This window comes from Triticum urartu, chromosome 4A, assembly GCF_056163025.1.
Source record: "Triticum urartu cultivar PI428250 chromosome 4A, HENAU_Tu73, whole genome shotgun sequence".
Classification (NCBI taxonomy): domain Eukaryota; kingdom Viridiplantae; phylum Streptophyta; class Magnoliopsida; order Poales; family Poaceae; genus Triticum; species Triticum urartu.
Window position 1 is genome coordinate 547893336 of NC_141876.1, and position 72089 is coordinate 547965424.

General features: G+C 43.1%; 1 protein-coding gene and 2 pseudogenes across 2 annotated transcripts; 2 read left to right on the top strand and 1 right to left on the bottom strand.

Moving 5' to 3' along the window:
• Positions 1-9909: 9909 nt before the first annotated feature.
• Positions 9910-10756, top strand: LOC125552690 (mavicyanin pseudogene; annotated as a pseudogene).
• Positions 10757-10799: 43 nt separating this feature from the next.
• On the bottom strand, positions 10800-13542 carry LOC147976535 (uncharacterized). Its single transcript, XM_087518845.1, has one exon. The coding sequence runs from the start codon at positions 13053-13055 to the stop codon at positions 12204-12206; it is 852 nt and encodes a 283-aa protein (XP_087374971.1). The 5' UTR covers positions 13056-13542; the 3' UTR covers positions 10800-12203.
• A 14478-nt stretch (positions 13543-28020) lies between these two features.
• Positions 28021-30802, top strand: LOC147976536 (uncharacterized; annotated as a pseudogene). Its single transcript, XR_015602270.1, has 3 exons — positions 28021-28032; positions 28110-28999; positions 29102-30802. The product of XR_015602270.1 is annotated as an uncharacterized LOC147976536 (transcript).
• Positions 30803-72089: the final 41287 nt, after the last annotated feature.

A 72089-nucleotide genomic window follows, 5' to 3' on the forward strand; every position in this document is an offset into this window, starting at 1 on the left:
GCATATACTCGCTATTTTTTTAAAATAATACAATTTTTATATTAAATTTCAGAAATATTACGCCGTAATTATATTTTTAAAAAATATTATCCAGTTGGCCTATTGCTGGCCGATTGGATCCAACCGGCCTACTGTTGGCCGATAGGCCCCCAGTCAGCCCACTGCTGGCCGATTGGCACCCAGTCTGCTTCCTCTAGGCCGACAGGTGCATGCATCCATCTATCTGTTGAATAGGTATTTCAAAAATGTTGAAGAAGTATTTGAAAAAATGTTGATCATGCATATAAAAATGTTAATCAAGCATTTAAAAAATGTTGCACAAGTATTTGAAAATGTTGAACAAATATTTAAAAACTGTTGAATAGGTATTTGAATAATGTTGAAGAAGTATTTTTAAAAATGTTGATCATGTATATATAAAAATGTTAATCAAGCATTTGCAACAAATGTTGAAGAAGTATTTGAAGAAAATGTTGAACAAGTATTTGAAAAAAAATGAACAAGTATTTTAAAAAATATTGATCATGTAAATAAAAATGTTGAACAATTATTTGTAAAAATGTTGATCATGTATATAAAAATATTGAACAAGTATTTGAAATAAATTAAACAAGTATTTAATTTTTTTGAACAAGTATTTGAAAAAATAATATAGAAAGAAAAGAAAAAAAGAATGAAATAATGGAGAAGACCGGCTCAGTCACCTTTAGTTGGTCGCGATCCCTTTTTGAACCAGCAATTGGAAACTAATGGGGTGGTTAGCTGCTCTGGTGATTGCCATGGACACCAGGCATCAATCCCCAACGCAGCTAATAACTACCCCACTAGCTTCTAGATGTTAAACTTTTTTTCGAATACTTGTTCAATTTTTAAAAAATACTTGTTTAACATTTTTTAAATACTTGTTCAACATATTTTAAATACTTGTTCAACATTTCTATATACATGATCAACATTTTTACAAATACTTGTTCAACATTTTTATATACATGATTAATATTTTTTCAAATACTTGTTCAACATTTTTATATACATGATTAATATTTTTTTCAAATACTTGTTCAACATTTTTATATACATGATTAACATTTTTTGCAAATGCTTGATTAACATTTTTATATACATGATCAACATTTTTTAAAATGCTTCTTTAATATTTTTCAAATACCTATTCAACATTTTTCAAATATTTGTTCAACATCTTTAAAATACTTGTTCAATATTTTTAAACTGCTTGATTAACATTTTTATATGCATGATCAATATTTTTTTTCAAATACTTCTTCAACATTTTTCAAATACCTATTTAACAGATAAATGGGTGCATGCACCTGTCAGCCTAGAGGAAGCAGACTGGGTGTCAATCGGCCAGCAGTGGGCCGACTGAGGCCAATCGGCCAGCAGTGGGCCGACTGGATCCAATCAGCCGGCAGTGGGCCGACTGGGGGCCAATCGGCCAGCAGCAGGCCGACTGGATCTAATCGGTCAGTAGTAGGCCGATTGGGTAATATTTTTAAAAAATATAATTACGGCGTAATATTTCTAAAATTTAATATAAAAAATGTATTATTTTAAAAAAATTAGCCATATACTCTCACCTCTATGAACGCATGCACACATACCTTATCTCTATAAGCACCTCCGAGATACTGAGCCGACACTACATCTTGAGATTGACAAAGTCACCGCAGATGACTTTACAGTCGACGTTGATGCACACGTACACACACATACACTCACTCATATGATCCACATTTCATCTTCAGCTACTCTCTCTCCCCTCAAAATTGATTTATAATTTCTCATTTGAAGTGTATCTACCCTTATATATTCCTTCACCGCTATTTTTGAATAAAATTAGGATTTGGGTACATTAGTGGCTAAAGTTAGAGATGCATTGTCTGCCTGCTTGCTTGGCACACTTCTTCTAGATACACAATTCTTATTCGCAATGTGTTGTGTGCAGGTCTATGGCGAGGAGGATTAGTCGTCTAGGACACCTTTGCTGCTTCGCTGATCTATCTGTTTGTGGTGCCCTTTATGTGTCCATCTCCAAATCTCAATAGTCTTTTGCTGCACATTTTTTCGTTCAACCCCAGATCCTCATCTCTAAAGTCAAGGATTAACTGGAGATAATCATGTCGTACACTTTAGATAATTCATGCGGACAGGTCATGTAGCTGTGCTCTTGAGCTCTAGGTGATGTTTTGTAGTAGAAAGTACACTGATCTACTGTGGAGCTAATTAGCCAATAGCAAGTTAGTCTAAATTTAGATGGTTATTTAGTTTACCTTCTCTTACATTGCATACAGTTGCAAGTAGCCTAGTAGCAAAGCTGCTGGATTTTAGTTCACTTATTTTTTTCCACGTGGTTTACAACTACTTCCTTCTTAAGATAGTTATCTTTAGGTTAGCTTTACAATTTTCACAAATTATATTTGTTTATCTCGATCTAGATTATCCAATATTTTCTTAAACGTCAACTTCACTCTATATGAAGAACATCCCATTCTCTCTTTGGCAATAATTCCTTTTAGTTATCAATTTTCTAGTTTTAATTCTTGATGCTTCCGCCATGCAAAAGAACTAGGTATGAAAAGTTGTATCTTATGTAATACTAGAAATAACACAATTTATTTTCTCAGATTTCAAATGTATAGATGATTTTTTTTCAAGTGATCGGTTATCCATCATCTATACCAGCTACCACTCACGATACCAGAGGAATGATTTTATCGCCCTAAGAAGCAGAACGTGCCATCACCTACAGCCCTTTCCTCTCCCGGGACTTTCACAAAATGAAAAACGGGAGACATCATCGTGTGCTCGACATTAGTTGCCCTGGTGTATATCCCAGAGTACTCCTATGGCCGATCTGTCACCCATACACAAAGACTTTAATAATTCCATATCTTAAGGGTGTACCAACACATTGTTTTGATGCTCCCTATAAGTTTCTCCATCCCTCCTTCCACATGTTTTTAACAAGCATTTTCACTTCAAAGATGAATCTTCTTGGATTGATCAAGCAAACACATGCTTAAGTTCAGATGGTCTTTCTAGCATCGTCATGTAGTTAGCTAGGCATGCATGTTTGACACTTTCCAACTTTTTTTCATATGATGTCTTTGTCATTTGTATCCATTGGGAAGAATTAAGTATATTGATTATCATCTATTGTTAAAAGACAAATCTTGCCTGTTTGTCCATCTGAGCATTGTTGTGGCAATTTTTTTGTGTGCCCCGTTCTCTTACATGAAACAATAATATTCTAGTACTAGCCTTGATTCATTTGCTATTAAACACCATTTCTAGCAACTAAATCAGCAAGTTTGAGGGGGGAAATCTCTTATGTGGGTCAACGCAAAAATTGAATTAACATAAGGCTAGTTCTTTGGCAGCTACTTAATTTGGTGGTCAAGCAAATTTGATTTTTTTACAGAAAGAACTCTTTTTGGTGTTAGATTGCCTTGGATAATGAGTTTTTTTAGGTTTGATGAGTTTAATTATTAGTCTCTCTTCTTTTATCTCCCACTGGTTAAGCAACCAGTAATATTTTAAGATGGCATAGGCCCGCTTTATCGTGGCACTATAATTGGACCTAACTCCCCTATTTATTTCAGACTTGTGGTTAAGATAAATTTGATGTTTTGGTTCAATAAGTCGTAAACAAAACCATGGCTTAACATCTTTTTGTTCAAATATTTAGGGCCATAGAGAACGTTTAAATGATAATTGGAGCACATTGCGTTTGTACGACATAAGATTGTATTAGATTATGTTGTAAGCCACTATTTGCTGATTATGGCATCATTTGTGTGGGAAAAAAAATCATGTTTACCAATTAGAGCTCTAGAAAATGCCACGAGAAGGCAACTAAAGCTGACTTTTTGATGTCATTGCATAGGGTACCTCCAACACTTATAAGCACGAGTGTAGCTTCTCCATGTTGGCTTTTAATACATCCATTTAGTATCATATTTTTATGTTGATATTTATTGCATTATGGATTTTTATTACACTTTATGATGTAATTATTATGCCTTTTCTCTTTTATTTTAAAAGATTCACATGAAGAGGGAGAATGCCGGCAGCTGGAATTCTGTACGGAAAGGAGCAAATCTGAGATCCCTATTCTGCACAACTCCAAATGTCCTGAAACTTTACGAATAATTATTATGGAATATATAAAAATTATTGGGTGAAGAAATACCAGGAGGGGACCCACCAGGTGGCCACAAGCCTAGGGGTGCGCCCTACCCCCCAGGGTGTGCCCCATGAGCTTGTGGGCCGCCTGGCCATCCTCCAGTGCCCATCTTCTGCTATATAAAGGGTTTTGACCTAGAAAAAAATAGAGAGAAGACTTTCGGGATGAAGTGTCGCCATCTCGAGGCGAAACTTGGGCAGAAGCAATCTAGGTCTTCGGCGGAGCGATTCCGCTGGGGAAACTTCCCTCCGGGAGGGAAAAAATCGAAGTCATCGTCATCACCAACGATCCTGTCATCATGGGAGGACTAATATTCATCAACATCTTCACCAGCACCATCTCATCTCAAACCCTAGTTGATCTCTTGTATTCAATCTTTGTCTCAAAACCTCAGATTGGTATCTGTGGGTTGCTAGTAGTGTTGATTACTCCCTGTAGTTGATGCTAATTGGTTTATTTGGTGGAAGATCATATGTCTAGATCCTTAATGATATTCAATACCCCTCTGATCATGAACATGAACATGCTTTGTGAGTAGTTACTTTTGTTCCCGAGAACATGGGAGAAGTCTTGTTACAAATAATCATGTGATTTTAGTATCCGATTGATATTTTGATGAGATGTATGTTGTCTTTTCTCTAGTGATGTTATGTGAATGTCGACTACATGCCACTTCACCATGGTTTGGGCCTAGGGGAAGGCATTGGGAAGTAGCAAGTAGATGATGGGTTGCTAGAGTGATATAAGCTTACACCCTAGTTTATGTGTTGCTTCATAAGGGGCTGATTTGGATCCACATGTTTGATGTTATGTTTAGATTTATCTTAATTCTTCTTTCGTAGTTGCGGATACTTGCGAGAGGGGTTAATCATAAGTGGGAGGCTTGTTCAAGTAAGGACAACACCCAAGCACCGGTCGACCCACATATCAAATTATCAAAGTAACGAACGCGAATCATATGAGCATGATGAAAACTAACTTTATGATAATTCTCATGTGTCATCGGGAGCGCTTTTCTTTATATAAGAGTTCGTCCAGGCTTGTGCTTTGCTATAAAACGGATTGGGCCACCTTGCTTCACTTTTGTTACACTTGTTACTCGTTACCCGTTACGAATTACCTTACTACCAAACTATTTGTTACCAATAATTTCAGTGCTTACAGAGAATGCCTTGCTAAAAACTGCTTGTCATTTTCTTCTGCTCTTAGTTGGGTTCGACAGTCTTACTTATCGAAAGGACTATATTGATCCCCTATACTTGTGGGTCGTCAGCTTCCTACTTGAGAGTAGTTATTTGAAGATTTTAGAGTAAATGAAAAAAAGAATGTACTATCACAATTGGAGAATCAAACCACCCGTGTTGCTAAACGGTCTCACTGTTTTAGCACGTCAATCTTTCATTTCACATTTGCATATGATAGCTTAGCCTGTAACAAAACTATTGGACTTCACTGGATCTTATTTTTTCATTAGCAAATTTGTATCATCTAGCCAATGCAATGTACCCCATAAAGTTCAACCAAATATACTTACCCACTTATCCAACATGTGTACTCTGTTGTTGTTATAGTTTTTAAGCAGCAACAACAATTGTACAAATCAAGAGAAATTGCACGAGCGCGGCGTGTGGCCGTGCCTTCACCCGCTAGTTAATGTTAAGTGAGCTCCGATTTGAGAATGGTTGCCTTGCTTGTCCATTAAATATTCAGAGTTGCTTGATGACCTTTTTGCTATGATGGGCAATTCATTTGATCGAACATAGTTCAACCACAAGTGACCGCCACTTCTAATAAATCCCTAACCATGTATTTTTTTAGAAAAGAAAAATTCCTAAAAAAATTCCATCTTTTTTCCAAGAACAAAATCCCTAACTTTTGCCATGTGCCCATTACAAATTCCTAAAAGTTGTCATGTTCTTTAGAGAACCAAATTTTAAAATCTATCATGTGCAATTTCATTATATGGTGCATGGCAGTTATATAATTTTTAGATCATGGCAATTTTACTATTTAGACCATGTTGTTTTATTGTATGTAGAATGCCACTTTCATTATGTAGACCATGGTAGCTTTATTGATTAGATCATGGCAATTATATTATTTATACCATGGTGTTTTTATTGTAGACATCATGGCACTTTTCATTAATTGGACCATGTTTAGACTATGGTTTTCTATTATAGGTAGCATGGCAATTTTCTTTTTAAGATCATGGTAGTTTTATATAGATACCATGACATTTTAATGGCAAATTTACTATTAGACCATGGTAGTTTTATGATAGGTAGAATGAAACTTTTATTATTTAGATCATGACAATTTTTATTGTTGCTTCATGGCATTTCTATTAATTAGAATTTGGTAGTTTTATTGAAGGTAGTGTGACAATTTTTTATATCTTTTTCAAAGATTTTTTTTCTCATGTTAATTTTGTTACATGTGACAATTCCGATTGAAACTCCGTCACATGAAAATTCTAGATGTGACAAATCACATGACAAATTCAAAACATAGAAATTTCAGATTTTTTTTTCAAATTATATGGCAAATAGTGAACCATGGCAATATGAACACTGTTTTTTTTGGAATTTCAAAATTGTCATGTAATCTTTACATACATTTTCAAAATTTGTCATGTTTATAGTGAACCATTTTCCCTTCAACTTTTCCATGTGAATCATTTTTTTACTTTTTTTTTGCAAAATCCATGCCTTTGATTTTAACAGGAATTTGATTGTTTTTCCTTCATGTTTGCCTATCATCAGTACAAAAAAATTTCTAAATTTTTGCCAAGCGGCATTTTTATTTTTTAATTGTTAGTGCTCAAAGAGAATGATGATTGGGTCTAGAGGCCTGGAAAAAGGCCTGTCCTGCAAAACGTTCGCTGGGGAGATGTTTTCTGCAGCGAACCAAAACGTTCGCTGAGGGTTTGCTACGTGTAGCAAACCAAAATGTTCGCTGAGGGTTTTGCTTTTGCCAGCGATCGAATTGGTTCACATTGTCCTTCCCTGTGGGGAGCAACAACCAGATATTCAAGTCCTTCAAAAAAGGATGAAACACTTCGGAATTAATGACTTGCCCAGTGGACAAAGCATAAGTGTTTTCCTGTTTGCCTATTAAGTTAAAATCACCGACAACTAACCACGGTCCCACGTGGAGATGACAACCATCTCTCATGGTCCCTCCGGTCATTTTTAGTCTGTATATAAGTTTTGTCCGAAATCAAGGCATCTCTACTTTGACCAAACTTATAGAAAACATTATTAGATTCATTACAAAATGTAGTTTCATAGTATATATATATATATTTAATGTCGTAGATGTTGATACTTTTTAATATATATTTGGTCAAACTTTACAAAATTTATCTTAACATAAATCTAATACGTGGAGTAAAAAGGACCGGAGGAAGTATCTCTTGCAGAAAAATGATCTTATCCTTATCAACTTGGGGCGGTGATCCGCGGTCAAGGCCCATCCTCTTGCACTCGCAGTTGCTCAAGTTGGTGCGTCGTGAGGCGGACCGGTTACACGCACGCAGTAGCCCCCATCTCTGAACCCCCGACCCCCGCGTCGTCCCCAGGGCGGCTCGGGGGAACCCTAGGAACGCCGCCGCCGCCCTCCCCTCTACATCACGCCCCCCTCCCGCCGCCGCCGGATGAGTCCGCCGGGCAAAGCCCGCGCCGGAGGATGGTGGCGGCGGGGATCTCCGTGCGCTCGGCGGCCTAGGTCGCCGGCGTGAGCCCGTGGTTGTGGAAGTCTCGTCCTCGGTGTCTCCGGCCGGCGTGGCGGCTGCTCGGCGCGGCGTCCTCGTGCTCTCGCGGGTGATGGGCTGCCGGCTGCTCGTGGCTGCCTCGATGCGACGGTGTCCCGAGGTTTCAGATCTGGCCGTGGCGGGCTCGGCCGATCTGGCCTGTTGGCTTCGGCCGACGGTGAGGTTGGTGGTCGTGCGTGGTGATGGCGCCGCCGCCGCGCAAGAAGTGCTTGGGCCGGTGGGTTCGCATGCTGGCGGCGCTGGGGTTCCCCCATCCTCGTCCGGCAGCGTGAGGGTGCGGAGGTAGGGTTGCTTCGGGCGAAAGCCGACGGCGCGGTGTCTGCGGATGTCGCTCTCCTCCTGGGGGCCGTTGTGGAGTTCTCCGACCTCCTCCGCTCTCGGGTCACTTTCTTCAGGTGAAAGCCCAGGACCTGCGGTGCAGGACCAGACGATGGCATGACATCGCTTCCCCTCCTGAGGGCGTCGTCTTGAAGATCGTGATTCCCTGCGTGCTTTCCCAGAGCTGGACTTGCACGACATCGCGGCAGGTGGTCAGCGATGCGCCCAGAGGTGGAGCGGTGTTTCCTCCTCCGCATCGAAGACGGTGGATCTCGGCGGCGTGGCGCAGCGGAGACTCGGCGCCCGATGCGTGTAGATGGACTCGCGCAGGAGGAGGTGGCTGTCTGGCGTCATGGTGGCGTCGATGGCAGAGTGGCCTAACAAGGTAGAAGCCTCAATATCTGCTCTGAAGACGGACCTGTGGAAGATGGCGGCGACGACACATGTGAGTGCGTCAGACCGGTTTGTGCCGCGGACCCGGTATGTGGCTTGGCTGGGGCTTCCGGCTTTTGATGATAGGTTTAGGTGAATGGTCTGAGTATTTGGCCCAGCTAGCATCCCTTCATCATATGGATAGGAGTAGTGGCATATGTTGCCAAGATGACGGATTCAGGCATATTGTTATAATACTTTGTAAGGTCAACGAGAATAATCAATAAAATGGTCGCATGCATCTCCCAGATGCAGAGGCCGGGGGTCATCCTCCTTTTCTAAAAAAAACGCACGCAGTAGCCCAAGTTGCTTGTTCCGGTGGTCCCTGCAAATCCCCAATGTCACAACGTATCAATCAAATTAGATAAAGAGGGAAACATAGTCTTTAACCTGGTAAATGTAGGGCACCACTTCAAATCTCTCTCAAAAGTGCAAAAGAGCCAGATCATATTAGGAACCTGTTGACCGTGGAAGTACAAAGTGCAATGTGCCCTGTGTGTGAAGTATGTCACGAGTGACATAATCGTGACTTGTGATGACGGATGTGGTTGCTGCACCAGAAATGACGAAGCAAAAAACTACTGTATGATACATTAGCAGGTAAGAACAACATTCAAAAGAAAAATATGTTCGGAATTAAGAAAGAAGCAGTTGCGAGCAAACCCGGTTCTAGTCAGCCAACAAACCCTTCGAGAAGTTCTCGTGCTGTTGCCGCGGTCATGCCCATGCTGAGGACCGGCGTCTGGACAACGGCTGCGATATTGCAAACACGCAAAGCCGCAGAAATCTTTATGGAAAGAGAGAGGAACCAAACCCGGCCTATGCTCCTTCTCCCTGTGACCTGTAGCCGCTTAATTTGAACTGTCCCTTGTCAACTAGCCGGGGTAGCTAGCTAGCTCGATGTTGACATCGCCAACGTACATCCTTGCCGTATTGTGATGGTCCACGGCACGTAGCGCAGACCGCGTCCATGTGAAGGTGGAACGGTAGCGAGGCCTGAAAAGGTCAGCCGGCCACCAACCAAGCCCGGGCCGCGCGCGTCTGACCACGTACTGGTCGCTGGTTCAAATGCACATGACAATTCACCAGCAAATCTCAATATCCAAATGCCATCCCACGAACCTACCGCGCGCCCCCCCAACCGGCCTCGCTAGGCGCTTGCTTCTATATAAAGGGCATGGCAGCAGACACAACAGCAACCCAAACCCCCGCTAAGCATCAGCAGCAGTGCAGCACCTCCCTTCTACCTCCTCTGCTTTGCATTCCTCCTTCCAGCTCCAGCCGCAATCAATGGCTGCCATGAAGATCACCCTCCTCGCCGTGGCCGCGATGGCCGTCTTACTAGGCAGCGCGTCAGCGGTAACCTACAACGTCGGCGATCAGGGCGGTTGGGCCCTCAGCACCGACTACAGCAACTGGGTGTCCGGCAAGAAGTTCAACGTGGGTGATGACATCGTCTTCAAGTACTCGACCCCGACGCACGACGTGGTCGAGGTCAGCAAGGCCGGCTACGACTCCTGCAGCACCGACGGCGCCATCAACACCTTAACCTCCGGCAACGACGTCATCTCCCTCAACGCCACCGGCACCCGCTACTTCATCTGTGGCGTCCCTAACCATTGCAGCCCCACCGCCGCCGCCAGCATGAAGGTCGTGATCGACGTCGCCTCGGGCTCCTCCTCGCCGTCGTCACCCATGCCAGCTGCAGGTCCTGGCGCGAGCAACTCTCCCCCGGCGCCGCCCTCCAACGCCGCTACCTCCGTCGGTGCCACAGCAGGATTTGGCCTCGTCGCCCTCCTGGCGGCCGGTCTCATGGCTTGAACGCATATATTGATCAGCTGCCGCGCGCACATACGACTTTATCTTTTGTTATTAACTACTATACTGTAGTTATTATCACGGGTGAATACATGTATTCTTTTTTAGAGCGAGAATGTGATAGTTACTTGTATCTATCACGTCTATATGTAATCTGCAGGCCTTCATGTCTTTTTATATAATGATTCTAGACTATTATTTTATAAGGGTGCGTCAGTGCATGCGTAGCAGTACCAATAGTCTTCTAACTAGAAAGAAAGAATCAATAGTCCTCTCAATTTTATCCAACCATCGACCCAAAATAATAGATACACCTTCAGAAGCGAGAACTCAAGTGTCAATCTGCACACGAGCACAAATGCTCTGGTTATCTGACATGATTGTTCTCTCCAAGATTCAGACTGTTTCCCGTCTTGCAGGCTCGCCGAGAAGTTCCTCCTAGACGTTGCAACCTGTGTGGACCGCCAACGTTGTTGGCATCGAACAGGTTGGACCGCGTTGTAGGCAGGGACACAAACTGCCCAAGAACCACCTCACTCTTGGGTGTCAATGTTGCTGGGTCGTAGTTCCTGACGTCACACTGTCGGGAATCTCCCTTCCCGGGGTCGCCGTGTCAGACGTCATGCTACCCGGGAACTCCCTTCCCGGGGATAACTTGTCGGACACCCCACTACCTGGAGTGGCTTCTCCCAAGGTAGCCGACTTCTTGTCGCTCTTCCCAACAGACTTGCTTGTCGGGTCTCCTCCGACAGTTGTGAGTGGTGCCTCCCGCACGGACTCGATGGACCCCGAGCGCCTCGGGGCTGCGGCGTGGCCGACCATAGAGCACCGCGCTTCCTGCACAGCCTCGATGGTCGCCAGAGTCACGGTCGAGGCCTTGCCGCCCCATGACCGTCTCTTCATGGCCTCCCAGCTGTTGAGGCCCGTCGAAGAGAGCCGTGTTGCCCACATGGGCTTGTAGAACCCCGAGAACCTGGTTGTCGGGGTGTGGCCGACCTGAGAGTGCCGTGCCTCTTACACGGTCTCACTGGTCACCAGCATCATGGTTGGGACGTGGCCCACCATATGCGTCGTTGCCGTGCCTCCTGACACGGGCTTGTTGGATCCCGAGGATGTCGGCGACGCCTTTGCCGTGCCAACTTGCACGGGCTTGTCGGGTCCCGAGGATGTCGGGGCCGCGATTGTCGTGCCAACTTGCACGGGCTTGACCAGCGTCCCAGTGGACGTGGTTGCCGGGGTGTGGCTCCCCCACACCCGGGTCTTCATCTCCTCCCAATCGTAGTCTCCCGAGAACGTTGTTGTCGGGGAGAGCGCTACCGATGTGGGGAGGGGATTAGTTGAAGAGCTCCGTGCCTCCCGCACGGACTTAACGATTGCCGGCACCGTGGTCGCCGGAGGTGCTGCGCCCTCCTGCACGGCTTTGATGCTTGTCGGGACCATGGTCGCCGGAGGCGCTGGGCCCTCCTGCATGGTCTCGACGCAAGCCATCATCATTGCTGGCCCACCGTCCTCTTCAGCCTGCACGAGATTTGCCGCGGCTGCGGCATCCTCGTCAGCCATCCTCTTGCGGCACTCACGGGCCCAGTGGCCCTTGATGCTGCAATATCGGCACTTGTCTCGGTCGTCGTTGTCGGCACCTCGTCCGGCTCCGCCCTAGGTGCGACCGCCGCCTTTGCCGGTGCCGCCTCCACTGCTCTGGGCACCGCCACCACGTCCTTGACGTTTCCTCGCCTCCCACTTCTTCGAGAATAGGAGTTGTCCACCGCCGAAGCTCTCGTGGCTGTCGTCAAGGTGGTCCTCGACCACCCGCAACCGGCCCGTGAGCTCCTCGATGGAGAGCTCACTCAGGTCAAGCAAGGTCTCGATGGAGACCGCTACCTGAGCGAAGCGAGGTGGCACGACGCGGAGAAATTTCCGCACGACTCTCGCATCGTCCATGGTGTCGCCGAGCTCTCGGAGTTGTGACGCAACGCTGGAGATCCGCATAGCGAAGTCGTCGACGAGCTCGCCCTCCTTGAAGGCGATGTTCTCGAAGTCCGCCCGCAGCTTTTGCGCGTTCGCCTCGCGCACGCGGTTGCTGCCGAGGCGCTGGGTACGGATGGCTTCCCACGCCTTCTTGGCGCTTGCCTTCGCCGCGAGCATGCCGTGCATCTCCGGCGGCGTGGCGCGCATGAGGGCCGCCACGGCTTTCCTGTCCTCCTTTCTTTCGACCAGGTCGTCCTCCATGGGAGCCCAGAGGCTCGCCGCATGAAGGTTGCACTCCATGATCAACGCGCACTCGCTGTAGTTCGAGCGCGTGAGCATCGGGAAGGTGATGGGCACGCTACCGCTGATTGCGGTCTCATGCACGATCTCCCTAACCACGACCTCACCGCGATGGTCGCGCCTGGACCGGCTGCGCCCTCGCAGCTCCTCCGGAGCCGGCGACTGGGAGCCGTCCTGTGATGGCCGCGACTGGGAACCACCCGAGATGGTGCGCTGCTGCACTCCTTTTGCACCGGCCATGGCTACTTCAACCTGAGGCTCTGATGCCAATTGTCAGCCCAGAACTACTCGCTAGCAGTCGAGTACACTGATAGACGACCGATGGATGAGCACACACACGTACTACTCACACACTCACTAGTGTATCACACACACACACGTAGTAGCAGAAGTAGTAGTAACACAACACTTGAGGCTTGGAGCACACACGGTGGTACTAGGAGGAGAAAATGCCTGGTATTGCAAACTTGGAATGGCCTTCTTACAACCGATGAGATTCATCTCCTTTTATAGACCACAAGTCAGCCCAGGTCAAGCTAAGTAAACTCCCTGAAGACTACTAGGAAACTACTATGTACATGCATATCACCTACGTGACTACTAGCATGAACATGCAAAGCACATTCCAAGAAACTGCTGCGTACTTGCATGCTTACGCTGGTCTACTTCCCAGTCAACTTACTTACCACCTAAGATTTGTTGCCTTGGAGACAGGGGTGAAGCCCACACAGGCCACTGCCTTTTTTTTTTGAGGGGTAATAGCCTTTTATTACTCGAAGTCCACAGAGAGTGGGATACAAGATTGATCGTGTGGTTGGCCAAGCCACACATGACGCCCTGAAACTAAAGATAAGGCGTGTTTAGCTAACTTGTGGGCTTCAATATTAGCCTCACGTTTTTCAAAAGTGAACTTACTAGTAGGAGATACTCTATGTCTAATCTCTCTAATAACAGCACTATAAAAACCTTGACCGCCTTTGACTAGCTCTTCAACCACTTGCTTACAGTCGGATGCCACGATGTAGTTATGTTGATTGAGATCTTCAGCAAGTGCCACTGCTTCGCGGCACGCAATTGCTTCCAACGTTGGAGCGTCCCAAACTCCAGCTATAACGAGAGCAGAACTGCCCAAGAATGCCCCCTGGTTATCTCTGCATATGGCCACGGCTGAGCCTCCTCTCTGCATCCGCGTGCCCGCGTCTACATGAATCTTGACATAGCCTGCCGGTGGCGCCCTGGGGCGCGCCACCGTATTCCTTGCCGACGGCGCCGGCACTTGCCTCTTGGGTTTCCTGAGCACATCAAGGTCTCTCATGTACCTAGTTATAAACGCTGAGATCGCATGTGGGGTCTGAAATATACCCTCATGAATAGCTTTCCTCCTCGATGTCCATATAGCCCATAGTGTCACTGCAGCCAAGGTGAACTGGCCATGCGAGAGGGATTCCATCAAATTAAAGAGCCAACTCTTGGCTCGGCTCTCATTTGTGGCTATGATAGTACTGCCCACTTCATCATCCACGATCGCCCAAGTGCATCTTGAGACAGTGCAATCAAGGAGGCTATGGCGCCAAGAGTCCGGAGCTCCACATAGTCCGCAAGTGCTTGTCGTAGACATTTTCCGGTGTGCCCTCACGTCTTCTGTCGGTAACGAATGCTTCGAAAGTCTCCATAGGAACATACGAACCTTGGATGGCACCTCCGTCTTCCACAGGAACTTCCAAGAACTGGAATCTGCATGAGAGGTTGAGGACCCCGGTACCCCTTCCAGCCAGGCTTCTCGTCGTTGCATCGTCGAGACCAACATATTGTATGCTGAACGCACGGTGAACTGGCCAGATTGCTCATGCGCCCAACTCCAAAAATCCTGCATGGGTGTCGTGGGCAAAGGAATTGAGAGGATTAACTTGGCGTCGAAATCTAGGAAAGTGGCATTGATCTTTGGCCTATCCCATGCTGCACTTGTATGATCTATCAACTCTGACACTGTAGTTGGTGGTATAGTAGATAGGCAACCATAAGGTCTCATCATCTCCGGGCGAGGGAGGCAGTTTTCGGACCAAATGTTCGTGCTTTCTCCGTTCCCAATGCGCTTGATTAGACCCAACTTTAGTATATCACGTCCCTCCACTAGAGCTCTCCAAATCTGGCTTGGATGACTCCCAAGCGGCGCTTCAAGAATGCTGGAATCAGGGAAGTAGATGCTCTTCAAAATGCGTGCGTTGAGTGAATGAGGATCCTGTAGCATACGCCAAACTTGACGGGCCAGCATAGCTAGATTAAACAGCTCAAAATCTTTGAATCCCAGGCCTCCCATGCTCTTTGGTTGGGTCATCGCCTTCCAAGAGACCCAGTGTGGCTTGCGTTGCCCGTTCTTGCTACCCCACCAAAACTTCCTAATCAACTTGTTGAGATGCTCACATAAACCCCTTGGCAATTTGAAGCACAACATAGAAAATACTGGGATTGCTTGAGCAACCGCTTTGACCAACACTTCCTTGCCCGCGGAGGACATAGTTCTCTCAACCCATCCTTGGATCTTATTCCACAGTCTGTCCTTCAAATACTTGAACGCGCCATTCTTGGAGGCTCCAACATCCGTTGGCATGCCTAAGTATTTCTCATTCAGAGTTTCATTGGGGACGTTCAGGCTGATTTTGATCTCATTCCGAACCGCCTCGGGGACACCTTTACTGAAGAATATAGAGGACTTGTCAAAATTTATTCGCTGGCCTGAAGCAGTACAATATATATCCAGCACTTGGTTCACCTCGGTAGCTCCCACACCGTTTGCCTTGAAGAACAGCAGGCTGTCATCAGCGAATAGAAGGTAGTTAACTAGTGTCGCCGTAGGAGCCACTTGTATCCCACCCAAATTGGATGACTCTCTTTGTGATTTTAACAGGCACGACAGGCCCTCTGCTGCTAACAAGAACAAGTATGGAGATATCGGGTCCCCTTGTCGGATACCACGTGAGGGGCAAAACTGCTCAAGCTTTTTACCATTGAACAAGACAGAAAATTTCACTGAAGATACCATATTCATAACAATATCCACCCATCTTGGAGTGAATCCCAGCTTCAGCATTACAGCCCGGAGGTAGTCCCATTCAACTCTGTCATAGGCCTTCATCATATCTAGCTTGAGAGCACAGGACTGATGTTTTTTGGCCTTATTCCTCTTCATGAAGTGCAGGCACTCATAGGCTGTTATGATATTATCTGTAATTAATCTGCCAGGTACAAAGGCTGACTGCTCCGGTGAGATAATATCTGGAAGTATTTGTTTGAGACAGTTGGATATTACTGAAGGAAATATGCCCTAGAGGCAATAATAAAGTTATTATTTATTTCCTTATATCATGATAAATGTTTATTATTCATGCTAGAATTGTATTAACCGGAAACATAATACATGTGTGAATACATAGACAAACAGAGTGTCACTAGTATGCCTCTACTAGACTAGCTCGTTAATCAAAGATGGTCATGTTTCCTAACCATGGACAAAGAGTTGTTATTTGATTAATGGGATCACATCATTAGGTGAATGATCTGATTGACATGACCCATTCCATTAGCTTAGCACCCGATCGTTTAGTATGTTGCTATTGCTTTCTTCATGACTTATACATGTTCCTATGACTATGAGATTATGCAACTCCCGTTTACCGGAGGAACACTTTGTGAGCTACCAAACGTCACAATGTAACTGGGTGATTATAAAGGTGCTCTACAGGTGTCTCCAAAGGTACATGTTGGGTTGGCGTATTTCGAGATTAGGATTTGTCACTCCGATTGTCGGAGAGGTATCTCTGGGCCCTCTCGGTAATGCACATCACATAAGCCTTGCAAGCATTGCAACTAATGAGTTAGTTGTGAGATGATGTATTACGGAACGAGTAAAGAGACTTGCCGGTAACGATATTGAACTAGGTATTGAGATACCGACGATCGAATCTCGGGCAAGTAACATACCGATGACAAAGGGAACAATGTATGTTGTTATGCGGTCTGACCGATAAAAGATCTTCATAGAATATGTAGGAACCAATATGAGCATCCAGGTTCCGCTATTGGTTATTGACCGGAGACATGTCTCGGTCATGTCTACATTGTTCTCGAACCCGTAGGGTCCGCACGCTTAAGGTTTCGATGATAGTTATATTATGAGTTTATGCATTTTGATGTACCGAAGTTTGTTTGGAGTCCCGGATGTGATCACGGACATGACGAGGAGTCTCGAAATGGTCGATACATAAAGATTGATATATTGGAAGCCTATATTTGGATATTGGAAGTGTTCCGGGTGAAATCGGGATTTTACCGGAGTACCGGGAGGTTACCGGAACCCCCGGGAGGTATATGGGCCTTAGTGGGCCTTAGTGGAAGAGAGGAGAGGTGGCCAGGGCTGGGCCGTGCGCCCCTCCCCCCTAGTCCGAATAGGACAAGGAGAGGGGGCCGGCGCCCCCCTTCCTTCTCTCTCTCCTCTTTCCCCCTCCCGAATCCTATTCCAACTAGGAAAGGGGGGGGGGGGGAATCCTACTCCCGGAGGGAGTAGGACTCCTCCTGGCGCGCCCTCTCCTGGCCGGCCGCACCCCTCCCTTGATCCTTTATATACGGAGGCAGGGAGCACCCCTAGGGAAACAAGTTGATCCACGTGATCATATTCTTAGCCGTGCGCGGTGCCCCCTTCCACCATAGTCCTCGATAATATTGTAGCGGTGCTTAGGCAAAGCCCTGCGACGGTAGTACATCAAGATCGTCACCACGCCATCGTGCTGACGGAACTCTTCCCCGACATTTTGCTGGATCGGAGTCCGGGGATCGTCATCGAGCTGAACGTGTGCTAGAACTCGGAGGTGCCGTAGTTTCGGTGCTTGATCGGTCGGGCCGTGAAGACGTACGACTACATCAACCACGTTGTGCTAACGCTTCCGTTGTCGATCTACAAGGGTACGTAGATCACACTCTCCCCTCTCGTTGCTATGCATCACCATGATCTTGCGTGTGCGTAGGAATTTTTTTGAAATTACTACGTTACCCAACAGTGGCATCCGAGCCTAGGTTTTATGTGTTGATGTTATTTGCACGAGTAGAACACAAGTGAGTTGTGGGCGATATAAGTCATACTGCTTACCAGCATGTCATACTTTGGTTCGGCGGTATTGTTGGACGAAGCGGCCCGGACCGACATTACGCGTACGCTTACGTGAGACCGGTTCTCCCGACGTGCTTTGCACAAAGGTGGCTAGCGGGTGACAGTTTCTCCAACTTTAGTTGAACCGAGTGTGGCTACGCCCGGTCCTTGCGAAGGTTAAAACAACACCAACTTGACAAACTATCGTTGTGGTTTTGATGCGTAGGTAAGATTGGTTCTTGCTTAAGCCCGTAGCAGCCACGTAAAACTTGCAACAACAAAGTAGAGGACGTCTAACTTGTTTTTGCAGGGCATGTTGTGATGTGATATGGTCAAGACATGATGCTAAATTTTATTGTATGAGATGATCATGTTTTGTAACCGAGTTATCGGCAACTGGCAGGAGCCATATGGTTGTCGCTTTATTGTATGCAATGCAATCGCGCTGTAATGCTTTACTTTATCACTAAGCGGTAGTGATAGTCGTGGAAGCATAAGATTGGCGAGGCGACAACGATGCTACGATGGAGATTAAGGTGTCGCGTCGGTGACGATGGTGATCATGACGGTGCTTCAAAGATGGAGATCACAAGCACAAGATGATGATGGCCATATCATATCACTTATATTGATTGCATGTGATGTTTATCTTTTATGCATCTTATCTTGCTTTGATTGACGGTAGCATTATAAGATGATCTCTCACTAATTATCAAGAAGTGTTCTCCCTGAGTATGCACTGTTGTGAAAGTTCTTCGTGCTGAGACACCACGTGATGATCGGGTGTGATGGGCTCTACGTTCAAATACAACGGGTGCAAAACAGTTGTACACGCGGAATACTCAGGTTATACTTGACAAGCCAAGCATATACAGATATGGCCTCGGAACACGGAGACCGAAAGGTCGAGCGTGAATCATATAGTAGATATGATCAACATAGTGATGTTCACCAATGAAGCTACTCCATCTCACGTGATGATCGGACATGGTTTAGTTGATTTGGATCACGTAATCACTTAGAGGATTAGAGGGATGTCTATCTAAGTGGGAGTTCTTTAAGTAATATGATTAATTGAACCTAAATTTATCATGAACTTAGTACCTGATAGTATCTTTCTTATTCATGTTTGATTGTAGATAGATGGCCCGTGCCGTTGTTCCGTTGAATTTTAATGCGTTCCTAAGAAAGCAAAGTTGAAAGATGATGGTAGCAATTACACGGACTGGGTCCGTAACTTGAGGATTATCCTCATTGCTGCACAGAAGAATTACGTCCTGGAAGCACCGCTGGGTGCCAGGCCTGCTGCTGGAGCAACACTAGATGTTATGAACGTCTGGCAGAGCAAAGCTGATGACTACTCGATAGTTCAGTGTGCCATGCTTTACGGCTTAGAATCGGGACTTCAACGACGTTTTGAACGTCATGGAGCATATGAGATGTTCCAGGAGTTGAAGTTAATATTTCAAGCAAATGCCCGGATTGAGAGATATGAAGTGTCCAATAAATTCTATAGCTGCAAGATGGAGGAGAACAGTTCTGTCAGTGAGCATATACTCAAAATGTCTGGGTATAATAATCACTTGATTCAAGTGGGAGTTAATCTTCCAGATGATTGCGTCATTAACAGAATTCTCCAATCACTGCCACCAAGCTACAAGAGCTTCGTGATGAACTATAATATGCAAGGGATGAATAAGACTATTCCCGAGCTCTTCGCAATGCTGAAAGCTGCGGAGGTAGAAATCAAGAAGGATCATCAAGTGTTGATGGTCAACAAGACCACTAGTTTCAAGAAAAAGGGCAAAGGGAAGAAGAAAGGGAACTTCAAGAAGAACAGCAAGCAAGTTGCTGCTCAAGAGAAAAAACCCAAACCTGTACCTAAGCCTGAAACTGAGTGCTTCTACTGCAAGCAGACTGGTCACTGGAAGCGGAACTGCCTCAAGTATTTGGCGGATAAGAAGGATGGCAAGGTGAACAAAGGTATATGTGATATACATGTTATTGATGTGTACCTTACTAATGCTCATAGTAGCACCTGGGTATTTGATACTGGTTCTGTTGCTATTTGCAACTCGAAACAGGGACTACGGATTAAGCGAAGATTGGCTAAGGACGAGGTGACGATGTGCGTGGGAAATGGTTCCAAAGTCGATGTGATCGCAGTCGGCATGCTACCTCTACATCTACCTTCGGGATTAATATTAGACCTAAATAATTGTTATTTGGTGCCAGCGTTAAGCATGAACATTATATCTAGATCTTGTTTGATGCGAGACGGTTATTCATTTAAATCAGAGAATAATGGTTGTTCTATTTACATGAGTAATATCTTTTATGGTCATGCACCCTTAAAGAGTGGTCTATTCTTATTAAATCTCGATAGTAGTGACACACATATTCATAGTGTTGAAACCAAAAGATGCAGAGTTGATAATGATAGTGCAACTTATTTGTGGCACTGCCGTTTAGGTCATATCGGTATAAATCGCATGAAGAAACTCCATACTGATGGGCTTTTGGAACCACTTGATTATGAATCACTTGGTACTTGCGAACTGTGCCTTATGGGTAAGATGACAAAAACACCATTCTCCGGTACTATGGAGAGAGCAACAGATTTGTTAGAAATCATACATACAGATGTATGTGGTTCGATGAATGTTGGGGCTCGTGGCGGATATCGTTATTTTCTCACCTTCACAGATGACTTAAGCAGATATGGGTATATCTACTTAATGAAACACAAGTTTGAAACGTTTGAAAGGTTCAAAGAATTTCAGAGTGAAGTTGAAAATTATCGTAACAAGAAAATAAAATTCCTACGATCTGATCGTGGAGGAGAATATTTGAGTTACGAGTTTGGTGTACATTTGAAACAATGTGGAATAGTTTCGCAACTCACGCCACCCGGAACACCACAGCGTAATGGTGTGTCCGAACGTCGTAATCGTACTTTACTAGATATGGTACGATCTATGATGTCTCTTACTGATTTACCGCTATCATTTTGGGGATACGCTCTAGAGACAGCCGCATTCACGTTAAATAGGGCACCATCAAAATCCGTTGAGACGACGCCTTATGAACTGTGGTTTGGCAAGAAACCAAGTTGTCGTTTCTGAAAGTTTGGGGCTGCGATGTTTATGTGAAAAAGTTTCAACCTAATAAGCTTGAACCCAAATTGGAAAATGTGTCTTCATAGGATATCCAAAGGAAACTATTGGATACACCTTCTATCACAGATCCGAAGGCAAGACTTTTGTTGCTAAATTCGGAAACTTTCTGGAGAAGGAGTTTCTCTCGAAAGAAGTGAGTGGGAGGAAAATAGAACTTGACGAGGTAACTGTACCTACTCCCTTATTGGAAAGTAGTACATCACAGAAACCTGTTTCTGTGACACCTACACCAATTAGTGAGGAAGCTAATGATGATTATCATGAAACTTCAGAACAAGATACTACTGAACCTCGTAGATCAACCAGAGTAAGATCCGCACCAGAGTGGTACGGTAACCCTGTTCTGGAAGTCATGCTACTAGATCATGATGAACCTACGAACTATGAAGAAGCGATGGTGAGCCCAGATTCCGCAAAATGGCTTGAAGCCATGAAATCTGAGATGGGATCCATGTATGAGAACAAAGTATGGACTTTGGTTGACTTGCCCAATGATCGGCAAGCAATTGAGAATAAATGGATATTCAAGAAGAAGACGGACGCTGACGGTAATATTACTGTCTACAAAGCTCGACTTGTCGCAAAAGGTTTTCGGCAAGTTCAAGGGATTGACTACGATGAGACCTTCTCACCCGTAGCGAAGCTTAAGTCTGTCCGAATCATGTTAGCAATTGCCGCATTTTATGATTATGAAATTTGGCAGATGGATGTCAAAACTGCATTCCTGAATGGATTTCTGGAAGAAGAGTTGTATATGATGCAACCAGAAGGTTTTGTCGATCCAAAGGGAGCTAACAAAGTGTGCAAGCTCCAGCGATCCATTTATGGACTGGTGCAAGCCTTTCGGAGTTGGAATAAACGCTTTGATAGTGTGATCAAAGCATTTGGTTTTGTACAGACTTTTGGAGAAGTCTGTATTTATAAGAAAGTGAGTGGGAGCTCTGTAGCATTTCTGATATTATATGTGGATGACATATTACTAATTGGAAATGATATAGAATTTCTGGATAGCATAAAGGGATACTTGAATAAGAGTTTTTCAATGAAAGACCTCGGTGAAGCTACTTACATATTAGGCATTAAGATCTATAGAGATAGATCAAGACGCTTAATTGGACTTTCACAAAGCACATACCTAGACAAAGTTTTGAAGAAGTTCAAAATGGATCAAGCAAAGAAAGGGTTCTTGCCTGTGTTACAAGGTATGAAGTTGAGTCAGACTCAATGCCCGACCACTGCAGAAGATAGAGAGAAAATGAAAGATGTTCCCTATGCTTCAGCCACAGGCTCTATCATGTATGCAATGCTGTGTACCAGACCTGATGTGTGCCTTGCTATAAGTCTAGCAGGGAGGTACCAAAGTAATCCAGGAGTGGATCACTGGACAGTGGTCAAGAACATCCTGAAATACCTGAAAAGGACTAAGGATATGTTTCTCGTTTACGGAGGTGACAAAGAGCTAATCGTAAGTGGTTACGTCGATGCGAGCTTTGACACTGATCCGGACGATTCTAAATCGCAAACCGGATACGTATTTACATTAGACGGTGGAGTTGTCAGTTGGTGCAGTTCTAAACAAAGTGTCGTGGCGGGATCTACGTGTGAAGCGGAATACATAGCTGCTTCGGAAGCAGCAAATGAAGGAGTCTGGATGAAGGAGTTCATATCCGATCTAGGTGTCATACCTAGTGCATCGGGTCCAATGAAAATTTTTTGTGACAATACTGGTGCAATTGCCTTGGCAAAGGAATCCAGATTTCACAAGAGAACCAAGCACATCAAGAGACGCTTCAATTTCATCCGGGATCTAGTCCAGGTGGGAGACATAGAGATTTGCAAGATACATACGGATCTGAATGTAGCAGATCCGTTGACTAAGCCTCTTCCACGAGCAAAACATGATCAGCACCAAGGCTCCATGGGTGTTAGAATCATTACTGTATAATCTAGATTATTGACTCTAGTGCAAGTGGGAGACTGAAGGAAATATGCCCTAGAGGCAATAATAAAGTTATTATTTATTTCCTTATATCATGATAAATGTTTATTATTCAAGCTAGAATTGTATTAACCGGAAACATAATACATGTGTGAATACATAGACAAACAGAGTGTCACTAGTATGCCTCTACTAGACTAGCTCGTTAATCAAAGATGGTCATGTTTCCTAACCATGGACAAAGAGTTGTTATTTGATTAACGGGATCACATCATTAGGTGAATGATCTTATTGACATGACCCATTCCATTAGCTTAGCACCCGATCGTTTAGTATGTTGCTATTGCTTTCTTCATGACTTATACATGTTCCTATGACTATGAGATTATGCAACTCCCGTTTACCGGAGGAACACTTTGTGAGCTACCAAACGTCACAACGTAACTGGGTGATTATAAAGGTGCTCTACAGGTGTCTCCAAAGGTACATGTTGGGTTGGCGTATTTCGAGATTAGGATTTGTCACTCCGATTGTTGGAGAGGTATCTCTGGGCCCTCTCGGTAATGCACATCACATAAGCCTTGCAAGCATTGCAACTAATGAGTTAGTTGTGAGATGATGTATTATGGAACGAGTAAAGAGACTTGCCGGTAACGAGATTGAACTAGGTATTGAGATACCGACGATCGAATCTCGGGCAAGTAACATACCGATGACAAAGGGAACAGCGTATGTTGTTATGCGGTCTGACCGATAAAAGATCTTCGTAGAATATGTAGGAACCAATATGAGCATCCAGGTTCCGCTATTGGTTATTGACCGGAGACATGTCTCGGTCATGTCTACATTGTTCTCGAACCCGTAGGGTCCGCACGCTTAAGGTTTCGATGACAGTTATATTATGAGTTTATGCATTTTGATGTATCGAAGTTTGTTCAGAGTCCCGGATGTGATCACGGACATGACGAGGAGTCTCGAAATGGTCGAGATATAAAGATTGATATATTGGAAGCCTATATTTGGATATCGGAAGTGTTCCGGGTGAAATCGGGATTTTACCGGAGTACCGAGAGGTTACCGGAACCCCCCGGGAGGTATATGGGCCTTAGTGGGCCTTAGTGGAAGAGAGGAGAGGTGGCCAGGGCTGGGCCGTGCGCCCCTCCCCCCTAGTCCGAATAGGACAAGGAGAGGGGGCCGGCGCCCCCTCCCTTCTCTCTCTCCTCTTTCCTCCCTCCCGAATCCTATTCCAACTAGGAAGGGGGGGGGGAATCCTACTCCCGGAGGGAGTAGGACTCCTCCTGGCGTGCCCTCTCTTGGCCGGCCGCACCCCCCCCCCCTTGATCCTTTATATACGGAGGCAGGGAGCACCCCTAGGGAAACAAGTTGATCCACGTGATCATATTCTTAGCCGTGTGCGGTGCCCCCTTCCACCATAGTCCTCGATAATATTGTAGCGGTGCTTAGGCGAAGCCCTGCGACGGTAGTACATCAAGATCGTCACCACGCCGTCGTGCTGACGGAACTCTTCCCCGACACTTTGCTGGACCGGAGTCCGGGGATCGTCATCGAGCTGAACGTGTGCTAGAACTCGGAGGTGCCGTAGTTTCGGTGCTTGATCGGTCGGGCCGTGAAGACGTACGACTACATCAACCACGTTGTGCTAGCGCTTCTGTTGTCGATCTACAAGGGTACGTAGATCACACTCTCCCCTCTCGTTGCTATGTATCACCATGATCTTGCGTGTGCGTAGGAATTTTTTTGAAATTACTACGCTACCCAACAATTACCTTAGACGCGATCTTGTAGAGAACATTGCAAAGACTGATTGGCCTGAACTGCTTGAGTAACGTTGGGTTTTTTACCTTGGGAATGAGCACTAAGATTGTGTCGTTGATACAGGCTACTGACTCGGTGCTGTCAACTATTTTGAGGATCACTTTCGTGACCTCTTCTCCGCAAACTTCCCAATGACGCTGAAAAAAGTGAGCTGGGTATCCATCCGGGCCAGGAGCCTTAATTGGGAACATTTGGAATAAGGCACACTTGACCTCCTCATGGGTGTATGGCGCATTCAGGATATCATTCATCTCAGATGTTACCTTTGTTGGGACATGCCGCAGAACTTCATCCATGTTATGCACCCCTTCCGACGTGTACAATTCTTTGTAGTATGCCGTTGTCAACTCCTCCATCCCGGCTGGATCCTCACTTACTTGCCCCTGCTCATCTTGCAATGATTTGATTTGATTTTTGCGCCGTCTCCTGCTTGCCCGCAAATGGAAGAAATACGTGTTTTTGTCCCCATGAACTAACCATTCCACTCGCGCTCTTTGTCGCCATAGCATTTCCTCCCGGTGAAAGAGCTCCACCAACATATTAGTGATTTTCGTCTCCTCCCTGGTGGGGCCGGATCTGCCTGGGGTAGCGTGCAGGAGCTGTAGCTATACCTTTAGTTGTGATATCTGCTGCCGAACCGATCCAAAGCTTTGCCGATCCCAAGCTGTCAAGTCACCCGCCAGGTCTCCTAGTTTTCCGTGCAATGAATGCACATCCCCTCCGTCCTGCATGCTCCATCTGCCCGCAACCGTGGTGAAGAGGGATTCCTCTCTCTCCCACATAGTTTCATATTTAAAGGTCCTAGGCCCCGCCCTGCATGCATGTGTGTTACGTAACGTGAGGAGAATTGGACAATGATTAGAGCCGGCTGCCGTCTTGTGATGCAACGTAGAATCTGGCAGCGCTAGCAACCATTCCAGGTTAGCCAGGCATCTGTCGAGCCGTACTCTAGTGTAGGTACCCCCAGCAACCTTTTTTTCAAAAGTCCAATCTGTACCCGTATATCCTATGTCAGACAATCCACAAGTGTCCACTGCTTCACGAAAGCCATCTATCTGTGCTAGGCTATGGCTTCCCACGCCAACATGTTTGCTAAGATTCAGGACCTCATTGAAGTCACCAATGACCGCCCATGGCCTGTTTTGCGTCTCGGATATGTTCTTGAGGGTATCCCATGTGTTTTGCCTATTAGGTACCCGGGCCTCCCCATAGACAAAGCAGATTCTGACCTGTATATCAACCATATTGTCAACTAGGGCATCAATATGATACCGCGAATAACCGAGAATTTGCACTTTTATTTCATCATTCCAAAAGATACAAAGACCACCGCTGCGTCCAGAGCTACTAACTGCAAAACTTTTATTAAAACCTAAACCTTCCGCTAACTGTTCTACCCTCGATCCTTCTAATTGTGTTTCAAGAATACAGAGGATTGAGGGGGCAAACTGCCTCGCAAGAGTGCGAAGCTCCCGAACTGTCGCGGCTTTGCCAATTCCGCGACAGTTCCAGCACAGGAGACTCATTGCGCTGGGCGAACCCCTCCCTGGGGGTTCGCCAAACGCGCATCAGTAGTTTTGCTGGATGTTGCACTCTTTGTCATGTTTGTTTCAGCAGTGGAAGGACTCAGTTTATTTCTCTTTGTCTCCTGCTTGGGTGTCGGGCTCGAAGGGACCGGAGGTGGCATCGCTAGCAGGTTTTTGTTTGCCAGGATGGACTGTTGCGGTTGTGCTAGTTTGTCCGCCAGGGCAGTTCTCTTCCTATTTCTGTCAAGATCTTCCATCGTCACATCACCAGCCATTTGCTCAGGATCAACGACAGGTTGGCCATCAAAGGCACCGCGACCAGCTGCAGCTCTCCCTCCACCACGCCCTGTTCGACCGCGTCCACGGCCTCCTCTAGGGCTCTCATTCTCTCCAGGGCCTCTGCCAGGACCTTGGGACCATCCTGCTTTTATGTCCTTAAAGACTAGTGCTTTTGGAGGGTGAACTCCATAGCCACACTCCTTGTATAGATGCCCCAAGTACCCACAAACAGCACACCAATCCGGCAGCCTCTCGTACTTGATTCTGAAGATCACACGTTCCACCACATCTTTTCTCTTAACAACCAGCGAGACCGCATTTTTCAGAGGCTTCGTAACATCTATTCGCACCCGAACCCTGGCAAAATTACCTTCAAAATCTTGTGACTTTGGTTCAGCGAATATGAACTCTCCCACCGTAGCAGACAGGGCTTTAATCTTGGGAAAGTAACCATCTGGTAGATCATGTATCTGAATCCATATATCGATCTTTTTGAGCTCGATGGTCGACGGCTTGGTGAATCCATCATAAGGCACCAGGACAACAGCCTTCCCCTTGAAGTTCCATGGTCCCTCCTCCATTACCCTCTCCCAATCGCCGAGGCACGAGAATTGGAGGGTATAGAGGTTTTCTTCCAACGGCCTGATCTTAACTTCTTGTGCCAGATCCCATGCCACCCTCATGCCCCTGTAAAACCAGTACTGGCTATAGGATTTTTCGGTGTGAACCCTAGCTATTGCCTGGGGCGTAGGATTTTTTCTCGGCCTATATTTAAAAAAAAAATTAGGTTTGGCCTGGGGCGCAACCCACTACAAGCCCAGGCCCATCCACCCAGGCGTTGCCTGCTTCCTGCCCGCACGAACAGAAGCACGGGTAAACGAACTAGCCGCCATTCTTCCCCCGATTTGGACGAACCCTTGGCGACCACTGACCAGGAACAACCTTCCCTGCCTGCCAGCGCCGCCTGCCGTGCCGGTCGTTCCTATCCAGCCGGCCACCCCCTTCCAGTCCTTCGGGTTGCGCCGCTGCAGGCTGCTGCTATGTCCGGCCTTCAGGTTGCGCCGCTGTGGGCTGCTGCTCTGCCCGGCGAGGCGCGAAGGCGGCAACTCCGGCGAGGCTTGGCGTTCGGCGAGGTCCTCAATACCTTCTGCTGGCATCCGGCGAGGTTCTCAATCCCTTCTGCTGGCGTCCGACGAGGTGCTCGATCCCTTCTGCTTGGTTTAATGCCTTATGCCCCTGTTTTGTTTTCTAGATGCCACTGTTTGATGATGATTTTCATTGCTAGATGCCTCACCGTTGTTGCTTGATGCCACTGTTTGTTAGATGTGGAAACCTATTTAGACAATTAGTAATTTTGTTTCTATAAAATGTTACAGGAAGGGAAGATGAAACAAGACATTGAATTCTTTTTTTCAAGTTCGAACCACCGAAACTGCAGAAATAGGTCCTTCAACCCGAACAACTGATAATACACCTAGTGTTAGGGCTCAACTTAAACCCGATGATATTGAATCATACCCCGGTAAGAGAATGCCAATTGAGGATTTGGATGCGGACATTAGAGATCTTGCTAGAAGGGAGTACATTAATATGGGTCCATGCCAACCAACTGATCATACATATGAATAGACATATGGTAGAAGCTTTCACGATTATTGTTTTAATGATCATCGCAGCAGGTTGGAATATAGAATTGAAAAAAACAGCCTTTTGCTTTTATCGTTTTCTATTTAAGCAACCAAGAGCTAAAAACTATGGTATTGAAGCATTCACGAAAAATGGATTTAAATCTTGGAAGGATGGACCTAAAGTTTTTAATCAGCATGTTGGCAAGCATGATAGTGCTCACAATAAAGCTAGACAACATTATGTTGATTTCAAAAATCAAAGACAAAATCTGCCACATGTGTCTGATAGGGGCTCTAAGAAGAAAGAAGAAGAATACAAAGCTCGTATCTTCATTATATTGGGCATTGTCAAAAGAATTATACTACAAGCTCTTGCTTTTCGTGGTCATGATGGGTTTGCTAGCTCAATGAATAAGGGTAACTTTAAAGAGTTGTTGGACTTGTTCATAAAGAAAGACCCAAAGGTGGAAAAATTGTTTGGGGATGCAGGAGGGAACCATCAAATGACTTCACATGAGATACAATTGGATTTATGCAAGGCTTATGCACAAGAGACCACCAAAGTCATTATTGAGGAGATTGGAGATAGGAAATCTACTTTACTTGTTGATGAGTCAGAGATGCATCTATGAAGGAGAAAATGGCTATGTGTTTGAGGTTAGTAGCTTTCCTCGTATTGTATGTGTGTGTTGTTGTAGACTTGTAGGTGTCTTTTCTTGAAGTTTTTATATATTAATCATGCTCCATTCTCTTATGTAGGTATCTTGGCAAACGAGGGGAGGTGATTGAGAGATTCATGGCAGTTGAGCATGTTCCCGACACAAGATCAACTTTACTGAAGGCAGCTTTGGATGGTATGTTTGCTACTCTTGGCTTATCTGTGTCTAATTTGAGAGGACAGGGTTATGATGGGGCTTCAAACATGAGAGAGGAATTCCATGGGTTGCAAAGATTGATCTTGGAGGAAAATCCTTATGCTCATTATATACATTGTTTTGCCCATCAGTTACAATTAGTGGTTGTTGCTGTTGCCAAGTGTTGTTCATCAGTAAGAGATTTTTTTAATACACGAGCATGGTGGTTAACATTGTGAATGCTTCTTGTAAAAGACATGATCAATTGGCCCAAGAGAAACATGATGAAATAGTGCGTCAAATAGAGGCTGGGGAACTTCTTGTGGGAAAAGGAAAAAACCAATTAACTAACCTTGCAAGACCGGGTGATACACGGTGGGGATCACATCATAAAACCTGGTGCCCTCTTGTTGAGATGTGGAAACCAGTTATAAAGGTATTAGAAAATCTACATAAAGATGCAGATAATGTTGCACAAAGAACCACAACCGCGGGATTGATAAAGCATATGGAGTCCTTTGAATTTGTTCTCATATTGCATCTTATGATTACACTATTGGGCAAGACTTACAATCTGTCACAATGCTTGCAACTGAAAAATCAGAATATTGTACGTGTCGTGGGATTGATTAAAACCACATTGGATGATATTGAAATATAAGGCAGAATAGTTGGGATGGGCTCTTTAAAGAGGTAACAGACTTTTGTGTCAAACACAACATTGTAGTGCCAAATATGGAAGATACAAGAACTGCCAATGGGCGTTCAAGGAGTTGGGGTGGGCAATTGGTAACTTACAACCGTCATTTCAGAAATGAAATATTCAATGTGTTGCATGATCAACTTATTGTGGAGTTAAACAACCGCTTTGCTGAAAGGTCTACTCAATTGTTGAGATGCATTGCTTGTCCTGACCCCAAGAATTCATTTGTCAACTATAATGAAGACAAGCTAGTAGATCTCGCTAATATGTACACCGCTGACTTCTCTACATACGAAGTTAGTTTTGTCCTTAGAAACCAACTAGACTCATTCATTCGGGAAGCAAGAGCTGATCCACATTTGATGAATTGCAATGACCTTGGTCATCTTGCCATAAATATGGTTACAACTGATATGCACACAACTTTTCCCTTGGTTTACCATCTTGTTGAGTTAGCATTGATATTACCTGTTGCAACCGCAACAGTGGAAAGGGCATTCTCGACAATGAGCATTATCAAGAATGGATTGAGGAACAAAATGGGTGATGATTGGATGCATCATAGAATGGTATGTTACATTGAGCGAGATTTGTGACTATTGAAGAATCAAAGATCATCGAGCGATTTCAAGGTTATCGCAATTGCAAACGCCTTTTGCCTCGTCCTAGACATAAGTTTTAAAATTTTGCATCTATTATTAATTTTTTTCTTGCTATATTATGCACTGATTTGCATTTCAAAATTTACCATTCAAGGTTTAGCTTCTTCAGCTATCGAAGATGTAGTCATGGGAGGTTTGGATCAACCAATCTTTTGATTTGGTATTAATCTTTTGTATCATCTATATATGCTACATATTGTCTTTTGAGTTATCTTGCTTTAGTTGACCCATCATGGAACAAATGCTGTCATTGGATATTATGTTTGGTGTATTATTAGTTATGTAATATAGATCGACTTTCGTATGACTTGAAACTGGAGTTTTTTGGGGTAGTTTTTAGCCCTTAGTTTCTCGCATGGGGCATCAGCCAATCCTGGCTCCGCCACAGGGGACAGGCAGGGCACTCCCACCGCCGCCAGCACCCTCCTTCTCCCTCACTCCTCCCTCGCCGCCGCCAAAGGACGCGGTCGAGCAAATCCTATCCGGTGTTGGCAGCGGCGGGGTGTTTTGCCTTTTGCGCAGGGCCTCCGTCATGGGGAGGCGCCGCTGGGCCGGGACACCGCGATGGAGTGGGTCACGATGGTGTGGCGGCGGATCCCCACGGCAGTGGTGCTCGGGACCGGCGGTGCACGGCGAGCTTCGAGGTGGCGGATCATGCAGGCGAGGGGGTGGTGATGGATCCTGATTTGGCATTCGTCTTCAATCAGTGGCACGAGATGTGGGTAGCGCGGGCCAGTGTTCACTGTGGTAGCGATGGCATCGGCGTGGTGGAGGCAGCGGTGTGGTGGCGGTCCTAGTGCTCTTATCGCATCACAACAATGATCAACATGATATGTCCTCTTTGATCTGGCTGTCGACGTGTTCCGGAACTGCTGCCAGAGATCTAGCCCAACGATATCTAAATCAGATAGAATCCGGTTGTGCGCGTCCATATCAGCCTACACGGCTCCATGAGGGCACGGTATGAAGCTCAATTGCTTGTTGACACCATGGGACATGTTGGTATCTCGATTTCCATGGCGTAGATAACGATGTAGAAGGTCATGGTAACTGAGATGGAGGATCAGTAAGGCGAAGGGGGCCTTGGAGGCGGGAGTCAGCTAGGTGTTTGATAAACTCTCAGAAGCAGCAGTGAAAAGTGGGGGCGGCAACACTGAAGGATTTTGTTTTTGGTGGTGCTCTTCGGGTGCCAGATGACTTTCAGGGTGAAAACACAAGGTCTAACCTTCATTAGTTATGCCTAGCAATTGCATTGCTGATTGTAGAGTTTTGAGAACTCGGACTACCTCCAAGTGAAAACCTAAGATCTTGGATTGGGCGACGACGGTGCTTGTGCACTGTTTTCTTTTTGAAGGCATCAATTTTCAAGACCTTTTATGTTTTCCAAGTGCTGTCTTTGGTGGTGGTTTATGTGATACTGCTAAGATGAGTTGATCATCGTCGCGAGGCCTTTGATTTTTTTCCTTTGATTTTTTTCTTTTCGGACTGTGTGTGACATCTTGTTGTTGCAGAGGCTGGGTGTAATTGGTATCTTCGCGATACTAATATATTCCCTTTTTCAACAAAAACCAAATTTAATGCAAACCAGATGATTTACATTTAAACCGGACTGAATTCATAAAAAGTTTGAAATTTTCATTAAACGAAAGCGGACATGCATTTCTTTAACATACCAAAAGCTATCCTAGTCTAAATTTTCACCAACCATGGGCACGGCCGCGTTCCACATCATGATCTTTGCCAAACCTAGATGGTTATGTCTCCCATGCCTTACTCTTCCCCATCCGCGGTCCGCAGCCCGACCATGGACATCTCCGGTCGTGGTGACGTGGATGCACCAGGCTCATGGCCAGACTGGTGCAAAGGACGCAGAGCTGTTGACGTTGGCAACGTTCCCGCCCGCAATTGCCTACGTCGTCTCTGCGTCTGCCTTCGCCTTGTTCTCATTGAATAGGGTGTCGCACTCCGCTGCCATGACGCACGGTCGCCACCACTCACAGCGGATGTCGCGGGCGATGTGCATGGACTCATACAGCGCCGACCGCTCATCCACGAAGTTCAGGTTCTCCGCAACCATGGCTGCGACGACATCCTCATTCACCTGCATGCTGGTGATATGTCCCTCTGCGTGTCGGTGCTGCATGAGGAGCTATAGGTTGTATCGCTGCTCCTCTTGCAGCACATGGAGATCGGCGACGCAAACGATTGTGGTTGTTCCTCCTCTGCCTTGAGTGATAAAGTCAAATCCAATAGATCTCGCGTAGAGGGTCCCGAGCCGGTAGCCTTGGCATGATGGTAACAGGGGACACAAGATTTACCCAGGTTTGGGCTCTCCCGAAAAGATAATACCCTACGTCCTACTTTGATTGTATTGTTTTGAAGGGAGTACAGAGTACATGTTGATCTACCACGAGATTTACCCATGTTTGGGCCCCCCCGAAAAGATAATACCCTATGTCCTACTTTGATTGTATTGATTTGAAGGGAGTACAGAATACATGTTGATCTACCACGAGATCGTGTGTGTATGACAGTTATGAATCTCTAAAATGTGATCTATCGACTAGCCTGGCCTCGATTTATATAATGTACTCGAGGCCTAGGATAACAGGAGTCCTATTGGGCTATGTCGGTGGAGAGGAGTCCTCCATGGATTAGGCATCCTTATCTTGAACAACAACACTTCTGGAATATTCCTCCTATGCAGCATGGGACTTCTTGACATGGCCCCTTGATGAACCGCCATGGGGGTCCTCGGCCTAGCCTACCTGGCTGGGAGATGCTCCTCGGCTCTTCAGAACTACTCCTTGTCCTTAGTCAGCGGTCTTGAAAGCTGGTTCAACAAGTATTCTCATTTCTGATCTTGAGGATCGCCAAAGCACATCTGAGTATACATGCCGAGCATCTAAGGAGCCCCTTTAGGTTCTCGATCTTTATCAAATGCCTTATTTTTTCATGCCACGCCACAGGTTTTAAGTTTTTTTGGCATGTATTGCGATGCCTCTTGCAACCGGTCTCTATGCTAGACTGCTTCCGAAGTGGTGCACCACCTTGGTTTTGAGTTGTCGATGTAGCTGGCTGGCCTCTGTGGAAAAAAGTTAGCCTACCAAGCCAGTTTCTGTGAGCGAATATTTAGTGGAGCAATTCCGATTGATGCAATTTATTCACTGTCAAGATGCATAGGTGATGACCCACAAGTATAGGGGATCAATTATAGCTCTTTTCGATAAGTAAGAGTGTCGAACCCAATGAGGAGCAGAATGAAATGACAAGTGGTTTTCAGTAAGGTACTGTCTGCAAGTGCTGAAATTGTAAGTAGCGAGTAGTTTGGTAGCAAGATAATCTGTAACGAGCAAGTAAAGATAATTGTAACAAGTATGCATCAAGGTAGCCCAATCCTTTTGAGACAAAGGACAGGCCAAAATGGTCTCTTATGATAAGCAAAGAGTTCTTGAGAGTACACGGGAATTTCATCTAGTCACTTTCATCATATTGGTTTGATTTGTGTTCGCTACTTTGATAATTTGATATGTGGCTCGACCGGTGCTTAGGTGCTGTTCTTACTTGAACAAACCTCCTACTTATGATTATTAAGGATAAATCCTAACCATAGCATTAAATTTAGGATCCAATAAGTCCCTTACAGAATAGTGCATAAACTGGGGTTTAAGTTCCTGTCACTCTCGCAACCCACCATCTATTTACTACTCCACAATGCATTCCCTTAGGCCCAAATATGGTGAAGTGTCATGTAGTCGACGTTCACATGACACCACTAAGGGAATCACAACATACATACTATCAAAATATCAAACACATATCAAATTCACATGATTACTTGCAACATGATTTATCCTGTGACCTCAAGAACAAAGGTAACTACTCACAAACAACAAACATGCTCATGATTAGAGGGGTATTAATATGCATAATGGATCTAAACATATAATCTTCCACCAAATAAACCATATAACAATCAACTACAAGATGTAATCAACACTACTAGTCACCCCCTAGCAACAATCTATAGTTCTGGTAACAAGATTGAATATAAGAGATGAACTAGGGTTTGAGATGAGATGGTGCTGGTGAAGATGTTGATGGAGATTGCCCTCCCCAAGATGGTAGAGTTGTTGGTGATGATGATGACGATGATTTCCCCCTCTGAGAGGGAAGTTCCCCTGATAGAATCGCTCCGTCGGAGGGCAAAAGTGCTCCTGCCCAAGTTTCGCCTCGAGGCGGCGGCGCTCCATCCAAAAAGTATTATTGTGATTTTTTCTAGGTCAAAACCACTTCATACCAGAAGATGGGCACCGGAGGTGGGTTGAGGAGGCCACAACCCACCAGGGCGCGCCAGGGGGGCTTGGCGCGCCGAGGTGGGTTGTGCCCACCTGGTGGCCCCTCTGGTACTTATTGACTCCAATATTTCTTATATATTCCATAAAAAAATCTCCGTAAAGTTTCAGCCCATTTGGAGTTGTGCAGAATAGGTGGCCTGACGTAGCTTTTCCAGGTCCAGATTTCCAGCTGCTGGAATTCTCCCTCTTGGTGTGTTCCTTGCAAATTATGAGAGAAAAGGCATTAGAATTACTCCAAAAAGCATTATTATGGATAAAAACATTGTAAATAACAGTAAGAAAATATGATGCAAAATGGACGTATCAGCTCCCCCAAGCTTAGACCTCGCTTGTCCTCAAGCGAAAACCGAAATCGAAAAACATGTCAACATGCTTTGAGAGAGAGGTGTCGATAAAAACAAAGTACGGACATAGAAGCATCATGTTGATTATTATAACAACAACAAGATTAAACAAAGGACTTTTATCATAGAGCTTTCATCATATACTTCCTACGAATAAGTAATAGTTCATCACACAATCGAAGTATAAAGCAAAAACTTTATTAGAAACCAACAAACTATGTTCTCGGTCAACTTTGCAACTACAATTCATCATCTTTTCAGGAAGAGTCACCTATCAGAGCCTTTAAAGCAAGTCCACATACTCAACCATCATATAGTCTTCTATGATAGCTAACACTCACCTTGTACCCATGAACAAAACATTTCAATCAGACACATAGAAAGATAGGGGCTTATAATTTCGCCTCCCAACATGCTCACCTCAAGGGTGATGTCAACAATAATAACACATGATGTCTATATTCAACTGGACATATGTGCCTAGATCTTTCCTCACCACATGATGCTTGCCAAAAGAGAGAATAAAAAGGAATAGAAGGAAAACTTTGACTCTTTGCATAAAAGTAAAGGATAGGCCCTTCACAGAGGGAAGCAGAGGTTGCCATGCGCTTATTTGTTTGCATGCTTAACCCCTTAGTGCAAAAGAACGTCATGTTACATTTCCCCTTAAGATGACAACCTTTATTATGCAGTCTGTCGCTTCTATTCGTTGTCATCCAAGTTCGTGCAACGCTCAATTTTCTCTTGCACTAAAAGATCTCACATAGCTAGAAGCAATTTTTATTGCCTTTTTGACCTAGGTAGGTATGGTGGACACTTGAAAAAGATTTGGGTTTAAGGGTTTTTGGATGCACAAGTAGTATCTCTACTTAGTACAGAATTTTTGGCTAGCAAAGATAGGGGGCAAGCATCACATGTTAAAGGATCTATGACAATATGACTTCTATGTGAATATAAACAAACATAAACCCTTAAGTTGTCTTCCTTGTCCAACGTCAACAATTTTGGCATATAATATTTTGATGAGGGCTCACAATCACAAAAGATTTCTAGGATATTATATCTATATGCGAATCTTCTCTTCCCTTATTAATTCTTTCATGAGTTGCATCATTGACTAATGCTATGTTTGTCAATATCTAATAAAATTTTCTTACCTATACTTTTCCTTATGTGGTGCTATCACCTACCGTAAGATTAGAATATAATCTTATTGGCTTATTTCCCTTCTTTTATTTATTTCCTTTCTCTTTTCCTTTCCTTCTTATTTCTTTTTTATTAGCAACATGAAAATAAAGAAAGCAAAAACTCAAACTAACTTTATTATATAACTTGCACACGATAACAATGATAGATCACTAAGCAAACTCAAAAAGAAGAAAAGATCGAACTAAACTTTATTCTTCTAAGCAAAAGATTTAACTAAGATAAGTAAAAGTAAAAAGATAGTGGGATGACACGGTACCGGTGCACCTCCCCCAAGATTGGCGGAAGCCAAGGGGAGTGCCCATACCCGATACTCAGTTCTCCTTTGGTGGTGAAGAAGGTGATGGTGGTGATGAAGCGATCTTGTCAAGAGATCCTGCAGCCGACGAGTGACGCTCTGAAGATAGATGATATGCTCTTGATGCAGAATATTTTCACGAGCGAGACACTTATTTTGTATGCGAACCATTTCAAAAGCACGAAAAGCTTTAATCTCAGCATGAGTAAGGTGAGTAAGACATGGTTTAAGGATATCTTCCTCCTCCTCGGCCAATAGTGCTTGTGTTTCCACCGGGGATGGATCCACGGTAGTTTCCTTGCCCTTGTATCCTTTGATAGCGTCCGTGGGCTCCTCCCTCTTCGTCTCGATCTTCATCATCCAAGCATCTTCTTCCATGTGGTTGGAGGAACAGGAAGACATGCCACCCAGCTTGACAAATCTGGCCAGGAACAACAAGAAAAGAGAACAGAGAATTTTCTCCACGATATAGTGGTTAATGGGTTCGGGAAGTATATATAATTTTTTTTATCTTGGAGGACAAATATATGGAAGAAAAATGGAGTACGAGAGGTGTCTGATAACCCACAAGTATAGGGGATTGCAACAGTTTTCGAGGGTAGAGTATTCAACCCAAATTTATTGATTCGACACAAGGCGAGCCAAAGAATATTCTCAAGTATTAGCAGCTGAGTTGTCAATTCAACCACACCTGGAAACTTAATATCTGCAGCAAAGTATTTAGTAGCAAAGTAATATGGTGGTAGTGGTAACGGTAGCAAAAGTAATATTTTTGGTTTTATAGTGATTGTAACAATAACGACGAAAAAGTAAATAAGCGAAGAACAATATATGAAAAGCTCGTAGGCAATGGATCAGTGATGGATAATTATGTCGGATGCGATCAATCATGCAACAGTTATAACATGGGGTGACACAGAACTAGCTCCAGTTCATCAATGTAATGTAGGCATGTATTCCGAAAATAGTCATACATGCTTATGGGAAAGAACTTGCATGACATCTTTTGTCCTACCCTCCCGTGGCAGCGGGGTCCTATTGGAAACTAAGGGATATTAAGGCCTCCTTTTAATAGAGTACCGGACCAAAGCATTAACACATAGTGAATACATGAACTCCTCAAACTACGGTATTCACCGGTAAGTATCCCGATTATTGTCACTTCAGGGTTAACGGATCATAACACATAATAGGTGACTATAGACTTGCAAGATAGGATCAAGAACTCACATATATTCATGAAAACATAATAGGTTCATATCTGAAATCCTGGCACTCGGGCCCTAGTGACAAGCATTAAGCATAGCAAAGTCATAGCAACATCAATCTCAGAACACAGTGGATACTAGGGATCAAACCCTAACAAAACTAACTCGATTACATGATAAATCTCATCCAACCCATCACCGTCCAGCAAGCCTACGATGGAATTACTCACGCACGGCGGTGAGCATCATGAAATTGGTGATGGAGGAAGGTTGATGATGACGATGGCGATGGATTCCCCTCTCCGGAGCCCCGAACGGGCTCCAAATCAGCCCTCCCGAGAGAGTTTAGGGCTTGGCGGCGGCTCCGTGTTGTAAAACGCGATGAATCCTTCTCTCCGATCCCCCCCCCCGAACACGAATATATAGAGTTGGAGTTGAAGTCGGAAGAGCACCAGGGGCCCACGAGGCAGGGGCGCGCCCCCACCCTCGTGGACAGGGTGTGGGCCCCCTGGCCTTGATTCTTTTGCCAGTATTTTTTATATATTCCAAAAATAATCTCCATTGATTTTTAGGTCATTCCAAGAACTTTTATTTCTGCACAAAAAATAACACCATGGCAATTCTGCTGAAAACGGCGTCAGTCCGGGTTAGTTCCATTCAAATCATGCAAGTTAGAGTCCAAAACAAGGGCAAAAGTGTTTTGGAAAAGTAGATACGTTGGAGACGTATCAACTCCCCAAGCTTAAACCTTTGCTTGTTCTCAAGCAATTCAGTTGATAAACTGAAAGTGATAAAGAAAAACTTTTACAAACTCTGTTTGCTCTTGTTGTTGTAAATATGTAAAGCCAACATTAAAGTTTTCAGCAAAGATTATGAACTAACCATATTCACAATAACATTTAGGTCTCATGTTTACTCATATCAATGACATAATCAACTAGCGAGCAATAATAATAAATCTCAGATGACTACACTTTCTCAAAACAATCATAATATGATATAACAAGATGGTATCTCGCTAGCCCTTTCTAAGACCACAAAACATAAATGCAGAGCACCCCTGAAGATCAAGGGCTAATTGGAAATTGTAATTCATGGTAAAAGAGATCCAGTCAAGTCATACTCAATGTAAACTAATAGTAATACATGCAAATGACATCGGTGCTCTCCAACTGGTGCTTTTTAATAAGAGGATGATGACTCAACATAAAAGTAAATGGATAGGCCCTTCGCAGAGGGAAGCAGAGATTTGTAGAGGTGCCAGAGCTCGATTTTGAAATAGAGATGAATAATATTTTGAGCGGTATACTTTAATTGTCAACATAACAACCGAGAGATCTCGATATCTTCCGTGCTACACACATTATAGGCGGTTCCCAAGCAGAATGGTAAAGTTTATACTCTCCCACCACCAACAAGCATCAATCCATGGCTTGCCCGAAACAATGGGTGCCTCCAACTAACAACAATTCTGGGAGAGTTTTGTTTGCAATTATTTTGATTTGATTTGAGCATGGGACTGGGCATCTCGGTGACCAGCCATTTTCTCGTGAGTGAGGAGCGGAGTCCACTCCTCTTGAGAATAACCCGCCTAGCATGGAAGATACAGACAGCCCTAGTTGATACATGAGCTATTCGAGCATACAAAACAGAATGTTTATTTGAAGGTTTAGAGTTTGGCACATACAAATTTATTTGGAACGGCAGATAGATACCACATATAGGAAGGTATTGTGGACTCATATGGAATAACTTTGGGGTTTATGGAGTTGGATGCACAAGCAATATTCCTGCTTAGTACAAGTGAAGGCTAGAAAGAGACTGGGAAGCGACCAGCTAGAGAGCGACAACAGTCATGAACATGTATTAAAATTAATCAACACTAAATGCAGGCATGAATAGAATATAATTCACCATGAACATAAATATCGTGGAGGCTATATTGATTTTGTTTCAACTACATGTGTGAACATGTGCCAAGTCAAGCCACTCGAATCGTTCAAAGGAGGATACCACCCTATCATACCACATCACAACCATTTTAATGGCATGTTGGCACGCAAGGTAAACCATTATAAACTCCTAGCAAATTAAGCACGGCATGAGCAACTATAATCTCTAATTGTCATTGCAAACATGTTTCATTCATAATAAGCTAAATCAGGAAAGATGAACTAATCATATTTACAAAAACAAGAGAGGTCGAGTTCATACCAGGTTTTCTCATCTCAATCAGTTCATCATATATCATCATTATTGCCTTTCACTTGCACGACCGAATAGTGTGGATAATAATAATAGTGCACATGCATTGGACCAAGCTGGAATCTGCAAGCATTCAACTCAGGAGAGAAGACAAAGTAATATGGGCTCTTTGTTAGATCAACAATAATGCATATGAGAGCCACTCAACATTTTCATCGTGGTCTTCTCCTCTCGACCCCCAAAGAAAAGAAAGGAACAAAACTATTTACACAGGAAAGCTCCCAACAAGCAAAAGAAGCATGAGAAATCTTTTTGGGTTTTCATTTTAATTACTACTATTACAGGCATGGAAAGTAAACTAACTAAAAGCTACAACTATTTTTTTGGTTTTTCTTAAGGTTTTTCAAACACACAAGAAGAAAGCTTAAAAAGAAAATAAACTAGCATGGATGATACAATGAAAAAGTATGAGCACCGACAACTCGCATGTGTGTGTGAACATAAATATAATGTCGGTGAGAAATACGTACTCCCCCAAGCTTAGGCTTTTGGCCTAAGTTGGTCTATGCCCAAGGATCAAAGTTGTAGCTGGGGTCATACTGAGAGGCAGCGACAATTGCCTCATGAGCTGCAGCTTGGAGGTGAGCTGCCTCCGTCCTCCTCTCGTACTCACTCGCCTCCTCCCTGGTTATAACATATCTCCCGTTTGTTTGAAAGTCAAAGAAAGCATGAGCAGGGAGAGCAATGTGGAAAGTGCGCCGTCTGTCAAATATTAATCGGTGCTGGAGGAACTGATTGTTCCTCTCAACAAACTGATGACGAACCATAGCATTATAATCTAGATAAGTAGGAGGCAACTCAATATCATCCCCACGTATGGGTATACCAAGAAAGTTAGCTACACGAGTTGCATAAATTCCACCAAACAAATCTCCAGTTAAACCATTAAGATGCAACCTACGTGCAACAATAGCCCCCAAGTTATATTGTGTATCTGCTAATACATCACTCTTGAGAACACTAAGATCTGGAATGCACATGTGACAAGCCTCATCCTTACCATTAATGCATCTACCTATAAAGAGAGCAAAATAATGTATGGCAGGAAAATGAATGCTCCCTATGGTAGCTTGTGTTATTTCTCTAGATTCCCACACAGTGGTACTAGCAAGAAATTCTTTAAATTCAGATTTGCGAGGTTCACTAGCACTACCCCACTATGGGAGTCTACAAGCAGTATTAAAATCTTCTAAGTCCATAGTATAAGATTTATCATAAAGATCAAATAGGACAGTGTGAGAATTGTGCGAGGATGTAAATTTAAACCTTCTCACAAATGAATCAGTTAAGTAGAGGTATTGCCAGCACTATCTGCCTCGAAGCTCTCTAGATCAGCATTATGCACATATGCGTCAAATTCTTCCTTGATGCCTTCCGAACCATGAAATCCTCTGACGGCCATTCACAAGGCCGCACTTGAGCCTCCCTTGGTAGTTCATTGTCTGGCTCGCGTATTGCGGGCCTTGGGCCTTGCTTCCTTGAGGAACCACCTTGGTACATTTTCCTAAACATATTTCTTCCTCTGAAAAATTTCTAAAACTTTTAGTGACTCAAAATAAAAGTGAACCAAACTCAACAAAATTGATAGCAACTACTCCTACAAGTGCCTAGAGGCTATACCATGCATTAAAACTACTCTTGACCACATAAATTTGACATGCAAGCTCAAGAACAGGGTCACCTAAGCAACAAAAATTTGCAATAAATAAAGCACTAGAGCAAAAAACTAATTGGACCATTGGAGGAGTCACATACCGAAGAACAATCCCCAAAGAAGTTTTGCGAATGGAACTTTGAGCAAGGAGATCAAAAATGGCAGCAAGATGAGCAAGAACTCGGGTTTGAGCTGGAGATCAAAAATGGCAGCAAGATGAGCAAGAACTCGGGTTTGAGCTGGTGGGTGATTTTTTCTGGAGCAAGACGAAGTGTGTGGGTGCAAGGATTGGAGGGGGCCCACATGGGGTACACAAGGTAGGGGGAGCACCCAAGGGGGTGGGCGCGCCCTCCACCCTTGTGGGCACATGGTGGGTCCCCCTGGTGTGTTCTCAGTGCCAATAATTCTTAAATATTCTAGAAAAATCATATTAAATTTTCAGGGCATTTGGAGAACTTTTATTTTTGGGGTATTTTTTATTGCAAGGATAATTCAGAAAACAGACAGGAAATACTATTTTTTGCTTTATTTAATATAAATAACAGAAAGTAAAAAGAGGGGACAGAAAGTTGTGCTTTCTAACTTCATCCATCTCATGCTCATCAAAAGGAATCCACTAACAAGGTTGATCAAGTCTTGTTAACAAACTCATTCCAAATCGCATGACACTAGAGAAATCGAATAACACTAGGTTACCTCAACAAGGATATGCACATCCCCAACAATAAGAATATCATATTTCTTCTTGACAGTAGGAAGAGGAAATTCAAAACCTCCAATAGTGATTGTTGAAAATTTTCCAATAGAATTGATACTGTGGACTTGAGGTTGTTTCCTCGGAAAGTGTACTGTATGCTCATTACCATTAACATGAAAAGTGGCATTGCCTTTGTTGCAATCAATAACAGCCCCTGCAGTATTCAAAAATGGTCTACCAAGGATAATCGACATACTATCGACCTCGGGAATATCAAGAATAACAAAGTCCGTTAAAATAGTAACGTTTGCAACCACAACAGGCACATCCTCACAAATACTAGCAGTTGATTTATCAGCCATTTGTAAAGATATTTCAGTAGGTGTCAACTTATTCAAATCAAGTCTATGATATAAAGAGAGAGGCATAACACTAACACTGGCTCCAAGATCACATAAAGTAGTTTTAACATAGTTTCTTTTAATGGAGCATGGTATAGTTGGTACTCCTGGATCTCCAAGTTTCTTTGGTATTCCACCCTTCAAAGTGTAATTAGCAAGCATGGTGGAAATTTCAGCTTTTGGTATCTTTATTTTATTAGTAACAATATCCTTCATGTATTTAGCATAAGGATTCATTTTAAGCATATCAGTCAAATGCATACGCAAAAAGATAGGTCTAATCATTTCAGCAAAGCGCTCAAAATCCTCATCATCCTTTTTCTTGGATGGTTTAGGAGGAAAAGGCATGGGTTTCTGAACCCATGGTTCTCTTTCTTTACCGTGCTTCCTAACAACAAAGTCTCTCTTATGTTAACGTTGATTCTTTGATTGTGGGTTATCAAGATCAACAGCAGGTTCAATCTCTACATCATTATCATTGCTAGGTTGAGCATCAACATGAACATCATCATTAACATTATCACTAGGTTCATGTTCATTACCAGATTGTGTTTCAGCATCAGAAATAGAAATATCATTGCGATTCTCAGGTGTGCCAACAACAGGTTCACTAGGAGCATGCAAAATCCTATCATTTTTCTTTTTCTTCTTCCTAGAAGAACTAGGTGCATCAATATTAGCTCTTTGAGAATCTTGCTCAATTCTCTTAGGACGGCCCTCAGGATACAAAGGTTCCTGAGTCATCTTACCCCCTCTAGTCATAACTCTAACAACATTATCATTTCTCTTATTGTTTAATTCATTGAGCAAATCATTCTGAGCTTTAAGTACTTGTTCTACTTGAGTGGTAACCATAGAAGCATGTTTACTGATAAGTTTAAGTTCACCTTTAACTCTAGACATATAATCACTCAAGTGTTCAAGCATATCAGCATTGCGTTTCAATTGTCTACCAACATAAGCATTGAAGTTTTCTTGTTTAACAATAAAATTATCAAACTCATCTAAGCATTGGCTAGCAGACTTATAACGAGGAATATCACCTTCATCAAATCTATAGAGAGAATTTACCTTTACTACCTATGTCGGGTTATCAAGACCATCTATTTCTTCAATAGGTGGTAAATTCTTAACATCTTCATCTTTAATACCTTTTTCTTTCATAGATTTCTTTGCCTCTTGCATATCTTTAGGACCGAGAAATAGAATACCCCTTTTCTTTGGAGTTGGCTTAGGAGTTGGTTCAAGAAGTGTCCAATCATTTTCATTACTCAACATATTATTCAATAGCAATTCAGCTTGATCAACAGTTCTTTCCCTGAAAACACAACCAGAACAACTATCCAGGTAATCTCTGGAAGCATCGGTTAGTCCATTACAAAAGATATCAAGTATTTCATTTTTCTTGAGAGGATGATCAGGCAAAGCATTAACTAATTGGAGAAGCCTCCCCCAAGCTTGTGGGAGACTCTCTTCTTCAATTTGCATAAAATTATATATTTCCCTTAAGGAAGCTTGTTTCTTATGAGCGGGGAAATATTTAGCAGGGAAGTAATAAATCATATCCTGGGGACTACGCACACAACCAGGATCAAGAGAATTAAACCATGTTTTAGCATCACCCTTTAATGAGAACGGAAACAACTTAAGGATAAAGTAATAGTGAGTTTTCTCATCATGAGTAAACAGCGTGGCTATATCATTTAATTTAGTAAGATGTGCCACAACAGTTTCAGATTCATAGCCATAAAAAGGATTAGATTCAACCAAAGTAATTAACTCAGGATCGACAGAGAAATCATAATCCTTATCAGTAATAAAGATAGGTGAAGTAGCAAAAGCAGGGTCATATTTCATTCTAGCATTCAAAGACTTTTCTTTAAGCTTAGCTAATAATTTCTTAAGATCAGATCTATCATTGCAAGCAAGAAAGTCTCTAGCAGTTTCTTCATCCATAACATAACCCTCAGGCACAACATGCAATTCATATCTAGGGGGAGAATCTTCATCATCACTTTCATCAATATTATCAGTTTCAATAATTTCATTCTCTCTAACCCTAGCCAGTTGTTCATCAAGAAATTCACCTAATGGCACAGTATTATCAAGCATAGAAGTAGTTTCATCATAAGTATCATGCAAAGCAGAAGTGGCATCATCAATAACATGCGACATATCAGAATGAATAGCAGGTGTAGGTGTCACAAGTTTACTCAAAACATAAGGTGAATCAAGTGCAGAGCTAGATGGCAGTTCCTTACCTCCCCTCGTAGTTGAGGGAAAAATCTTGGTTCTTTGATCTTTCAAGTTCTTCATAGTGACCAGCAGATATAAATCCCAAGTGACTCAAAGAATAGAGCTATGCTCCCCGGCAACAACGCCATAAAATAGTCTTGATAACCCACAGGTATAGGGGATCGCAATAGTTTTCGAAGGTAGAGTATTCAACACAAATTTATTGATTCGACACAAGGGGAGCCAAAGAATATTCTCAAGTATTAGCAACTGAGTTGTCAATTCAACCACACCTGGAAACTTAATGTAACATCCCAAATTTTCAATTTGGAATGTTATACATTAGATCATCACTGCGTATCATACTTTATTTGCTTTTGGTTGATCCTAGAAATTCTACGCAATTCAAGGACCCTCGGAGAGAGTTGGGGATTTTGTTATTTTCATATTTGAGTTTCTCAAATTTTGAAAATAGGATCATTTGATTTTAATTATTTTATCTTCAATTATTTCTATTATAAAAATATGAGAGAGGGAATAAAATGAATTTTCCAAAATAAAGAAATATTGAGGATTTAATAATAAAATCAAATAAGATTTTATTTTGGAGTTATTTGCTATTTTATTTGAATGTAGGAAAAATGCGTATTTTTCAAAATTGGATTTAGGCCCCAAATAAATATTCATCCTGTTCGGCTTAATTTTAGAAGTCGGGGAAAAATTATTTCGGGATTTTTGGAGTCAATTTAGTATTTCTTTTATTTGTTTTTCTGCGCGTAATTTTTTTTAAAAAAACGCGCAACCGACTTAGGGCCGGTTTCGGCCAGGACTCTTCGGGCCGACCTTTATAAGGAGCCGACCCTGAGCCCGTTAAGCCCCAAACCCTAGCCGCCCGACCCTGCCGCCTTTAGCGCCGCCGCCGCCGCCCTGCCGCGCCGCCGCGCCGCGCCACCGCCGCCGACCCCGCAGCCGCCGCCGCCCGGAGCCCCGCCGCCCTGCCGACGCCGCCGCCGGAGGTTGACCTCGCCGCCGCCGCCGGTTTTTCGTTCGGTTTTTCATCGGGTTTTTTAGATCCGTCTTTTTAGATCGGTTTATTTCCGGTTTAGTTTATTTAGCGAGCGTTCGCTCGTTCGTTCGTTTTAACGAACACGTTCACCGTTTAGTTACAGGAAACGAACGTTCGTTCGTTAATCTGTTCGTCATTTTTCTTTTTCTCGGATTTTCCGCGATTATTTCTGATCGTGATTTCAGATCCGATTTTCGTTCTAGTATAACTTTTCGCTCGTTTATCGGAATCAGGCGATTCAAGCGCCTGGAGTTTCGTCTCGAAACCCTCTTTCTGTTTAATCAGCTCAAACAAGTTTTTGCTTCTGTAAAATTTGACCTAGATTCAGATTAGTAAACTAAATTTGTTTCTTTCGCCATTTGACTTTCGTTGCTTCGTTCGATTTGATTCTTTTTGCAAACCGGAGTTCTTAATTTGAACTTTCTAGTTAGACTTCTTATTTGAGTTTTACCTGTGCATTAGTTGAGTACTTATTGTATGCTTGTTTGTTTGCGATAGAGTACCTGGAGTGCGCCGCTTGCTACTTTGAATCGCTAGGTTTCGCGGATCATCAGCAAGGCAAGTAACACTTTGATCATACCTCCTACTACCCAGTTTTTATTGCATTAGATCAACCCTCAAACTTTGCATGATTAGGATCAAATTAAATTGTGGGTTTTGGGAAGTAGATGAGGTAGTACCTATTACCTGTTTTATTATTCAAACCTTTGGGAGTTACTTCTACGTTTGCTTATATCGCCATGCTATGCTGGTAGACGTGGATTGGGTGAGTGTATCCATGACAGATGTGAGATTGTTAAATTGATGGTTTATATAAGGTGGCAACTTAAACACACATCTGGGTGGATTGAGGCACCTGGGTATTCCAGCAATTGCCTGTTTTTCTTTATGGACCGCCACCCAGGCTCAAAGGGATCATGAGATTATTCATACTAGAAACTTCCGTGAGCAGCCACAAGCTACTATGGGCTCTAGCATAGTTGATTAAGTCGTGCGAACTCTTACAGTGGTAGACTAGCAGATGTAGGGGATGTAGGTTGGTACGGTCTACCCGTTCGTAAGGTGCTAGCGCTTCTGAAAGACTATGTCTCGGTCATCCGTTTCTCAAACATCATGTAGTGCGAGAATCCCAACAGAGGAGATCGAGTCTTGTGGGGAAAAGCGCGCAAACCTCTGCAGAGTGTATAAACTAATCATGGTTAGTCGTGTCCCCGGTTATGGACAACTTGAGTATCTAGTACTTGGATTATCATGTGAATCTCATCATGTTACTCTAATTAATATTGTTGGGTTTTAATGATGATGCTTAATTGGGATTGAGAGGGTGTCTACACTCTCAATGTTTAACAACCACCATGATAGTTAAATAAAATTTATTCCTTTGCAGTAGGGAAAAATTGGCTTTACACAAAACTGTAACCATAGAGCTTTCCACCAGCCAAATATGCAGGTAGTATAGTCTTATTCTTCCATTACTCTCTATGTGTTATATTGCCAGCATATTCCATGTGCTGACCCGTTTCGGGCTGCAACGTTCATGTTGCAGACTTTTCAGACGACGAGTAAGGTGCCTTTTAGGTCGTGGTTCTATACTCAGTGATGCCGTTGGAGTTGATGGACTCACTTATCTTCCAAGCCTTCCGCTGTTAACATTATTAGATGGCCTTAAGCCATATTTATTGTAATAAGTTCTGTTTTGAGACATCCGATGTAATAAGTGTGTGATTGCTACTCTGTTATAAATCCTTCAAGTATTGTGTGTGTCAGCATTACTGATCCAGGGATGACACTGAAGCATAGAGATCAGACCGTTTGAGGTCTGGTCGCTACACTTAATATCTGCAACAAAGTATTTAGTAGCAAAGTAATATGGTGGTAGTGGTAACGGTAGCAAAAGTAATATTTTTGGTTTTATAGTGATTGTAACAATAACGACGAAAAAGTAAATAAGCGAAGAACAATATATGAAAAGCTCGTAGGCAATGGATCAGTGATGGATAATTATGTCGGATGCGATCAATCATGCAACAGTTATAACATGGGGTGACACAGAACTAGCTCCAGTTCATCAATGTAATGTAGGCATGTATTCCGAAAATAGTCATACGTGCTTATGGGAAAGAACTTGCATGACATCTTTTGTCCTACCCTCCCGTGGCAGCGGGGTCCTATTGGAAACTAAGGGATATTAAGGTCTCCTTTTAATAGAGTACCGGACCAAAGAATTAACACATAGTGAATACATGAACTCCTCAAACTACAGTCATCACCGGTAAGTATCCCGATTACTGTCACTTCAGGGTTAGCGGATCATAACACATAATAGGTGACTATATACTTGCAAGATAGGATCAAGAACTCACATATATTCATGAAAACATAATAGGTTCAGATCTGAAATCATGGCACTCGGGCCCTAGTGACAAGCATTAAGCATAGCAAAGTCATAGCAACATCAATGTCATAACATAGTGGATACTAGGGATCAAACCCTAACAAAACTAACTCGATTACATGATAAATCTCATCCAACCCATCACCGTCCAGCAAGCCTGCGATGGAATTACTCACGCACGGCGGTGAGCATCATGAAATTGGTGATGGAGGAAGATTGATGATGACGATGGCGATGGATTCCCCTCTCCGGAGCCCCGAACAAACTCCAGATTAGCCCTCCCGAGAGAGTTTAGGGCTTGGCGGCGGCTCCTTATCATAAAATGCGATGAATCCTTCTCTCTGATTTTTTTTCTCCCCGAACACGAATATATAGAGTTGGAGTTGAGGTCGGAGGAGCACCAGGGGGCCCATGAGGTAGGGGGCGCGCCCAGGGGGTAGGCGCACCCCCACCCTCGTGGACAGGGTGTGGGCCCCCTGGCCTTGATTCTTTTGCTAGTATTTTTTATATATTCCAAAAATAATCTCCATTGATTTTCAGGTCATTCCAAGAACTTTTATTTCTGCACAAAAATAACACCATGGCAATTCTGCTGAAAACAACATCAGTCCGGGTTAGTTCCATTCAAATCATGCAAGTTAGAGTCCAAAACAAGGGCAAAAGTGTTTGGAAAAGTAGATACGTTGTTGACGTATCAGTGTCCTAGGTGGGCACAACCCACCTGGGCGCCAGGCTGCCTGGCGCACCCTGGTGTATTGTGCCCACCAGGGGACGCTTCCTGGGAGTTTCTTTATTTCCAAAATTTTAATATATTCCAAAACTAATAAAATGTATTTTTGCAGATTTTTCGGAGTCCTTTTACTTACCGTATCACGTACCTCCTTATTTTGACAATTCTGGAGTGTTCCAGAAGGACTCTTTTATGTGTTCTTCCGGTGTCAAAGTGTGGATAATATTGCTTTCAACATTAATAGGCGTACCTGAGATATAATGCTTTATTCATTGTCCATTGACAACCTTTAGGTTAGTACCTTCGGAATTATTTATTTTGATTGCACCGGACTGGTAAACCTCCTTGATGACATAGGGGCCTTCCCATTTGGAGAGGAGTTTTCCTGCAAAGAATTTGAAACGAGAGTTGTACAAAAGAACATATTCTCCGACTTTATACTCACATTTTTGAATTCTTTTGTCATGCCATCTTTTAACTTTTTCTTTAAATAACTTTGCATTTTCATATGCTTGGTTTCTCCATTCATCTAGTGAGCTTATATCAAATAACCTCTTTTCACCAGCAAGTTTGAAATCATAATTGAGTTCTTTAACTGCCCAATATGCTTTGTGTTCTAACTCAAGAGGCAAATGACAAGCTTTTCCATAAACCATTTTATAGGGAGACATACCCATAGGATTTTTATATGCTGTTCTATAAGCCCAAAGTGCATCATCTAATTTCTTAGACCAATTCTTCCTGGACCTATTAACAGTCTTTTGCAAATTAATTTCATTTCTCTATTGCTAAGTTCAACTTGACCACTAGACTGAGGATGATAGGGTGATGCAATTCTACGATTAACATCATACTTAGAAAGCATTAACGGAAAGCACCATGAATAAAGTGTGAACCACCATCAGTCATTAAATATCTAGGGACTCCAAACCTTAGGAAAATAACTTCCTTAAGCATTTTAATAGAGGTGTTGTGATCAGCACTACTAGTTGGAATAGCTTCTACCCATTTAGTAACATAATCAACAGCAACCAAAATATGTGTATACCCATTAGAGGAAGGAAAAGGTCCCATGTAATAAAATCCCCAAACATCAAAAGGTTCAACAACAAGTGAATAATTCATAGGCATTTCTTGACGCTTACCAATATTATCTATTCTTTGACATTCATCACAAGAAGAGACAAACTTACGGGCATCCTTGAAGAGAGTAGGCCAATAAAATCCAGATTGCAATACCTTGTGAGCAGTTCTATCTCCAGCATGATGTCCTCCATAAGCTTCGGAGTGAAATTTCCGTAGGATTTGTCCTTGTTCATGCTCAGGTACACAACGTCTAATAATACCATCTACTCTTCTTTATAAAGATGCGGGTCATCCCAAAAGTAATGTCTTAAATCATAGAAGAATTTTTTCTTTTGTTGATACGTAAAGCTAGGTGGCAAATATTTAGCAACAATGTAATTAGCATAGTCAGCATACCAAGGAGTATCATTAGCAACATTTATTGCAGCTAACTGCTCATCAGGAAAACTATCATCAATAGGTAATGGGTCATCAAGCATATTTTCAAGCCTAGACAAGTTATTAGCTACGAGGTTCTCAACTCCATTTCTATCAATAATATGCAAATCAAATTCTTGTAACAAGAGAACCCAACGAATAAGTCTAGGTTTAGCATCTTTCTTTTCCACAAGATATTTAATAGCAGCATGGTCTGTGTGAACAGTTACTTTGGAATCAACAATATAAGGTCTAAACTTATCACAAGCAAACACCGCTGCTAAGAATTCTTTTTCGGTAGTAGCATAATTTCTTTGAGCACTGTCTAGAGTTTTACTAGCATAATGAATAACATTCAATTTCTTATCAACGCTTTGTCCTAGAACAGCACCAACAACATAATTACTAGCATCACACATAATTTCAAAAGGCAAATTCCAATCAGGTGGTTGAACTATAGGTGCAGTAATTAAAGCTTTCTTGAGTGTTTCAAAGGCTTCAAAACAATCATCATCAAAGACAAAAGGAATATCCTTTTGCAAAAGATTAGTAAGTGGCCTAGAAATTTTAGAAAAGTCTTTGATAAATCTCCTATAGAAACCAGCATGACCTAATAAACTATGAATACGTTTGATGTCCTTGGGACATGGCATTTTCTCAATAGCATCAACCTTAGCTTGGTCTACTTCAATACCTTTTTCAAAAAATTTATGACCCAAGACAATGCCTTCATTTACCATAAAGTGGCACTTCTCCCAATTCAAGACAATATTTGTTTGTTCACATCTCTGCAAAACTCGATCAACATTGCTTAAACAATCGTCAAAAGACTTCCCATAAACAGAAAAGTCATCCATGAAAACCTCAACAATCTTTTCACAAAAGTCAGAGAATATAGCCATCATACATCTTTGAAAGGTAGCAGGTGCATTACATAAACCAAAAGGCATACGTCTATAAGCATAGGTTCCAAAAGGACAAGTAAAAGTGGTCTTTTCTTGATCAGGTTGAGAAACAGGTATTTGCGAAAAGCCAGAATATCCATCAAGGAAGCAAAAGTGTGTGTGCTTAGATAATCTTTCAAGCATTTAATCAATAAAAGTCAAGGGGTAATGATCTTTTCTAGTTGCTTTATTTAATTTTCTGAAATCAATTGCCATTCTATAACCTGTAAGAATTCTTTGTGGAATAAGTTCATTCTTATCATTAGGAACAACAGTTATACACCCTTTCTTAGGGACACAATGAACATGACTTACCCATCTACTATCAGCTATAGGATAGATTATACCTGCTTCCAGAAGTTTTAATATTTCTGTTCTTACCACATCTTTCATCTTCGGATTTAACCGACGTTGGTGATCAACAACTGGTTTAGCATTAGGTTCCATATTAATTTTGTGCTGACATAGAGTGGGACTAACACCCTTTAAATCATCAAGAGTATATCCAATAGCAGCTCGATGCTTCCTTAGAACTTTCAATAATCTTTCTTCTTCATGTTCTGAAAGGTTAGCACTGATAATAGCAGGATATATCTTCTTTTCATCTAGATAAGCATATTTCAAAGTGTCTGGCAATTGTTTCAATTCAAACACAGGATCACCTTTAGGTGGAGGGGGACCTCCTAGAGTTTCGATAGAAAAAATGTGTTTAAGTAGAGGACGTTGTTCGAAGAAAATATTATCTATTTCATTTCTTTCATGCATATGTAAATCATTCTCATGGTCTAGCAAGTATTGCTCTAAAGGATCAATAGGTGGCACAGCAATAGAAGCAAGACCAATGAATTCATCCTTACTAGGCAATTATTTTTCATGATAATTTCTACTAAACTTGGAAAAATTAAAATCATGAGACTCATCACCAAAGCTAACTTCCACAGTTTGTTTCTGGCAATCTATCCTAGCATTAACTGTGTTCAAGAAAGGTCTACCAAAGATAATGGGACAGAAGTCATCAGGTGGAGTACCAAGAACAAGAAAATTGGTAGGATATTTTGTTTTCCCACACAAGACTTCAACATCTCTGACAATCCCAACTAGTGATATAGTGTCTCTATTTGCAAGTTTAATAGTAACATCTATGTCTTCTATCTCAACAGGTGCTATTTCCTCCCTAATTTCTTGATATAACTTGTGAAGAATAGCACTCACACTAGCACCCATATCACATAAACCATAATAACAATGATCTCCTATTTTAACTGAAATGACAGGCATGCCAACAACGGGTCTATGTTTATCCTTTCCATCAGGTTTAGCAATTCTAGCAGCTTCTTCACAGAAGTAGGTAACATGCCCATCCACATCTTCTTCCAAGAGATCTTTAACTATAGCAATGTTAGTTCAACTATAATTTGTTCATCTGGTTTAGGTGTTCTAATAGAGCTTTTGTTAACCACAACTGAAACTTTAGCATGTTCCTTTATCCTAACAGGAAAAGGAGGTTTCTCAAAATAAGCAGTAGGAACAACTGGATCAACATTATAAAGTATATTTTCTTCTTTAACTGATACCGGTTCTTTAATTTCTTCTTTAATAGGTGGTTCATATCTAATCCACTTCTCTTTAGGGAATTCAACATGAGTAGCGAAAGATTCACAAAAGGAGGCTACTATCTCAGAGTCAAGTCCATATTTAGTGCTAAACTTTAGAAAAGCATCGGTATCCATAAAAGATTTAACACAATCATACTTAAGCTTTATACCTGACTCTTTACCTTCGTCAAGTTCCCAATCTTCAGAGTTGCGTTTAATACTTTCCAAAAGATTCCACCGGAATTCAATAGTCTTCTTCATAAAAGAACCAACACAAGAAGTATCCAGCATGGTTTGATCAATACGAGAAAGCCGAGCATAAAAATTCTGAATAATAATTTCTCTTGAGAGCTCATGATTCGGGCATGAATATAACATTGACTTAAGCCTCCCCCAAGCTAGAGAGATACTTTCTCCTTCACGAGGCCAAAAATTATATATATATAGTTCCGATCACGATGAACTAGATGCATAGGATAATTTTTTTTGGTGAAACTCCAATTTCAAATGATTCCAATTCCATGATCCATACCATGCCAATGCTTTTCCCTTCAAAGATAAAGGGAAAACCTTTTTCATAACTTCATCCCTGGGTAAACCTGCAAGCTTAAACAATCCACAAATTTGTTCCACATGTATCAAGTGCATATCAAGATGTTCCGTTCCATCTCCTGCATAAGGATTAGCTAGCAGTTGTTGTATCATACCCGAAGGAATTTCATATTCAATATTTCTAGTAAGTGCTGTAGGTTGAGGGGCAATTAATTGTGGTTCTGGATGAGGTTAAGATACCCCGAACATACCCCTCAAACGATTGTTTTCCATAGTAACAAGTAACAATAAATTTCAGCACGCTATATAAATGTTCCCTTACCGAATTCCACTTACCAGAAGCGCTTCACTCCCCGACAACGGCGCCAGAAAATAGCCTTGATGACCCACAAGTATAGGGGATCAATTGTAGCTATTTTCGATAAGTAAGAGTGTTGAACCCAACGAGGAGCAGAAGGAAATGACAAGTAAAGTAGCGAGTAGTATGGTAGTGTCTACAAGTGCTGAAATTGTAAGTAGCGAGTAGTATGGTAGCAAGATAATCTGTAATGTGCAAGTAAAGATAATTGCAACAAGTATGCAGCAAGGTAGCCCAATCCTTTTGAGACAAAGGACAGGCCAAAACGGTCTCTTATGATAAGCAAAGTGTTCTTGAGGGTACACGGGAATTTCATCTAGTCACTTTCATCATATTGGTTTGATTTGTGTTCGCTACTTTGATAATTTGATATGTGGGTGGACCGGTGCTTAGGTGTTGTTCTTACTTGAACAAACCTCCTACTTATGATTAACCCTCCTGCAAGCATCCGCAACTACGATAAAAGTATTAAGGATAAATCCTAACCATAGCATTAAATTCTAGGATCCAATCAGTCCCTTACAGAAGAGTGCATAAACTGGGGTTTAAGTTTCTGTCACTCTCGCAAACCACCATCTATTTACTACTCCACAATGCATTCCATTAGGCCCAAATATGGTGAAGTGTCATGTAGTCGACGTTCACATGACACCACTAAGAGAATCACAACATACATACTATCAAAATATCAAACACATATCAAATTCACATGATTACTTGCAACATGATTTATCCCGTGACCTCAAGAACAAAGGTAACTACTCACAAACAACAAACATGCTCATGATCAGAGGGGTATTAATATGCATAATGGATCTGAACATATAATCTTCCACCAAATAAACCATATAGTAATCAACTACAAGATGTAATCAACACCACTAGTCACCCCCTAGCAACAATCTATAGTTCCGGTAACAAGATTGAATATAAGAGATGAACTAGGGTTTGAGATGAGATGGTGCTGGTGAAGATGTTGATGGAGATTGCCCTCCCCAATATGGGAGAGTTGTTGGTGATGATGATGACGATGATTTCCCCCTACGGCAGGGAAGTTCCCCCGCCAGAATCGCTCCGCCGGAGGGCAAAAGTGCTCTTGCCCAAGCTCTGCCTCGAGGCGGCGGTGCTCCGTCCCAAAAGTATTATTGTGATTTTTTTCTAGGTCAAAACCACTTATATACCAGAAGATGGGCACCGGTGGTGGGCCGAGGAGGCCACAACCCACCAGGGCGCGCCAGGGGGGCCTGGCGCGCCCACGCGGGTTGTGCCCACCTGGTGGCCCCCTCTAGTACTTATTGGCTCCAATATTTCTTATATATTCTATAAAAAATCTCCGTAAAGTTTCAGCCCATTTGGAGTTGCGCAGAATAGGTGGCCTGACGTAGCTTTTCTAGGTCCAGATTTCCAACTGCTGGAATTCTCCCTCTTGGTGTGTTCCTTGCAAATTATGAGAGAAAAGGCATTAGAATTACTCCAAAAATCATTATTATGGAAAAAACATTGTAAATAACAGTAAGAAAATATGATGCAAATTGGACGTATCAATAGCCAGTATCCCTCAAGGTGTGTGTCGGCCAAAAGTTTGGTATGCACATGAAGGAAACAATAAAACCAATGGTCCCAGTAGCCCCTGAGATTCAGGTCGATTCACGAAATGACCTGAGGATCAAATCCTTGCTCGGCAACATTCTTTAGAAATAGAAATGCAGTGCAACAGCCCCCGAGACTCAGGTCGGTGTCACGCCCTAGGGGCGGCCGAAATCGATGACGACGAGTAGAGGGAAGGAGAGGAGCAGAGCACAGAGACGAGCGGTAGGTAGGAGAAAGGGACAAGATAGAATGGGAATCAGAATATTCTCATTTTCCAACTTGTTTTTGCCCAACGCATCCGTTCGCTTATATAAGGCGAACTGGTTACAAGGCCCATGGCCCAACCCACACACACTCCATTTCATGGTCTATTACTGGCTGCTTAAATCTTCTTTCTCCCTCTCAATGTCTTGGACCTCTCGATCGCCTGCTTTGCACTGCTTACAGTACCCTCCCCTGAAGAACTAGCTTGCCCCCAAGCTGGTGCGCTCGGGTACCTCGTCTTAAGCACTTCGTAATCCTCCTAGGTTGCTGATGAAGCAGGAAGCATCGCCCATTTCACCAAAATCTGCAAATGTCCTGCATTCTTCTTCTTGACCAGCCGCCGATCGAGAATTTCCTCCGGCACCACACCCGGTACTAACAGATCCACCAACACTGGTAATGAGGTGAACACCGAGGTGTGATCTGGGACATGTCCCTTCAACTGGGAAACATGGAAGACCGGATGCACTTGGCTCCCTCTTGGTAACTCCAGACGATATGCTGCACTTCCCACTTTGTCCAAAATTTTATAGGGACCAAAGCACTTGAGAGCCAGCTTATGACACGGACGATTTACCACAGTAGATTGAGCATAAGGTTGTAACCTTAGGTAGACCATTTCGCCAACTGCAAACTCCCTTTCAGACCTCTTGCGATCTGCAAACTGTTTGTACTTGCATTGAGATCTTGTTAGATGTTCCTTCAGAGCAGCGTTGTGCTCAGTGTGAGTGGCCAGCCACGTTTGAACGTCTGAGTTTTGAGATGTAGCATGTCCCCATAACTGGCCCATATTGGGGGCATGGCCGTAGAGCGCTTGATATGGTGTACAGCCCAAAGAGGAGTGATATGAGGAGTTGTACCAAAACTCTTCTTGTGGAAGCCACGCTGCCCACTTCTTTGGAGAATCATGCACTGCACAGCGGAGGTACATTTCCAGACATTGGTTCACTAGCTCCGTTTGACCATCCGTTTGTGGGTGATAGGCCGTGCTCATCTATCATGAAAGTGACAACATAGGAGACTCTCTACAAGCCCATCATTGGAATATACAAGCCAAGTTCTATAATGTAAAATTCCCACTAGTATATGAAAGTGACAACATAGGAGACTCTCTATCATGAAGATCATGGTGCTACTTTGAAGCACAAGTGTGGTAAAAGGATAGTAGCATTGCCCCTTCTCTCTTTTTCTCTCATTTTTTTATTTGGGCATTTTCTCTTTTTTTTATGGCCTCATTTTTTCTTTTTTATTTTTTGTCCGGAGTCTCATCCCGACTTGTGGGGGAATCATAGTCTCCATCATCCTTTCCTCACTGGGACAATGCTCTAATAATGATGATCATCACACTTTTATTTACTTACAACTCAAGAATTACAACTCGATACTTAGAACAAAATATGACTCTATATGAATGCCTCCGGCGGTGTACAGGGATGTGCAATGACTCATGAGTGACATGTATGAAAGAATTATGAACGGTGGCTTTGCCACAAATACAATGCCAACTACATGATCATGCAAAGCAATATGACAATGATGAAGAGTGTCAAAATAACGGAACGGTGGAAAGTTGCATGACAATATATCTCGGAATGGCTGTGGAAATGCCATAATAGGTAGGTATGGTGGCTGTTTTGAGGAAGGCATATGGTGGTTTTATGGTACCGGCGAAAGTTGCGAGGTACTAGAGAGGCTAGCAATGGTGGAAGGGCGAGAGTGCGTATAATCCATGGACTCAACATTAGTCATAAAGAACTCACATACTTATTGCAAAAATCTATTAGTTATCGAAACAAAGTACTACGCGCATGCTCCTAGGGGGATAGATTGGTAGGAAAAGACCATCGCTCGTCCCCGACCGCCACTCATAAGGAAGACAATCAATAAATAAATCATGCTCTGACTTCATCACATAACGGTTCACCATACGTGCATGCTACGGGAGTCACAAACTTTAACACAAGTATTTATCAAATTCACAACTACTCAACTAGCATGACTCTAATATCACCATCTCCATATCTCAAAACAATTATCAAGTATCAAACTTCTCATAGTATTCAATGCACTTTATATGATAGTTTTTATTATATCCCTCTTGGATGCCCATCATATTAGGACTAAATTCATAACTAAAGAAAATTACCATGATGTTTAGGACTCTCAAAATAATATAAGTGACGCATGAGAGTTCATCTATTTCTACAAAATAAAACCACCACCGTGCTCTAAAAGGATATAAGTGAAGCACTAGAGCAAATGACAAACTACTCTGAAAGATATAAGTGAAGATAATGAGTAGTCGAATAATTATGCAACTATGTGAATACTCTCTAACATTTAATAATTTCAGATCTTGGTATTTTATTCGAACAGCAAGCAAAACTAAATAAAATAAAATGACGCTCCAAGAAAAACACATATCATGTGGTAAATAAAAATATAGCTCCAAGTAAAGTTACCGATGAACTAAGATGAAAGAGGGGATGCCATCTGGGGCATCCCCAAGCTTAGGCTCTTGGTTGTACTTGAATATTACCTTGGGGTGCCTTGGGCATCCCCAAGCTTAGGCACTTGCCACTCCTTATTCCATAGTCCATCGAATCTTTACCCAAAACTTGAAAACTTCACAACACAAAACTTAACAGAAAACTCGTAAGCTCCGTTAGTGAAAAAACACCAGTTCAAGGTACTGTAATGAGCTCATTATTTATTTATATTGGTGTTAAACCTACTGTATTCCAAATTCTCTATGGTTTATAAACTCTTTTACTAGCCATAGATTCATTAAAATAAGCAAACAACACACGAAAACAGAATCTGTCAAAAACAGAACAGTCTGTAGTAATCTGGATCAAACGTATACTTATGGAACTCATAAAATTCTCAAATAAATTGCTGGACGTGAGGAATTTATCTATTAATCATCTTAAAAAATAATTAACTAAATATCACTCTCCAAATAAAAATTGCAGCAATTCTCGTGAGCGAAAAGTTTCTGTTTTTTACAGCATGATCAACAAGACTTTCCCCAAGTCTTCCCAAAGGTTCTACTTTGCACAAACACTAACTAAAAGCATAAAACCACATCTAAATAGAGGCTATATGAATTATTTATTACTAAACAGGAACAAAAAGCAAGGAACAAAAATAAAGTTGGGTTGTCTCCCAACAAGCGCTATCGTTTAACGCCCCTAGCTAGCCATGATGATTTCAATGATGCTCACATAAAGGATAAGAATTGGAACATAAAGAGAGCATCATGAAGAATATGACTAGCACATTTAAGTCTAACCCACTTCCTATGCATAGGGATTTTATGAGCAAACAACTTGTGGGAACAAGAATCAACTTGCATAGGAAGGTAGAAGAAGCATAACTTTAAAACTTTAAGCACATAGAGAGGAAACTTGATATTATTGCAATTCCTACAAGCATATGTTCCTCCATCATAATAATTTTCAGTAGAATCATGAACTAATTCAACAATATAACTATCACATAAAGCATTCTTTTGATGATCTACAAGCATAGAAATTTTATTACTATCCACACAAGCAAAATTCTTCTCATGAATAATAGTGGGAGCAAACTCAACAACATATTTATCATGTGAGGCATAATCCAATTGAAAACTAAAATCATGATGACAAGTTTCATGGTTATCATTATTCTTTATAGAATACATGTCATCACAATAATCATCATAGATAGCAACTTTGTTCACATAATCAATTGGAACCTCTTCCAGAATAGTGGATTCATCACTAAATAAAGTCATGATCTCTCAAAATCCACTTTCATCAATATAATCATCATAAGTAGGAGGCATGCTATCATCATTATAAATTTGCATATCAAAACTTGGGGGACAAAAAATATCATCTTCATCAAACATAGCTTCCCCAAGCTTGTGGCTTTGCATATCATTAGCATCTTGGATATTCAAGGAATTCATACTAACAACATTGCAATCATGCTCATCATTCAAAGATTTAGTGCCAAACATTTTAATGCATTCTTCTTCTAACACTTTGGCACAATTTTCCTTTCCATCATACTCACGAAAGATATTAAAAAGATGAAGCGTATGAGGCAAACTTAATTCCATTTTTTGTAATTTTCTTTTATAAACTAAATTAGTGATAAAACAAGAAACAAGAAGATTCGATTGCAAGATCTAAAGATATACCTTCAAGCTCTAACCTCCCCGACAACGGCGCCAGAAAAGAGCTTGATGTCTACTACACAACCTTCTTCTTGTAGACGCTGTTGGGCCTCCAAGTGCAGAGGTTTGTAGGACAGTAGCAAATTTCCCTCGAGTGGGTGACCTAAGGTTTATCAATCCGTAGGAGGCGTAGGATGAAGATGGTCTCTCTCAAGCAACCCTGCAACCAAATAACAAAGAGTCTCTTGTGTCCCCAACACACCCAATACAATGGTAAATTGTATAGATGCACTAGTTCGCCGAAGAGATGGTGATACAAGTGGTATATGGATGGTAGATAAAGGTTTTTGTAATCTGAAAATATAAAAACAACAAGGTAACTAATGATAAAAGTGAGCACAAACAGTATTGCAATGCTAGGAAACAAGGCCTAGGGTTCATACTTTCACTAGTGCAAGTCCTCTCAACAATAATAACATAATTGGATCACATAACTATCGCTCAACATGCAACAAAGAGTCACTCCAAAGTCACTAATAGCAGAGAACAAACGAAGAGATTATGGTAGGGCACGAAACCACCTCAAAGTTATTCTTTCCAATCAATCCGTTGGGCTATTCCTATAAGTGTCACAAACAGCCCTAGAGTTCGTACTAGAATAACACCTTAAGACACAAATCAACAAAACCCTAATGTCACCTCAAGTGTCTGTGGGTATGATTATACGATATGCATCACACAATCTTAGATTCATCTATTCAACCAACACATAGAACCTCAAAGAGTGCCCCAAAGTTTCTACCGGAGAATCACAACGAAAACGTGTGCCAACCCATATGCATAAGTTCATGGGCGGAACCCGCAAGTTGATCACCAAAACATACATCAAGTGAATCAATAGAATAACCCATTGTCACCATGGTTATCCCATGCAAGACATACATCAAGTGTTCTCAAATCCTTAAAGACTCAATCCGATAAGATAACTTCAAAGGGAAAACTCAATTCATTACAAGAGAGTAGAGGGGGAGAAACATCATAAGATCCAACTATAATAGCAAAGCTCACGATACATCAAGATCGTACCACCTCAAGAACACGAGAGAGAAAGATCAAACACATAGCTACTGGTACATACCCTTAGCCCCGAGGGAGAACTACTCCCTCCTCGTCCTGGAGAGCACCGGGATGATGAAGATGGCCACCGGAGAGGGATTCCCCCTTCCGGCAGGGTGCCGGAACGGGTCTAGATTGGTTTTCGGTGGCTACAGAGGCTTTTGGCGGCGGAACTCCCGATCTATTCTGTTCCCCGATTGTTTTAGGGTATATGGATATATATATAGGAAGAAGAAGTACGTCAGGGGAGCCACGAGGGGCCCACAAGGGTGGAGGGCGCGCCCTAGGGGGGTGGGTGCCCCCCTAATTCGTGGCTCCCTCGTTTCTTTCCTAACGTGCACTCCAAGTCTATCAGGTTGCTTTCCTTCCAAAAATAACTTCTCCAGAAGGTTTCATTCTGTTTCGACTCCGTTTGATATTCCTTTTCTTCGAAACACTGAAACAAGGGAAAAACAGGAACTGGCACTGGGCTCTGGGTCAATAGGTTAGTCCCAAAAATCATATAAAATAGCATATAAATGCATATAAAACATCCAAGATTGATAATACAATAGAATGGGACAATAAAAAATTATAGATACGTTGGAGACGTATCACAGTTTAGTTTGGAGACCTGTGTTAGCTCCCACCCAAATCTTGTGATCTTGTTTAATTAAGCCCTCTTGCAACTGAAATCCAAGGCAAGCCTTTGGGTCTACTGCTAATTTTTGCAGCATTGCAGAGGCTACAGGATCCACTGAGTAGGAGTTGAATATTTCTTGCACCCACACTGGTTTACTGGTGGACACATTATGTACTTGAAATAGATGGGCAACTCTAGACAGAGCATCAGCTGCTGAATTTTCCACCCCCTTCTTGTAGTGGATAGTGAATTGCAATCCCACCAACTTGGTCATTGCTTTTCTTTGCAAATCTGAAGTCAGGTTTTGGTCTCCCAAGTGGCACAAACTCTGGTGGTCAGTTTTGATCACAAAAGGGGCTCTAGATAAGTAAGATCTCCACCTATCAATTGCCATCATAATTGCCAGGAATTCCTTTTCATATATGGACTTTTTCTTATTGTTGACCCCAAGTGCTTTACTGTAGAAAGCCACTGGATGGTCTTCTTGTGACAGCACTTCCCCAACTCCTGTGTTGCAAGCATCTGTTTCCATAGTGAAGGTCTTGTTGAAATCAGGAAGAGCTGATACTGGTGTGTTGATCATAGCTTGCTTGAGCACTTGGAAAGCTTGTTGAGCTGCATCAGTCCATACAAATGATTGTTTCTTGAGCAAAGTAGTGAGAGGTTTAGCCAATAGTCCATAATTTCTCACAAATTTCCTGTAATACCTTGTCAGGCCCCAAAACCCTCTTAATTCAGTAACATTTGTTGGAACAGGCCACTGCATCATTGCCTTAGTTTTTTCAGGATCTGTTGCTACTCCTTGGTCAGAAATGATGTGCCCTAAATATTCCAGAGAGTTCTGAGCAAACACACATTTAGATTCCTTGACACACAACTAGTTTTCCTTGAGTATATCAAATACAGACTGTAGGTGTTCCAAATGTTCTTCCAATGTGAAACTGAATATTAAAATATCATCCATGAATACCAGCGCAAATTTCCTATTTGGCCCTGCAAGCAGGAAATTCATCACATACTGAAAAGTGCCTGGTGTAGTAGCTAATCCAAAGGGCATAACTCTGAATTGAAACTGTCCATGGTGTGTCTTGAAAGCTGTTTTGAACTCATCCTCCTCTTTCATTCTTATCTGATGGTAACCAGCTTTAAGATCTAATTTAGAAAACCATTTCCTTCCTCCTAATTCATCCAATATTTCATCAATAACTGGCATAGGAAATTTGTTCTTGACAGTTACTGCATTGAGTTTTCTGTAGTCCACACAGAACCTCCATGTGCCATCCTTCTTTTTGACCAATAACACAGGAGCAGCAAATGGGCTCATATTAGGTGTGATCAAACCAGCATCTAGCATTTCCTTGACCCGATTCTCTATTTCATCTTTATGTAAAGGTGAGTATCTATAGGGTCTACAGTTAACAGGAACTGTATCAGGAAGTAAATTAATAGAGTGATCAAAAGCTCTGTAGGGAGGTAAAGATTTTGGATCTCTGAACACTTCTTTGTTCCTGTCTAGCACCTGTTGCACTGCTGGGGGTGTTTCCAATACAGGTGCCATCACAATCCTGTTGAGCAGGGCAGTGGCCCACACATCATTCCCTCTTTCCCACTTGACTAGTTTATCTGCAGAGACTTCCTCAATGTGGTCTTGTTTTACTGGCAACACACCTTACAACTTGATCTCCTGACCTTGGTACTGAAACTGAATCCACTTCTCAGCCCAATGACATTTCATCACCCCCCATTTCTCCAACCAATCCATTCCCAATATGATATCATGGCCTCCCAGTGGTAATACTTGCATGGAACTGTAGAAGTTGTGTCCCTGAATCCACCAGGTTAGTTTAGGTACTCTTTCCACACAATTTATTATATTACCATTTGCTACTTTCACAGGCATTGGTCTCTCTAGTTTTTCTGCAATGACAGCAATTTTGTTCAATAAGGACTGATCCACAAAGGTGTGAGTGCTGCCCGAGTCTACTAGAATCAGTACCACTTTATTTCCCATCAGAGCTCTCGGTTGAGTTGTTTTAGGGTGAGCAGCTCCAGACAGGGCTGTAGCAGACACAGTAGCACATTCTTCAGTCTCTCCTGTAATTAGTGCGTCCAAGACTGCATCAGAGATTATCTCATGTGGATCCACAGCTTCAGCAGCTTTCAACTGAGCTTTCTCTGCTACTGGTTGATGACACACATGTCCTGGCACAAACTTGTCCCCACACTTATAACACATACCATTTGCATGCCTATATTCCTTCAGCTACTTTGCTTTCCACAACTCTCCTGTTGCAAACCCAGATCTGTTGTCTGTCTTAGTATAAGCAGTCTTGGGAAAATTTGGTTTGTTGTTCTTCTGCTGCAGCAATAAACTCTCCTGTACAGCAGCATATTGAGCTGCTACTTGCACATAATAGGGAATTTGAAAATCCACTGCAGAGCGCAACTCATCCTTTAGGCCCATAATAAACCTAGTCATGAGAAACGTCTCACTGAGTGTTGCCTCATATAGCCTTACTGTATAAACCACCTGTAGAAACTGCTGCTTGTACTCATCCACTGTGCCCAACTGCTTCGGCATCATCATCTCTTTCATCTTCTGTCTGTAGACATCCACATCAAACTCCAACAACATAGCATCACAAAATTGTTCCCAAGTGTGAACTGCACCGGTCTGTTTGAAAGCTTGGTACCAATGGGCTGCGTTGTCTGATAGATACAGAGATGCAGAAGTAACCTTGAAGCTGTCAGGAATGTTATACAATCTGAAAAACGCCTCACACTTGTCCAACCAGATCCGGACCTCGGTACCAGCAAACCGTGGGAAATCCATCTTCGGCATCCATTGCCACTTGTTCATGATCTCGTCACAGATCGGAGTCCCCGGTTGCTGAAGCCCAGGAGTGGTGTCAGGTACCTGAATAGGACGAGGTGGTGGTCGCCCAGGCAACTTCGGCCCTGCCCCCCAGAATGCCGTCTGAGACCTCTGACGCAGTTGGAGACGACGCTTCTGCGGTATCCTGCTGCTTGTGCAACTGGGCGGCATGTGTCTGGTTCTGTTGCACTTGCCCCAACGTATCACAGGAGAGATCGACCTTGACTTGTACCTGGCCCAGCCACACTGTTTGCTCTGACAGCTTGGCGTTGAGAGCCTCAAGCTAAGCGTGGATCCCATCGACAGCATCCAGCTTGTTCTACGCCGCACGAAGCGCCGCGAACTCCTTCAGCATCCACTCCTGGACCGCTTCCATCTCGTCTGCCAGGAAGCACGACTGCGGGTTGGGCTTGAATGTCGTCGTGGTCGCCGGTTTCCTCCAAATCAACCCACCTTAGGTCGGGAATTACACGGATCGAACCATAAGGTGATCCGCTACCGTCGCCTTGGATTTGTCGGGTACGACTCAGGGGGAAAAAATGCGGCGCGGCGGCACGGCTCGCCAGAGCGGTGGCTCTGATACCAAACTGTCACACCCTAGGGGCGGCCGGAATCGACAACGACGAGCAGAGGGAAGGATAGGAGCAGAGCACAGAGACGAGCGGTAGGTAGGAGAAAGAGATAAGATAGAATGGGAATCAAAATATTCTCATTTTCCAACTTGTCTTTGCCCAACGCATCCGTTCGCTTATATAAGGCGAACTGGTTACAAGGCCCATGACCCAACCCACACACACTCCATTTCATGGCCCGTTACTGGCTGCTTAAATCTTCTTTCTCCCGTTCAATGTCTTGGACCTCTCGATCGCCTGCTCTACACTGCGTACAGTCAGTTGCTGCCGACCGATCTGAGGATCATAATCTCAGAAACCGTATTGCATTTTTAAATTTTCTGCACTTGGTCATCAATGCAGTAGCCCCCAGGACTTGGGTTGGAAAACATGACCGACTCTTGGATCGTATCTCCTCCGGAACTTGTTCAGACATCGTTTGTGTTTCACCATCATCGAGGTGCAACTCGATGCTGAACTACGGGTCATAAAAGATCTTTCCCGAGTAGAATAACTCAAAGTACACATTGGCCAAGAGGATGTCCTCCTCCTGAAAGGAAAACATACAAATAGGTTAAATGTATCATACTATCGAAAAACCGAAAAACTTACGTCAAAAGTTTACGTTCGACTTAAGTCAACTTTTTTGGTGCCAATCTCAAATTGGTATTAAAATTAATTTGTGCTTCCGTCGTGCTTTAACATTACATGTGATCTCCAGTTTTCGAGTGGGCTAGCCTTCGGCTTCAACCTTCTTATCCCGAAGGCAAGGTGCTTCTCAGGACAATTAGACGAACTAAGCTCGAGCAACATATAGAGAAGCAAGGCATCCTGATTATTTGGCCGAGTACTCAAGCCCGAAAAATGAGTAGTAGAAAAAGACTTTGCAATGACTAAGAAGAAAACAGTTAAAACGACACATATAAGTTTAAGAGACCCTAGTTGACTTGGGTGAAGGAAGTGTTTTAGAACAACGTTTTTATTCTACACAAACATAAACATTGAAGAGTATCTCAGAAAAGGCTCCAAGTTTGTTGGCACATGTTGGAGAACAAAACACAATACCGTACAAAAAATTCCTCCAAAAAGGACATCCGAGAACCCGTTCACAAAAATATATGAACTCATGTCGAATATATTTTGGCGCAAAAACAAATTTGAAAATTGATGCACTACTTGGGCCGCCCCCGGAGTTCGTTCCATCGGATCATCAACAAATTTTGAGTTGTTGCCATAGAAATTCTTCTATGAATGGTTGTATCTTCAAAGGAGGCCCGAGATGGCCGCTGGACTCTTTCTCCCAAACTTGCGTGGATTTATGCCTAGATTCGACAAGGCTTTGGTATATCGATGATTGCCAAATATTCTATCGCCAGAATGCGATGATATTTTATGGGGTTGTTCGAGACTCAATTCCACATAATTATACTAAAGGAATCGTCAAAGTGATGCTCAAGGGTGAGGGGACAGCAAAAACGAATCCGATATCCAGAAAGTTCTGCACGGTCGCAGGGGGACAATGTTGACATTGAGCCGCAAAGCACCATGGGAGAAATTTTGCATGATCTCGGTTGATATTGAAGTTAACGTTGATGAAGAAGCCCATCGATCTCTGGTAGTTCGACATGATAGATAGTCCTTGACCTAGCTGAGGTGACCAACTGAGGTGACAATGAAGATGCCGACGCCGAGGACGAAGATCCGATTCGGTGCGTAGATCGCACCCGAACCGATCTGAACTCCCATCACACTGCGAGACTACATAGCGGGACCTATATGGGCCACTAATTATGGAGTCAAATCTAGTAGATCTCGGGTAGGGGGTCCTGAGCTGGTAGCCTTGACACGATGGTAACAGGGGACACATGATTTACCCATGTTGGGCTCTCTCGAAGAGATAATTCCATACGTCCTACTTTCATTTATTGATTTGGAGGGAGTACCGAGTATAGGTTGATCTACCATGAGATCGTGTGTGTATGAGAGTTATGAATCTCTAAGATGTGATTTATCGACTAGCCTAGCGTCGGTTTATATAATGTACCAGAGGCCTAGGATAACATGAGTCATAGTCAACTACTTTTGTGGAGAGGAGTCCTCCACGAATCAGGGGTCCTTGTCTTGAACAACACGACTTATGTAATCTTTCGCGTATGCATCATGGGCCTTCTTGATGTGGCCCCTTGATGAACTGCCATGGGGGTCCTTGGCCCGACCAACCTAGCCGGGAGACAACATGGTGACTGATCCCTACTCTAGTACACCATCAATGACAGCCTCGTATGCACCTTCTTATGTGCCATGGTGAAGTAGGAAAATGGCGTGGCCGCGGCCGCAGGCTTGTCATCAGACGCCTTCTTCATCATCGGTCATTTTCCTCTGAGCCCTCCTCCGGCAAGCTCCGAGGCAGTCCAGCCTCTATGCATCACACACGCTGGGCCTGCCAACTGTTCACAAGGTCCGCTATCTCACACATCTACACCGACGGGAGCTTCTTCCACATCTCGTTGTCGATCGTCGTCATTGTGATGGAGGATGTCATGAAAGGAGGAGGAAGTAAGCGGAGGTCACAGACGATTATGGACGGTGGAGAAGTGGAGGTGGTGTGCTTTGTGCAGTGCACGTCTGTGTTTACATAGCACACGCCGGTCACGCAAAGCAATGGTCTTAATGCGGGTGCCCAGAGTGGGTTTCTCGGCCATCGTGCATGTTTAATGTCGGGCAGGCAGACGGATTAGTAGCTGACTTCAATGCAGTAGAAGTCATCCCATTGCCTAGTTTGGTCGCGTCACTCTGGGATGACAGAGCTTGGAATGAAAACTGAGTAGTGGACGCGTCGTGGGCAGCACTCTCAGGAGGCATGCCCCTACAATGCCCAACATGTTGTAGAGTGGTCGCATCCGCTCTAGACCGTCATAAATGCGGCGCCTCTTTCCGAAAGGATGGTTGGAGCATTCGCATGGGAGAGGTATTGAGTAGGACCACTTGTCAGACTTGTATGTGGTGGAGGTCCGGACTCCCGAACCTCCACAAAATTTGGTGCCGGTTTGCGAGAATTTGGACATTCGGACATGCGGACACATCTACAGTCATTTGCGACACTGTGTTAGATGACAAAATAGAGACCATAGGCATCAGTACAAACATTCGTGGGCATTGTAGGGAATGGTGTTGGAGATGCCATAATATGAGGAAATTGTGTTTGTTGCAGTCATGTTCCCTCTAGCCCTAATGTTCTCTGATGGCATGGGCCATTTCTTCACGTTGCAGCTCATGACACCTTTAAAACTCCAAATTCTTGGAGATGCCAGATGAAAATATCTCAAAGGTGTGAGGAAATGGGATGGGACATTTCTGTTGTCATGGAGTAACTTGCTCAAAAGTAGAGTAAGCCTAGGAAATTAAAGTAGCTTTGCCGAAATGTCAAAGGTACTCTTAGAGGTACCAAACCAAATGAGCTCAAAAGTACCAGGTCTATGTTGGAACGATGAGCTAAGAAAGAAATGTGATAAGATCGGAAGTGCAAGATACATTGGAGGTACCGGAAGTCACAACGGTGTGCTTGAATGGATTAAAAACTCAGAGGTGCTAGAAAAAGATCTCGGCAATTCGGAATTGAACTTTGGGAAACAGGGTTTGCTTAGCTAGAAAACTCTCTCCTCACTAGCTTGGCAGTACCCAATATAAACTATTCAAAGGTATGGAGAAGGATGAAAAGTGGAGGAAAATAGAGTTTTTCAAAATATACTAGGAATTTGGTTTAGGATCTTGAAAAGTAGTTCATCCTAAGTATTATGCTTGTGCCCCTCGTCATAGTAGAATTGTGAATACACTCAACGTGAATCTACCAAAAGCCTAGAAATTATGAACAACGCGCCTTTGGTTGTAACCACTTGAAAATATAAAAAAGTAGGGGTCACCATCCTTGCTCCCACTTTAATAAATGGACTAATTCATGAATTAAACTTGATAAGAATATTAGGGCATCTCTGGTTCATGGGATTCTCAGAACAAAGGAATAGGAAAATGCAGAGCACCGCGCGCTTTGAATCCTACAGGACTTAAAAGCTACATGAGTTTGGATCAAACAATGTGTAATAGCACAGAAATAACAACAGAATTGTACAAAGATGTTTTAGTGGATGAAATATTTCATCAAAAATAGGGCGAAATAGAATCATAAGGAAAAATTCTAAAGGATTCCAGTCTTGCGAATCAAATGGCTAAAGTAGGAAAAAATCCTAAGGATCTAAATCCTCCAAATATACTACTCCCTCCTATCCATATGAATTGTTGTTGATTTAGTACAAGGTACAATAATTAATGTGGATTGGAGGGAGTATAAATTCATTTGAATCAAGTATTTTCATTCGATCCAAATATGGATCACCTTCCATTATGAGAGATAATAAAACAAAAACAAAAGTGAAACAACATCTTGGTGCAAATCAAAAACTAAAAAGGCTCGGGAACTGGAAAAACGTAGGTTCAAGATGCCCAACATAGAGTACCAGCCCTGCTATGACATGCACCGCTAGCACCAAAGCGTAGAAGAAACACAAAGAAGCTAGTATTATATATTACAAAGGACTATATCTCCACCATCACTTCAACATTTCATCATCATCGACAAGGCAATGACTCATTTGCATCAAAATATTCATTGCCTTGTCCTTAATTATTCAAACCCATATGAGGCCTAACTGCAGTGCCATGTGAAACATCTTGTTTGCGCCGAAGATTACCCTAGAGACTTGGACACCAATCCTCCCTCGTTGCAACTCGTACCATCAATAACTACAACATCAAGAAGATCCCATATATAAGTATATAAGGAGCTCTCCTTTAATATTCTCTTGGTCATAACTCTTGATTGATTATAGGTCTCGAGAGTCCTTTTGCAGAACATCTAGCCACCCCTCACAACCTTAAACATGAGTTGCACGCAACAACTATTTGAAACATACCACTAGCAATGACATTTGGTTTAGTTAGTAACTTCCAGGATACAAATTTTGTTTGGCATCGTCGACACCTAGGTAACATAGGACGTGACCTTGAGACAACGAGCACTATTGGGTTTATTGGTTGTAGTGCATCATGCTTACTTGTGCCTCAAGATGCAAGGGCCAACGTCCATAAATTCCATAAGGGGAATCATTGTCGAAGCATGTCGGGGAGCACCTAGAAAATCATATGGCGTCCCTCTATAACCTCATGAGTGACCTCACACCCACGGCGGATGTCGCCGGCTCTACGCATGGCCTCATACAGCGCTTGCTGATCATCCACAAAGGTCGGTCTTCTGCGACCATGGCCGTGACACCATCCTCGTTCGCCTGCTTGCCGGTGATCTGTCCCTTTTCGGGTCGGTGCTGCTCAAGGAGATACACACTGTAACATTGTTGCTATTGCATTATCTTGAACGCGGATCCCGGTGGCGCAAACTGCTCTGACTCCTCCTCCTCCATAACAGCGTCGTATGCGCCTAGTCTATTGCATGGTGAAGCTGGAAAACAGCGCAGCCACGGCCCCGGGCTCGTCATCATACGCCTTATTCATCATTCGGTTATTGTCCTCCGAGCTCTCCTCCAGCAAGCTCTAAGGCAGTCCAAACTCTATCTGTTGCGCACGCCAGGCCTACCAGTTGTTCTCATGGTTTGCCATCTCGTGCATCTGCTCTGACAGAGCTGCTTCGATGTCTCGCTGCCGCTAGCCGTCATTACGTGGGGGTGTCATGGAAGGAGGAGCAAATAAAGTAGAGGTGCACCAAAGATCATTGACAAAGGAGAAGTGGAGGTGGTGCGCTTTGAGCAATGCACGACCACATTTATATAGTGAGTGATGGTTAGGCACACCGGTGGTATTAATGCGAGCATCTGGAGTTTCTCAGCCAGCGCGCTTGTTCAATGCCAGGCACGCGGATGGACGAGCAGCAAACTTCAATGCAGTAGGAAGTTGTCCTGGAGAGCTCTGAGACGACATTGATCTTGGCACGAAGAGTGAACGAGTAGACGCGGCACAGGCGACGCTCTTGGACGGCATGCCCTTCAGTGCCCAACATGTTGCAAAGCGGTCGCGTCCGCTCTGGACCAGCAAGAATGCGACGGCTCTTCCCGGAAGGACGGTTGGAGTGGTCACATGGTAGAGGTTTTGAGTAGGACAACTTGTCGGACACGTGTGTGTTGGAGGTCCGAACTTCCAAACTCCTCGAAAGTTTGGTGTTGGTTTGCAAGAATTTGAATGTGGGGACCCATCCGCGGATGTTTGCGACACCGTGTTGGATGAAAAAAATGTCCAAACACGTCGGTCCAGATGTTTGTGTGTGCTATAGGGCATTGTGTTGGGCAGCAATTGCGTGGGTTGCCGTCATGTTCCCTCTAGCCCAGATGTATTTCAATGACATTGGTCGTTTCTTCACATTATAGCACATGACACCTTTAAAACTCTAAATATCTGGAGATGCCAAATGA

What these genes read in the sequence shown, in the direction of transcription:
- LOC147976535 (XM_087518845.1), bottom strand. Translation starts at nt 13,055, where the DNA reads ATGGCCGGTGCAAAAGGAGTGCAGCAGCGCACCATCTCGGGTGGTTCC.